Here is a 72,089-nt window from a genome sequence, read left to right on the forward strand (position 1 = left end):
TCCTATATATAAGTGTTTTTAATACATTATATATCGTTGCGTTATTTAGATCACTTGGGCAAGTTTATCAAAACAAAGTTATATAACAAGGTTTTTCTAACAATATAAAACATTTGAGTTTTATTTCAAAAACAATTTACAATTTGGGTTTATATGAACAAATGTTTTGGAGTTAAGATTCATGGTATCGAGGTTTTATAAAACAAATCTGTTTTGACTTAGTTATTTCAATTTACATCATAAACATTTTACAAAACTTGGTTTTCATATTATCAATTTACAAGGGTGTTTAAGTTATATTTTCAAAACATAAACGAGCCATGAATCTGACACTCTCATAAAATCCTATGTACTCGCCGGCATTTTATGCTGACGTATTTTCACATGTGTTTCAGGTACCATAGTTGGTGATATTTGATGATGATATTGATGCATGCTTACATAGGAACGGACGAGGTCTTAGTGACTTAAATAACAATGAAAGTCTATTTGTTCATGTTTTGTTTCTAATTTCAATGTAATGTAATACATTTAATTTAATAAAACAGAACTTCAATCCATGTGTTTTGAAACAATGATTCTGTTACAACACTCCTCGACGTGTCCGCCACGATTTGTTGTTTTTCGTGGTCGGGGTGTGACATTAAAGATAGGTTATTTACCGGGTCTGGATTCCTAACCTCACTTATCAAAGAAAGCAATACCGATGGTCACAATACAGCCACGAGGATAAGCAATTATGTAGATCATATAACAAACAATTTCACCTTTACATGTCTTAAACACAAATCTACCATGTCAGCAATTTCAGGCCAAAACTACTAAACAAGGATCATAGACCGCATTCAAGAACATGTAATCAACACACATAATTCATTAGAACCCTTACGTGCAAGAAAGTATTCCTAATCACAATAAGATATATCTTGTATAAAACCAACACCCTGGTCTGGTTTCATGGTGTAAACAAAGTCTACAAACAAGTGATTAATCAAGAAATAGTTACCATCCCACTAACCGCAGATTCATTATCCAAGATAATCAAACATTATCAGGAACTCAACATCAATGAAACATTCGTTATATAATCATGAAGATTCAAACATGAAAAAGTACTAAAGCTTCATACAAATAAGATTACAATGTAACGAATATTCAAGAAACAAGTTTATAACTATTATTACATAAACTACATTAAACATAAACTGACATCAGCTCATAACTTGCAAAATGATCAGAATAAATGTTCAAGAACAAGGAATCGAACCATAAACAAGCAAGGAATTGATGGGTTGGATCGGTTATGTTTCCATTCGGTCTTGAAGCTTCAAAGTGGTCTGATCAGTAGCGAATGCTGCTATTTATAGGAGATTTCCAGATCGGCACGGTCGTGCCACGGGCCGCACGGTCGTGCAACAGGTGTTGTCGGGTGACGTCAGTTTCTCCGATCCCGAGTCAGTCAAGTGGACTAGTGGACAAGTTGCTGGGTCATCAGATCGGCACGGTAGTGCCGTGTCATCAAAAATTTTGGTCAGAAACCCTAGTCAAGCCTGGGCACGGTCATTCCTCGGTTGGCACGGTAGTGCGGCCCGAGAAAAAGTTGGCACCAGCCCTTGCACTGGCAGTGCTTCCGAGATCGGATGACCGGCACGGTCGTGCCATACCTGGCAGTTCTTCAGATTTTGGCCATTTTCATCATAAATGCATCAGAATTTGTCCGTTTTCATCAGAATTTTCCTTTATGCTATGTTTAATACTTGAAAATATAAAAGTACCGAATTTGGTACCTAAACGTCGTGTTTTCAGTCAAAAACGCTTAAAACGGAAGTGTTTTGTGGTATAAAAACATGTATAATTTAACGTATATCAGTAACAATCCAGCAGTTCTCATAACTATACTAGAAGTTACATCATTAATGAAGTTGTTGAAGGTCGCTTTCATGCTGACGTCACTAGTCGTTTACACCTACTATAATATAGTTCTTTTTATTCATTGTAGGATAACACTAAGAACCGAGTGCATAAGAACTTAGTGAGAGTGTGATCACCTGGTAAAGGGGGAGCACTTTGTACTTGAATGATTGTATTACATATTTGAATTCTATAATGAATCATTTGTGATCATCCTCTGTTCATCTATGAATTGTTTGATGTGTTTAGATATTATTGTTTTGTTTTGATTAACCATTTTACCAAGAAACACACACACAACACACACTCAGATCCTACAAAAGGTGAAGTTTGAGGCTCGATTCAAAAGGTAAGAAATTACGTCAAAGCTTGTGCTTTTACATATGGTTATGTGTGGGATCATATTAGACATTCATTTTGAGTCATTTGGATTCATAAAGTTGGACCCTCAATGTGTTTTTAAATCTTCTTCTTCATAGTTGCCATCTCAGATCTAATTAGGGTTTCTTCAAAGGAACATGTACTTTTCGCGTGATGTTTATTGCGTGGCATTTTGCACGAATACACATTTAATTTATTATTTTTTCACATGCGCAAATAGCATTTCGCTTAGTAGGATTATTCATATGAACAGATTTCACGTACTTTAGTTTTTCCTTGACCTTAAGTAAAACCCTACATGTCACGTCGCTTGGCTTTCAGTGTGGAACATAGTTTTTGCATGTAGTACTTCGTGTGGGCAACATAGTATCATAGGTAAGTTTTAAGACCCCTTTTTAGACAGGTCTGGGGATGTACATACTCGGTAAACTTAAGTGTGAATGATGTATCCCTTTTGCCTTTGATACTTTTGGCTCCCTAGCGCCAGAAGCCATCAACTTCTTGACGAGGGTTCAACGGGTTATCCACATCAATTGTTCGACCCCAAGGGGGCAGGGGTTTGTGTTCGGGAGGTTGGGGTTTGCAATTCAGAAAGGGTTGGCGGCGCAGCTTGTTGCCCGTCTACCTTCTGTTTTGATGTAACTTAACAAGTTTTCTGGTTATATTAAATGTATAAATGAAAGGTTTAAATTTAGAGTTTTAGCTTATATCCACAGTGCTATAAGGAAAAGTTTTCAATTAATTAAGGTTAATATTTTTAAAGGAACGATTTAATTGAAACACAACCTAATATACTTATAATGATAGATAAAGACAGTGAAAGATAAGATAAATAAATGATTTATGCTATAAGTCAGTTACCTTTGGGGTTTCAAGTCTTGTCATGTGGTCCATGGTCATGAACTTGGCTTGTGAGTAGCTACCATAGGTAGTTACCTCCGGAGCTACAACAATAGGCAGTTACCTTTCGTGGCTGCAACTATAGGCGGTTGTTACCTCCTGTGATGTAAATGTAGGGTAGTGGTCTCCAGGGCTACCAATAATTGAACAAACTAGGAGGTGGGGGATATAATCACCTACCGGTGAACATCACCTTAATGTTAAAGATAAAAGTTGAAGGCAGAATATGTTATATAAAGAATGTCATGATAAAGTAAAATGCATTGTTATTGTTTGAAATGTTTTATTATCTTTAACTTACTCAGTTTAGCTGACTTTTAGTAGCATATCAAGTTAATCTTTAGGTTAGCTAGATAGCTCCATGGATAGCAATGGCATTGGAGTAAAGGCTACCCTACGAGAGTCTGTGATCTCTATTATCTATTCATTGTTATGTTTTTATCTAAGAGACCATTGAATTTGGTTTGTATTAAACTTTGGGTGATAGTTTGAAGGAAATCTGTTGCTTATGTAATGAAGTTTCCAATTTAAGAACTAAGTTGCATGTGTAAATTCAAAGTGAGAGATCCTCGGGTTTTGGGTGATTCGCAACTCCCTTGCTACCTACTCACCTCGTAGATCCTTCAACTAATTATAATTCCATCGACTTCAATTAATTGCAAAGAAATGTCGTCGACAATTGCTGACTCCCTTTGTCGTCACCTCTTCTTTTCCTCTATCATTGATTTCAACAGCCATTGTTTTTACCAAAATTGCAGCCTCACAGCTAAAAATGGGCTGCTCCCTTTGCTCGAAAAAGTACTCTCAAAACCGCCAAACTTTAAGACCAACCATTGATAATCATGCCCAAAATCAAACACATGATTTATTTTTATCTCAACTATGATCGTCTCTTTCTGTTGATTATAAAAACTTGACACATACAAAGACTCCTAACCCATCAATTTATACTAAATTAATCATGCTAATCATACTCAAATACTTCTCTTAATTATAATCTAACGCTAACTCACGTTATTCTCTCTATACATTATCTCTAATTAAATCAAACTTCAAACCATTAATTAAATACTAATAAATCAAACTCTTTCGAATTACCTCATCAACTTTCACTTTTTTTTCTAAATCGACCTAAGACTAACTAATTAACATCCGAAGATCATAGAAAGCCAACTAGCATCTTATAATTGATTAAACAAGTAATAATACCTTCTAGACAATTATTACGTATTCTTGATGATCACCTATAATTGATTAAACAAGTAATAATACCTTCTAGACAATTGTTACGTATTCTTGATGATAACTGTATACAACTCTTGATGTTGTAAACTAATATGTAGTCAGTGGCGGATCTAGGGGTGTTTTGGGGGTTCCTGGGACCCCATTCGGTTTGGAATAAAATGAAAAAAATAGTGGAAATTTTATATGATTAAGAAAAAAATAGTGAGAGTTAGTGAAAAACTAGCAAAAGGAACCCGATAAAAAAAATCATGGATCCGTCACTGTATGTAGTTAACTTGATATACTTAACCAAATTTTACTATATTAATTAATTAGTTAAGTTGATGTATCTAAATCAAATTATTATGTATACAATCAAGTGTTTTAAAACATTTATGTATTTCTATATATTATGTATTATACAATCAAGTGTTTTAAAACATTTATGTATTTCTATATGTATGCAGTGTAATGCATCTAGAAGTCAAGGTATTTTTAAAATAAACTAAGAATAATAACTACAATCTTTACTGACTTGTTATTTGTATTTATAGATTTATAAGAACTATGCCAATGGATAATTCCAACACAGATACGTCTATACATGTAAAGCTGTGGTATAATTGATAAATCTTGTCATAACAATTTCATATGCCATGAATTAAGTGGTAATTATATTTTTAATGGAAGATCAAACTAGTAAATCGTGCTTAATCATTAATATATATATATATATATATTATGTTTATCTAGCTTCTTATTTTTTTGTAGTTATATTCTTTCTTGGATCATGTAAAGAAGGTATAAATATGATACTGGAACATGACATAGAGATCTTAGCAAATGCTCTAATGAATTTAGAAAATTATAAATTGCTAGTAATTTAATATGATAAAATTAACCTACAGATTAGTAGTGGCCACGTGCATGGCATGTGACGTGATATAATATTCTATTGTTTTAGATTATGTTTAAGAAAATGCATTTTAGTTGAACTTATAATAATCTATACTATATAATAAAAGAAACCTGTTTTGGGACACTTGTCATTCTCTCATTTAATTGATTAAAATAATATATATTTATTCTCATTTATTCCTACTTAATTTTTAAATTGAAATAAATAGGATAAGTATCAATTTAAAATTTTACTTTTAAAAAATGTATTTTTTTCAAATACTATATTTTAAAAGTATGTTCCCATCTTTGTTATATCATAGATCCGATTTTCAAAATAAAATCAAATACTTTTGAAAATCTTGAATCTCAACAAAAGACATATCACTTTTAATAATATAATATATTTCTTAGAACTATATTCCTAATACTTGAATGAATTTACCTTTATTTGTTACTCCACGTTTATGCTAAACATATTAATTGTGTTTCTAGATTGATAAAAAAAAAACTAAATCGAACATAAGATTGATAAAAAAACTAGATCGAACAAGACTTATTTGAATTTGTATTTTTTTCTTACGTTAAAAACATCACAATCGGGCAATGAATCCAAGATCAATTGGTATGGAAAGAAGTAAACTCATGACCTTCCAATGTGGAGGTCATAGGTTGGAGTAAGATCTCAAAGAATACGAATATTCATATTAGTTTTGTAATTGTAACCATTTTGTTTTTTAAAACCGATTTTAGTTCGCGCATGCTAACGGGTTTATAACCCTTAGGACTCTGACGGTAGAATGGGATCAAATTTGCTTTGAAAATAACGATTTTAGGTTCTCAGATTAACACACATTTTTGTGTTTTTAGTTCATTCCGTTTTAACAAAAAACACTTTTTTTGTATTTTCTTTTTTTATTATTAGTTATAATATCACATTTATCAGCCCGTGTAATACACGGGGTTATAACCTAGTAGAAAGATATAGCAAAATTCGAGGTTACTACTAAGTTTGTGCTTGTTAAAATTCAACTTTAACAATAAACTTTCTTAACGTAAACGGAATAAGAGATAATGGAAAACAAATGTTATAATAATAAACTATTATAATACTAAATAATAATATATTAGAAATCTCTATTCATAATTCTTCGTCAACAATATATATAATATATATAATAGTTGCACTAATTAGACCATAATTTAACGAATCTACATAAAAGGGTGTGCAAACTCAACTCGGTTATGGAGGTTTAATCACAGTCTATAACCAAGGTTTGGTTATGGATTATTGATTAATTATAACCATAATTGATGGTTGGTTAATCATTGTTCGGTAAACCATTGGTTATGGGTCGGTTTCATGATTATGTTTGGTTAATTATCCAATGTAGTTTTTTATTTTTATTTTTTTCTCCGCAAGTGCAAAAGTGTTAAAACATTATTCTTCTTCACATTGTCTCACAATATAAGATCTATTAAAGCAACTTCAGCAAGCAAAATAAATATCAATTTCAAGTTTGGATAAATAAACCTAGCACTATTTGTTTATTTCTTAAAAAAATTTTAATTTGTTGATCTGCAAAATTTAAGGATCCTATCTTCGAACATCAGAAAAATGTAAAGCAAGCAATATTTAGACAAGGATGTGGAATGTCGTGTATGATGGTCTACTTTTTAGCCGATCATCATACATGTTGAACAAGACAATTTTTGGTTCGGATACTATCAAAATCAGCCCACCAAAATTTTCAATTCTTAGACAGTGGTTAGAATAAGGCCAATTGGATTTTAACACCTCTAACTTTGAAGAGTTGGTCGATAACACCCGCAACTAACACTTTGATCTGTGACACCCGAAACTTTTAATTTTGTTTGTCATTTCACCACTCAGTTAAAAAATGAGTAACTGAGTTAGTCTTCCATCCTACATGGCATCATTAATCCTACGTGGACTATATGACGTGGACTATAATTGCAGATGTGGCACATTCATGGTGTAAAAGCCATCTTCTTCTTCGATTCATCATTAATCCTACGTGGACTATAATTGCAGATGTGGCACATTCATGGTATAAAAGCCATCTTCTTCTTCGATTTAATCGAAGAAGAAGATGGCTTTTATACCATGAAAGTGCCACATCTGCAATTATAGTCCACGTCATATAGTCTACGTAGGATTAATGATGCCATGTAGGATGGAAGACTAACTCAGTTACTCATTTTTTAACTGAGTGGTGGAATGACAAATAAAATTAAAAGTTTCGGGTGTCACAGATCAAAGTGTTAGTTGCGGGTGTTATCGGCCAACTCTTCAAAGTTAGAGGTGTTAAAATCCAATTGGCCTTAGAATAAATTTAGAAAATAGAGGTATAAAAGCTTGAAAATCACTAACATAAAAGGTTCAGTCTGGTTTCAATTAAATTCGGTCATTGAAGACACATTAATCGTATTCATAGCCAAATGGTCGGTTAATCGCATTCAATTAACCATAACCGATTGGCTTTATCGGTTTCGGTTCATTTTTTGGTTAACTATTCGGTTTTCGATTATAGTTCGGTTTTTGCTCACCCCTACTACATGGTATTATTTTGCTATAACGATCACTTGTCATGGACTCTAGGGTTAATGGGTCCATCAATCTTTGTTGTATTATTACCAATCGAGATTTTTCTAACGTCTTTGTTTTCTTATACCTTTAACTCTCTAGAATAATAAAAATAATGTAAAAAAGAAACTATCAATAAATTATGTAAAATGGATTTATAAAAATGTTTCTAAGTTTGCGTCATCACCAATATTTTTCATGTTTATAATAGGGTTATTGGATTTTAATAATCATAAGTTTCACCAGTTGGCCGATAATAATCTCAATTTTAAAAATTCCCTTCAATAATCCCAACTTGTAAAAGTTTGGCCACCATTGATCCTTTTCAAACATATAAGAACTAGGTTAGAATCCCGTGTAATACACGGGTTGAATAAATGTAATTTTATAGGCCAAATAATAAAAAATATCTTTAAAAATCTCGTTTATTGGACGGGTTAAATAAATGTAATTTTATATACCAAATAATAAAACAATATATATTTAAAAATCCCATTTATTACATGGGTTGAATAAATGTAATTTTATATATTTAATAATAAAAAAGTTATATTTTAAAGAACCCCGTGTATTGTATGGATTGAGTAAATTTAATTTTATATATTAAATACTGAAAAAAGTTACATTTTAAGAACCTCATGTGTTATACGGGTTGAACACATGTAATTTTATATACCAAACAATAAAAAGTTATATCTTTATAAACCCTATGTAATATATATGGATTGAATAAATCTAATTTTATGTACTACATAATAAAAAAAATTATATTTTTAAAAACCCCGTTTATTACACGAGTTGCATAAATGTAATTTTGTATAGTAAAAAATAAAATGTTATATCTTTAAAAAACTTAGTTTATTACACGGGTTGAATGAATCTAATAAAAAATTATATCTTAAAAAAAAACTAACGGATATAGTCGATATACAATAGATGGGGTGATTGCGGTGATGGTTCTTATAAATGTCAATAAACATAGTGATTACCGTATTTGAGTTGAGAGTTGAACACGAAAATAAAAGTATAGAACCAATAAATATAGATTAATATTTTTGTTTACCCCTTATAAGCATTTTAGAAATAGGTTCTACCCTTAACTACTTTAGTTTAATAAAATAAATAAATCATTTACATTTAATCTGATAAATATTTTAAAATATTATATTATCTCCTATACGAATTGTTTAAATTTATATTAAATTTAATTTTATAATTATCTTTTAATTGATATTAATTATCTATAAAAAATAGATGGCTTTAATGAATGACATGTGTACTTCTATTGGTTTCTTTTATTATATAGATAGATTTGGTCTCCTCAATAGATTCAATTACACCTAAAGACTGCTTAATTGATTTAAGTGCACCTATGTTAGAAAAGGATCAATGGCGGCCAAACTTTTACAAGTTGGGATTATTTGAGGTATTTTTTTAAGTTGGGATTATTATCGGCCAACTGGTGAGACTTAGGATTATTAAAATCTAATAACCCTTTATAATACTTAGAAGAAAATTACACTGGTGTATCCAACAAGTTTTTTTCCAGTGAGTTCATTGTTTTTAGATTCTCCAATTTCATAGGAGCAGATGTAAAAAGTTTCGGGTCGGTTTGACGTTTGCGTCAGGTAAAGTTCCTCGCATAAAAATATGATATAATAATAAAAAAAAACATTTTCATTAGAAATTAAAAATACATGTAAGACAAATACGATGGTCTTTACAAATTAAAGGTTTGATGGTTGTCTTTGGTAAAAATTGTCAATTTTCTTCATATTCACATTTTACATAAGCATTGGAGTTCAACAAATTAACAAAACATATTCAACAAATCAACAATTTATAATTAGTTATCGTCTAATTCATATTCACATTTTCACATAATCATTCAAGTTCAACACATATTCCTTATTGAAAAGAATCTAAGAATGAAAGAAAGTAAACAAATTGTAAGAAATTAGAAGTTTACCTTTCATTCTTTCAAGAAGGCTTAGAAATTGAAGTCAAGTGGTCATTTCAGAAATAAAATGTGCGGGATCTATTTGCGTAATTGAGTGGTTCTGCTTGTTTCAGAATTAGATATGGAGTGACGATTGACAAAGGAGAGATCATAGATGTTTGCTCGTTTATGCATGGTTTGCTCGCTTCAGAATCAAATGGGCCATGGGGGCGGTTGTTTGTATAATGTTAAAACCGTAAGTGGTGTTTTAGATTAAAAAAAAACAAAAGGCAAATTGGATTTAAATAATCTCAACTTGCTCAATTTGGTCGATAATAATCCCAACTCAGTTATTGGCCGATAATAATCCGAACTGGTCCACTTTTGGCCGATAATAGTCCGCGATTAGAAATAGCTTAACGGAGTTAAGCTTTTTTCTGAATTACAAACCGATGTTTTATGGATTTTGATCAGAACGAGGATACGAGTTGATTGATATAAAATTTAACTCGAAATACTACCTCAAACGACGAAAACGGTGCTTCAATTCGGGTGTTTAAACTTCCAATTAACAAAAATCAAGTCGTTTGAAGCACCGTTTCGAGGTAAGTTTTACATAAATCAAATCGTATCCTCGTTCTGATCAAAATCCATAAAACATCGGTTTGTAATTCGGAAAAAAGCTTAACTCCGTTAAGCTATTTTTAATGGCGGACTACTATCGACCAAAAGTGGACCAGTTCGGATTATTATCGGCCAATAACTGAGTTGGGATTATTATCGGCCAAATTGAGCAAGTTGGGATTATTTAAATCCAGTTTGCCAAAACAAATTTTCAAAAAACAATGCCATTAGGAGTTGATCCTAGAACCTCAGGTATAAAAACGTATAACTTAACCATTGAGCCATTCATCAACCTTGTTTATTGGTTTATTCCAAATATCATATTATGGGTTCGTTCCGATTTTTTTAATAGCATTTCTACTAAAAATTTAAAACCGAGTAGGTTCATATAAAATCGTATGTCTCAACGGAGATCTGCCCCTGGAAAAGTATATGATACAAAATAATTCTTCCTGTGCTAACAACACTATATATAGTAAAAAAAAAAAGGAAAATATGTTGGGTTAATTAGTGACTTACTTTAATTTACTCATGCTATTTGTAACCATAAAATCTTGAATTTAATAAAAAAAAAAAAAGATTTTTATGTATTCGCTAGGTTGTTAACGGCATGAACATTTGAATTTTAACAATGGTTTTGACGTTTGAGTGTCTTATTAAAATAATGCATGTAGAGTGATGACCTGATCAAATCGGAAAACCTGAAAATTAAAGAACTCGTAATGGGAATTTGTTTTCCACACTACATTTTCTATTTAACTATTTTTTCGTAATATTCTTAAGAAAACAAAATAATTAATCTCGTATCATAGGTCATAACACGTTCCCATAGGTCATAACACGTTCTTCCGGCAAAGGGCGATTTAGCGTGGGGGGTCGCCGGTTTCTTGGCTTGACCGTCCATCCTAAGTCATCTGCTGCTAATTTCTTCTTCTTCCGTTCCATCTTCCTGTTTGTATCTTCTCTTCCCGGAGTCTCCTGGTCGGTCCCTCTCTGGTTGGCTTAGCGGGTCTGATATCGGTCGCGGCTATCTTGTTTAGTTCAGCTGGACTAGATTCGAATCCCGTTAACACTTCTTCGAGTGGGGTCCCGGTCGGAGTTCTCGTAATTTTTTGTAGTGGTCTGATGTCTGGGAGTATTCTGAAGCTGTTCGTTGCCAATCTTCCTGAGGGTTGCACCCCCTGGGAGCTCAGGAAGTGTTTGGAGGGTTACGGGGATATTGCTGGTACTTATGTCGCTAAAAAGAGAGACAAGAACGGTAGTAGGTTTGGATTTGCCTCTGTCAGAGGTGTTAGAGACAGGCAGGAGTTCCTGAAGAGTGTTGGGGGGATTAAGATGGGTGCTTCCAGGTTGAAGATTAATGTGGCTAGGTTCGCGGTGGAGAACTCGGGTGTTTCGGTCGATAAGGAGGTCAAGAGTCATAATGGGGGGCCCCCTGGTAACATGTTCAGTGGTGGTACTTCTAAGCTCAGGGATGTTCGGAGCTATAGGGAGGTGGTGGGGTCTTCTAAGGGTGCGGAAGGTCAGAAATTTGCTCAGAATTCTCATATGGAGGAAGGTACGGGGGTGAGGGAGATTTCGCTTGTCGTGCCGGACAGAACGGGGGCTTTTAACAATCTGGTCGGTTTGGCTTTTGTGGGTAGAACGGTAAACTTAGAGACCTTGGTGGATTTCGACAGGCTTCTCAAGATAGCGAAGATTACTGTTGCTAATATTCAGTATCTTGGCGGTTTATCCTTGCTGATCACCTTTCATGATGTGGAGTCGGCGAATCACTTTTCGGAGGTTAAGGAGGTATGGGGGCCGTGGTTCTCTAAATTGGATCCGTGGGTTGGGCAAACTCTTCCTTTCGAGAGGGTGGCTTGGTTGAAGTTATGTGGGACTCCGCTTCATCTATTAGATGCTGAGGTCTTAGGTCTAGTCGGTGAAGCGTTCGGAAAAGTTCTCCACGTTCCTAAGCTTTTTGAGGAGGATCAGGATCTTTCAGTAGTCAGGGTGGGTGTGCTTGTCAGTAGTCCGAGGAGGTTCAGAGAAGTCGTTTCGCTGCATTGGAAGAACAGAACTTTCCGTATCTGGGTAGAAGAGGATCCTGTGGATTGGGTTCCTGATTGTTTAGATCGTGATGAGGGTTCAGATTTGGTGGATGTCCCATCGGTGGAGGAAGTTCCGGTTGAGAGCATGCGGGGTTCCGGTGACGGGGAAAAGGAGGTGGGTTTCCCTCCGGTCACGGCTGGGGTAACGGAAGGGTCTCCATCTTTTATTGCCCCTTTTTCCAAGGCAATCAACTCTCCGTTGGCCGAGGAAATTGATCAAGGTGGCGTGGAGAAGTGCATGGGGGAGGGTGTTTCGAGTAAAGGGGATCCATCGGGTTCTGGTTCCAAGGAGGGAGAAGATCTGGGGAATATTTTTAATTATGATGCCTTTTTGGGAAAAGTGAATGGGGCTGCTAGTTCCGAGGTTGGGGACAGAGGAATTTTTGCTTTTAAATCCGGTAAGAAGTCGAAGAGACGTAGGAGATTTTCTTCTAAAAGCCAAAACGTGGGTACTGTTGGTAGCCCAAATTGCTTAGTGGACTCAAGTGAGAAAAATCGGCCCACTAAAAGGAATAGGGCCCAGGTGGATAATGTTAGTGGCCCATGCTCTTTAGATCAGGTTCAGGATACGAGGAAGAATACCAGGAGCGGTTGTGGTTTGTCTTCAGGGGAGAATGGAACTGGCTCTGTGCCCTCGTCCCCAGCTGGGGCTCCTTTCGATCTTAACCACAGGGTGGTTCCTGAGGTATCGTCGTCGAATCAGGATACAGGAGCGGAATGTGACGATGGCTGCGGTATCAATGAGGTGGATCAGGAGGCTTGTGCTACGGTCAGGTTAGGGGTTCGATTGGGAATGGACTTGGGCAACAAAGTGGAGCTTGTAAAGAATGTTATCTCGGGGAAAGGTATTAATGAGTTTCTCCCATGAATTTCCTGTCTTTAAATGTTAGAGGCTTGGGGGGTGCGGAGAAAGCTAGGTGGGTCAAAGGGATTGTTGCTAAATTCGGTGTTAGTTTTGCGGCGTTCCAAGAGTCCAAATGTTCTTCCTTGGATAGTTTGGGCTTAGCGAGGTTATGGGGTGGGAAGGATTTTGGTTTCGAGTGGGTGGAATCTACTGGTCAGTCGGGGGGTTTAGTTAGTGTGTGGGACAAAAACTTGTTCGAGATGGAAGACTCGGTCAAAGATAGGAATTTTCTTGTGGTCAGAGGTAAGTTGAAAGGGGGTGGCAATCGGCTGAATATCGTGAATGTCTATGCGCCTCAGGACCTGCATTCCAAAAGAGTGTTGTGGGATCGGCTGCTTAGTGAGATCGATGAGTCTTTAGGGATGTGGGTCTTTCTTGGCGATTTCAATGCTGTCCGGGCTCCGGAGGAGAGGCTCAATACCCGCTTTAATCATGCCTGTGCCAGGTTATTTAACAACTTTATTTTCAATGCTGGGCTTATGGAATATGCTATGAAAGATAGGAAGTTCACTTGGTGGGCCAGTGGGGGGAGGAAATTGAGTAAAATCGACAGGGTTCTTGTATGTCCCGGCTTTTTTGGATTGTGGCCGGAAGCTTGTTTGAGAGCCCTGCCTAGGGAGTTGTCGGACCATTGCCCTCTTGTTTTAATTACTAAGGATTCTAACTTCGGGCCTAAACCTTTCCGGGTGTTTGATTCTTGGCTGGAGCGTCCGGGGTATGATTCTATGGTTAGAGAAGCGGCATCGAACTTCGATTGGGTTGGGCCGGCAGACCTTTTCTTGCTAAAAAAAATGGAGTTTATTAGAAAGCAAGTTAGAGAGTGGAGGGATGAATTTTTAAAGGAGGAGGGAGAGATTGAAGCTAAAGCTAGGATGGAACTAGAGGAGTTGGAGTCCATTATGGAAGATAGAGGATTGAGTGGGGAAGAAGAGTGGATCCTTGCGGAAAACGGTAAGGTTATTAAGGAGCTGGAGGAGTTGAAATCGAAGGATCTTAAGCAGCGTTCTCGTATTAAATGGGCAAAGTCGGGCGACGAGAACTCGAAATTTTTCCATACTATGATTAATTGCAGAAGGGCTAGTAACAGAATTCATGGGTTACAGGTTAACGGGTCTTGGTGTACTAAACCGAAGGTTATTAAGAAGAATGTGTTTGAATTTTTTCGGGGCAAGTTTAAGGAAGAGCTGGTCATTCGGCCTTCTATAAACTGTGGTAATGTTAAGAAGATCAGCCAGGAGGAGGCTGCGAGTTTAGTGGCTGAGTTTAGCTTGGAGGAAATTAAGGCTGCGGTGGCGGATTGTGGTGGGGACCGAGCCCCGGGCCCGGATGGGCTGAATTTCAAATTTATTAAGCATTTCTGGGATGTGTTTGAATCTGATTTCGTGGGGGTTTTGAACGAATTTCATTCAAGGGGGACGCTTAGTAGAGGATGCGCTTCTTCGTTCATTACTCTCATTCCCAAGGTGAGAGATGCGTCCAGCCTGAACGAATTTCGCCCGATTAGTCTTGTTGGGGTGATCAACAAAGTTATATCCAAGGTTTTAGCGAATCGGTTAAAGAAGGTCCTTCCGTCGATTATTTCGGAGAATCAATCGGCCTTTGTTAAAGGTAAGTTTATTCTTGATGGCCCTCTCATTATTAACGAAACTATCAATTGGATCAGGAAAAGCAAAAAAAAGGCGTTTTTATTGAAAGTCGATTTCGAAAAGGCTTACGATAATGTTAACTGGGGGTTCGTGAGGATGGCGATGGTGCAAATGGGTTTTCCCCCTCTTTGGTGCGATTGGGTTCACGGGATTCTTTCTTCTGCTAGGGCAGCGGTTTTGGTCAACGGGTCTCCGACTTTTGATTTTCAGTGTTACAAAGGTATGAGGCAGGGAGACCCGTTGTCTCCGTTTCTTTTCTTAATTGTGATGGAGATTCTTTCGTGTTGCTTGGAGAAGGCGGTAGAAATCGGAGCAGTTTCGGGTGTTAGGCTTCCTAACAACGGGCCGGTCCTATCTCATTTGCTTTATGCGGACGATGCACTTATCATGGGGGATTGGTCGGAGGAAAGTATTGTTGACGTGGTCAGAATTTTGAGAGGTTTTTATATTTGCTCAGGGCTTAAAATCAACCTGGCTAAGTCGAATATTTTTGGTATTGGGGTGTCCGAGTCGGAGTTGGAATTGGTGGCGTCTCGGATTGGGTGTAATACGGGATACTTCCCGATCAAGTATTTGGGGATAACCGTCGGAGCTAATATGAACCGAATTGCTAACTGGAGTCCGGTGGTGGAGATTTTTGAGTCTAGGCTTTCGCTTTGGAAATCATCGGTTCTGTCTATAGGTGGGAGGATCACTCTCATTAAATCGGTTTTGGATTGTTTGCCGAATTATTTCTTTTCTCTGTATAAGGCGCCGGTGGGGGTCGTAAATCATCTTGAGTCTATTGTCAGGAGGTTCCTTTGGGGCGGTACAGGTACGGAAAGGAAAATGAGTTGGGTTTCTTGGGATAGGGTGGCGTCCCCGATCGACCATGGTGGTCTTGGGCTGCGGAAGCTTGGAGCTATCAACACGTCTTTGATTTTGAAATGGGCTTGGAGGTTCAAAGTCGATAAAGACAATTTGTGGGTGAAAGTGGTCGCGGCCGTTCATGACAACAGGAGGAATTGGGGTTTTCTTCCGCACAAGAGGTCTTTGGGTGGAGTATGGGGTAACATTGTCAAGGTGGTGTCAAATCCGCTGCATGGGCAGAATCTGTTCTTGCATTTCATGAGAGGTATCGTTGGCAACGGAAGGGATATTGCGTTCTGGCTCGACCCTTGGGTGACGAAGGATCCGCTCAGGTATTGCTTTCCGAATCTTTTCCAGTTAGAGCTCGACAAAAAATGTTGCGTTCGGGATCGGATTGTTAGGCCGGTTTCGAATCCGGAAGCGTCGTGGAAGTGGAAAAATCCTCCCTGCAGTAATGTAGAGTTAGCGGAGTGGTCGGCTCTTTGTACTCTTCTTCGAGATATCTCTCTGTCCGGGGAACCGGATAAATGATGGTGGGAGGGCGAGGATTCGGGGGATTTCAGCATTAAGTCCGCTAAATGCTTGTTGGACCCCGAGTGTGACACAAGTGATAGGTTCATATGGGATTGGTGTTCTTGGCTGCCCTTGAAATGTAATGTGTTTGCTTGGAGGGCGGAGATGGAGCGGTTGCCGACGAGGTTGGAACTTACCAAAAGGAACATTCAGGTTGCTGATATTAGCTGCCCGTTGTGTGCCTCAGGGGATGAAACGGCTGCCCATTTGTTCACGGCGTGCTGTTTTGCGGCAGAAGTTTGGGCCAAGGTGAGTCGATGGTGCAAGGTTCCCTACCTTGTTGCGTTCTCCTTCAAAGATATTATTCAAGCTCATCTTCACTGCGGGTTAAAGGGAAAGGAGCAGCTCATGTATCAGGGTATTGTTATTATTACGTGCTGGTTGATTTGGAAGGCGAGAAATGAGTTGGTTTTCAGTGGGAAGCCGCCGAAAGCCGAGGATGTTTTCTGCTCGATCAAGTCTGTGAGTTACCTTTGGTTTAAATATAGATCGAAATGTATAGATATATCGTGGGATAGGTGGTGTAATTTTGCTTAGTTTTGTTGTAGTTGTTTTGGCCGTCCGGGGCGTTTTTTCTCTCGGGTTGGTCGTTTCTTAATGAAGTTTTCGTTTCAAAAAAAAAAAAAAAAGAACTCGTAATGGGACGCTATTCTAGATAGCATTAGTTTTAATAATTTTTGCTTGTTTGGGATGTGTATGGCATTTGCCTATACCTGCCTAGTTTCCCTAATAGGAATATTAATATAACTTTAAATACATACAAAACTGTTAAAAGGTTAAAAGTATTAAAATTACAAAACTGTTAAAAGGTTAATACAACAATTATATTTCAACTTGATATTTTTATGTGAACTTAAATCATATTTTATGGTAATGGACATCCTAACGAGGTAATTTGCAACCACATAACAACACAAACGGATATATCAGATACATGCATGTATAACCACAATGCCAATAAACAATGTGTAACAGGTACCCGACAAGCATGGACCACGACAATACGTATGACAAATGATCTTAGAGTAAATTACGTTTTGACTCCTGTGATTATATCACTTTTACTATATATATTAGTCCAAAATAAGAAATTTTTAACAGATCTGCCCCCATGATCTCTATAACTAACTATTTTGGCCCCTAAATCTAACCAAACCCCCAACTCTGGTTAATTAATTGGCACATGACTTGCACATGATGTCTAAAACTGTAATTTCCCTACCCCCCTTTTGTGACTATAAATAAAACCCTAGATTATTTTGTTTTCACTTCATCTTCTTCCTTAATTGATGGATCTTTGATGTCGGTTTTGTTAATTTTCAGATTAGCGGATTTATTTTCATGGATTTATGTGTGAATGTTTCTAGATGCAGTTGATATAGTTTGATGATTTAGTGTTTTTGCTGCTGGCTGCTTTTGAAGTTTGTATGAATAAATGTAGGTAAAACTATGGAGGTGTATGGTTCTATTAATGGTTTAGTTTGCATAGAGCCACAACTACCGTCAGATATGACGATCATGCGTTCATTGGTGCTGGCCGCCTTGGCTCATTTATAGTGGTAGAAATGTGTCATGGTTTGGTTCAACTGGTTCGAGCCGTACAAGATTGGCCAAATTGATCTCAGTCAGATTGATTATAAAACCGTTTAGTGGTTTGCTCAGAATTATGGTCAACCGGATCAAATTGTTTCGATTTAACTGGTTTAGTTGTTTTAAAACCAATAATAACAGCTCTAGATAAGCATATTGATATCTTCTTTGTCACACCCCCAAAACACCACATGCGGAAACCCCCGCGAGGCGTGTGACGTACCAGGATCCAAGCCACTAATCACATTGAACTCATAAATATATTTAAATAAAACTTTCATTCATTTACGTAAAGTGTTACAAACGTTACATATCATTTATTGTATACAGCGGAAGCATAACTCATTTGTTAAGTGTTTCGTAAACCATGTGTACATAAACCATTAAGCTTGTATTGAGATTCCATGTATCTCGATTCATGACCACTCCAGCATCCCAGACAGCAAGTTCCAATGTTATAACCCTACAGACCTGCAAGCATGCAGACAAGTGTGTCAGACGACGTTGGTGAGTTCAAAGTTTTGTTGCCGAGTTTAGTTACCAGATACATGTATAAAACAGTTTCACAAATTGATTTGATGTTGTTATTAACTCGATTACCGAAATGGCTACAAGATGTGTTTGCCCAACCCCAATGTCTCTATCAAAACATTGGTCATGCTTTAAGGAAATTAGTTCATGCCCGACCACCCTGGTACGGTGTGAGGGTGCCAAACCTAATAGCGCTATCAACTAATAACCTCGTTGCCTCCCGGCAACTGTCGGTAGATGTAAGGGGTCTTATATGATAGATACTGAGTAATAATAACAAACATCCCAATAAACTAGCATTACTCCCTGGAACGTTACCCGATATCCCTCCCGGGATGCATGCTTGGAAAAAGAGCAGTGAACTCACATTGGTTTGCTCGGTAAGATTAATTTACTTGTTTATCGTTGGACATCCCGAACCCTAGTATGGTTCCATCGATAGTCAGTTTTGTTTACGCATACACCACACATTCATTGTACAAGTTTCACAAGTAATAAGCAATTATGACACCTATCATTACTCCTGTTACAGCTAGTGTTTATGCCATAAACATACTCACATCACAGGTTTGTATTTCCAAATGTCACGTATTAACAATTCAGCGTCTATGTAGTTAATATCCCGACATATCAACCGATATATCAATGATATATCGGTTATCGGTCACCTGCCGAGATAGCGGTACAAAATATTAGTCAGAATATCAGTATCGATAATATCAGCGATGTTGTCTGATATGTGATCGATATAGGACCGATATTTGATCGATAAATCACCGATTTTCCCGATATTAGTACTATTCTTCTTATTTCTACCGTTCATCTTTCTTCTTATTGCTGCTATTAGTGTTTTAAGTCTTAATTGTTAGTTATTACTGTTAAATGTTAGTGTTTTATGTCTTAGTCAGTTCTTACTTGGTACAATTGTTAGTGTTAAATTGCTATATATAAATTTAGCATGATATTAAAATTACCAATATCCCACCGATATCCCACCGCGATAACTGATATCTCAAATATCGGTCCTTGACCGATATCCGATATTTTACCACATTAACTACTTAGTTCAGCGTACACACAAGCAAATATGTAGGTTTACATCTCACACAACAAGTATTTGAGGTCACAATCCTTTTCGAATCATGTTTACTAAACTTCAATACCTGATGTTGGGCCCAATAATACTAAAAGATATGCGACCATAAGATTACCTATAATCATCTAAACGATCCAACAGTCTAGCCCATTGGTCTCCGACCCCAACTGAACTGAGTCATCCTGGGCTGCTTGTGCCCGAGCCCCTTAGCAGCCCCTCAGACCTTGATGGCCCCTACTTTACACCGCCCTGTTAATCATGTTCGGCCCACTAGAGGTGCCAACTAGTTTTCAAGGCCCAATATTTCAATTGTTTTATCCTAATAAATATTAACAGTTTGCATAATCTATAAATCTCCTAATTTCCCATGGCTTGTTTATATAATTCTTGCACATAAATAAACACATCATATTAACCTTTCATATCTATTATTCTATCTTGGCCACAGATCCATGGTATCATCCACATAACTTGATCAATCGATTCATCAAGTATTATATGATTATTATTATCAAAACAACAATGGCCGACAACAACTGTTAAAGCATTATATTCACATGCAAACTAAATTTTGCATTAATTGTTTTAGTATCCTTCATAAATTGAATGCACATGGTTTGATTAAAATGGCAGACACCAATTTCTATATCAAATTATTAGTGGACCGATTCGTTTAATGGGCTGACATACTCATTGGGCCGATAAACTTATCACATGAAACCCTATTGAACTAATCATGCTCCCTACTTAGTTTATTTGTCACCAAACACCCCCGTGTGCGATCCATTATTAACAGTTAATATCAATTAATATGAAAGCCTAAACAAATCACCCTAATTATTAGTCATTCAATATCACTTAAAGTCAACAACAACACCAATAGCCATGCAAACCTAAAACAACAATTTGATCGTTCACTACACATTCTCATCAGATCAATATCTTGTGCACATTAATTAACATGACCCCTTCCCATAATCGATACATGCACAACAACGATAACTTACAAAATCATATACATCACAAAACATACGTACACCACCTTTGTTAACCAAGAACACACATGAACCAGATCACACAAGTAAGACTTAATGTAAATCCAAGATTACTAACCAGAAAACTTGTTTACGAAATTCACGATGTTGCCTCAAAGGGGGTGTATCCTCTGCCGTCGTGATACGAGGGGAAGATGAGGGTATTAGGGTTTACAAGTGGCGATGAATCTAATACATGGTATACGTAAATAAGAGAGGGGAGAGGTGGGCTCGGATAGGGCTACGGTTGCGAGGATCGGGCCAGGGATTTAATAACGGTTCACGTGAGTTGGGCTCAAGTGCAATTGGGTGTGTGCACGTGTGGGCTCAGATCAGACTCCAAGTGGGGCGGGCCGAAGAGAACAAGTGGTTTGGGCCGAGGGACCCAAATGCCCATGCGTGCAAGTATGAGAGGATGTACGACCCGACAAAAGTGTACGACTGATAACATAACTCAATAACTCAATACTTCTAAACTAATTAACGCAAACGCAAATGGTAACATAACACATGGCACGAGAGACATGACAATGTTAACTAAGAGGGTTGTGAAATTTGGTAACACTAACCTTGAAAGTTCGGGTTGTCACATCATCCCCAACTTGAAAGAAATTTCGTCCTGAAATTTGATAAGCATTCTAAAACAACAAGGTGTTAACCAAGGATGACTGTGGATTTTCCGCGTGTACCACATCATCCCCAACTTGAAAGAAATTTCGTCCCAAAATTCACCAATGATATCAGAGGTTGATTCAACCGTTTGTATGTTTTGAGTTCCAACGGACTCTCACGATTGGAATTCTATAATGGGAACGGATCTCGACTTCCTGCTTCATGCTTCCAATAGATACTTTGACAGCTGCAACTTGCCGTTAACCTCAGGCGTTAGTAAGGGCATCACAAATGTTTCATCGAAGAACCTTTCTTAGATTCGAGACATCAATGACATGGTGAACATTACTCGATTCTTCAGGTGACTCGAGTTTGTAGGCCACGTGACCGATTCTTTCCAGAATTCTTAATGACTCAACATAACGTAAACTAAGCTTGCCACGCTTCCCAAGCGTACCACACCCTCTCAGGGTGAGCCTTTCAACACGATACGATTGTCTACAGCGAACTCCCAGTATTTCCTAAGCTTATCAACTTTCCTGACGGCCACGCGTTGCCGCCAAACGATTTCCAATCTAATTCATTTTTCCCAAGTGTTTCGAGTGCAAGTCCTGGACCCGTGATTAGGTTGTCATCCACCCTAGTCCACGAGCAGATTGGCATTATCATCGCAATGCCCAAACAGAGCTATATGCATACTCATACGGTAATGGCGGTAATAGGGCTCACCCAAAGATAAGTGTACTTCCCAAATGCTTATTAGAGTCAATCACACACATGCTCGCAGCATGTCCTCGTGTGTCAGTATGGTTCGTTACTCTGCCCGGTTGTCCTACAGTGATAAGTGGTGCTCATGCCTAGACGTGAATCAAGGGCGTTGTGTATTGCCTACCATAAATCAATTATAGATCAAAATAAGAGGTAAAAGAAGCTGGCACCTCGTGCCTAAAACTGCCTCTCTCAGAGGGATATTCACAAGCTATGAAGACTCGTTAGTTTTCCTTGATTGCAAGAAATTGTGCTTGTTATGTGAGACAATCGACGATCACCCAGGTGATAACGATAATGTTTCCGTTTCGAGTTTTAGGTAGACTAGCGACAAAATCCAGGGCAGTCTATTCTCATTTTCCATATAAATGATGCAGGTTGCTGATACTCCACTTCCCACAAGTCAAATGTCATTCACATACATTGCCGGGTGGGCCTTCATGCCTGACCACTAGTACAAGATTTATAGATCCGAATATCTCCTATCGAAACCCAGACGACAAGAATATCGAGGCCGGTGTGCTTGGTCAACATAAGTTCCCTATAGTTGTCGTATAATAAGATCCACATTCATTCCATGAGGTAGCGAATATCATCCGACTTGCCAAAGGTTGCTTCTCCATGCCCCACATGGGTTCTACTTGAAACTCCTCTTCCTTCAGTCCTCCAGTCTGAATAGAGCGAGTCTGATCAGGTAGGTTAGAGTCGATAATGAGATGCAGAGCTCGTGCACATTCAAGTTTCGCAGTCTTAATCATCCAAAAATTCCATATAGCGATGCCATTAACTGATTTAGCTCTTTCAAAGCCAGGGTACACGGGAGGCCCTTGTGATCGGTCTTAGTAATGTATTCGGTACCGTCCAAGTAACGCCTCCAACTCAAATCCAAGGTTGTGGCTTCTATCCCAGGCTGTGAGTCATGCAATTCTCTCTGTTATTTCACCACGTAGGTCATCAGCTTCTCGAGTTGCATCGGTACGTAACTGAGACTCTGATTCGATTCGTCATGATATACCACTAAATCACCCGCACCCTCGGGTAGGGACGATGCTTCAACGCATTGCAGAGTTGGGATTCGAAAGCTGAAAAGGCGTCCTCCTGTTTTGTCTTCCACGAACACTGCACCCTGCTGTGCTAAAAAGATTGAAGCTACGCGATCTTCGAAAATCCTGCGATGAATCTGCGGTAGTATCTAGTGAGACCAGGAAATTGCTGTACCCTCGAAGGGGTCTTTGGTGTCGATCGGTTTCTAACAAAATGGATCCTAGCGAGATCCACGCGTATTCCCACTTCTTTGATTACATGACCAAAAATATACCTCTCGAATCCAGCAGTTACATTTAACAAGACTTCGCGCGGTGTGTCTCGTCCCTCAGGAGCTCTAAAATAGGATATATATGTCGCCCATGATATTCCTTTCTCCTGAAAATGATCCAAAATGCCATCGTTAAATTCGGTCGATTCATGTGGTCCATAAAGCTGCTGGTGTGTTGATTAAGTCAATGGTTATGGTGTACAAAGTCGCAATGGCCACATTGCGTTCGATATGCCATTTTAGGAGCACCCTCCTCTTGGACTTCCCTCTGACGATAGCTCGTTCGTTAGCCAATCCCCGTATGGAGTTTGTCCTTCCCACTAGTCGGCGGGTTGTCAGTACCCGGTCGAGGCAAACGGTTCTTGTTAAGTTCTCGATAATTAGAACACATACGAAAAGGCTTATCTTCATGGATTTAACTAGGGCTCCCCAAAGCGAAAAGCTAGGTCCGGTAAAACTCTCGTTCAACAGTTCTTGTAGTTGATTAGACAGCTCTTGCAACCCTCCTGGTGCAACACGGTAGAAATGCGAGAAATCAGGGCTGCCTCTGGTGTAACATCAACTGAGATTCTTTTCTACAATTTCGGGGGTAGACTGGTAAATTCTATGGGTAGCACATCGAGAGAAATCACGAGCAATTGATGGATCCTCAATCCTCTTTTCCTAAGCCTTAACATCAGTAACAGTTGTTAATGTAGCGGGGTAATCCCTTCATAAACGCTTCTGGGCCCTCATAGTCAAAATGGTGCTAGCCCTTGCACTAGTCTAACGCTTTAGAACAAATAAAAATTCACCATGCAAAATTTTCTCCCCACTGGGTACATTCGCGTGAGTTCTGGATAACCAGTCCACACTAACTACTGCATTGTAGCCATCAAGGATAGTAGAAAGAAGATCGGTGTCGAATACCTGTCCCACAAGGTCGAGTTTGCATTACAACTAACATATGCGGTTTCATATGACTTGCCATCTGCCGTTCCACAACAGGTTCGGTTTCAAAAAGCATCAGGGTTAAGCAAAGCAGTGACGAAGCGATTAGTTACTAAGAACGTGTAGGCCACCATGTTGCTATAATCCTGGCATCGCCCACGCCAATCCTAAATGTCCTTCGCGAATACCATATCCAGTGTTGTTGCTACTGCTACCAGAATTCCCGAAACTGTCATTGCTCCTTGGGTTGTTGGCGTCTTGCCTTAACATCGGCCATTCCCTGTTGAAGCCACCATCATTTCCATACCGAAAGTCATGATTTGCGAGTACCTTGCTGTCATCGCAACTGTTGCTTCTAATGTTGTTGCTCGAAATGGAGTCCAGCGATCTTTCACCAGCAATGTCCATCTCTTCACATTCCGTGCCACGTTCCAAGGTGCTACTCATTGTGCTGGTAGTTACACATTCCACATCATGGTCAGTTGTCATCGTTTATGTCCCGATTGATTCGTAAAAGTCGGTTCCCATAAGTTGTTGACTAGGGTTCAGGATTCGTTTTGAGTCAAATCGTTGATGTTCGTTGTCAGTAACTAGAGTCGTTCAAATGCTGAAGTTGGTAAAGTACTACATTTGCCCTCTTGTCCATCATTCTTCCAAGTTGATTAAATACTACACGGCCTGCTGCGAGAGTGTTGCAGAAGTGATCGCACCTCTGGATCTAATGCGCCAAATATTTGAGTTCCACCGTACGATGAGAAGTGAGCAAGGTTAATCATGGACGTTGCAACACCCAACTCAGGGACGTTTGTACAAGCATCTAACATTCTACACGGTTCGCTAGGCATTCAGATGGGTGTTCGGGGAATACTCGATAGCATCGAGATTCGAAAGGATTCAAAGAGGAGTGAAAAGGTCACGGTCGAGTAGGAGACAATCACTGTTATAGCTCCTATAGACTTGTTACGTTTCACATTGATCAAATAACAGAGCAGAACCCGTTTTTCACTTGTTAAGTCTCACTGGGACTCACATGCACCCCACACTATTATTATGTGTGCATCCACAATAATATTATGATTTGCATGCCCATCTCAGCTCCTCCTAACTCATGTCAAATGGTTCCTCAAACTCGAGTAGCAAGCAAAGAACATCACAGAACGCTAGTCATGAATGTCTAAGGAAACACCACACTACCAATCACATAACACATGCAAATAATGAATTCATATTGTTGTGCTAAACGTGCAATCACATTCAATATCATATGCAAGTGTTCACTAGTTATGCAGTACAATGAGTAAACGAGAGACGAACCTTGCAGTCTAGAGCTGAGTGTCATGGTCGTATTCAGAACTTGTTTGGTTATAGTCTGGTTTTATAAAAACGTTTATAAAACCAAGTTCACTATACTCAGTGGCTCTGATACCAAACTGTCACACCCCCAAAACACCACATGCGGAAACCCCCGCGAGGCGTGTGATGTACCAGGATCCAAGCCACTAATCACATTGAACTCATAAATATATTTAAATAAAACTTTCATTCATTTACGTAAAGTGTTACAAACGTTACATATCATTTATTGTATACAGCGGAAGCATAACTCATTTGTTAAGTGTTTTGTAAACCATGTGTACATAAACCATTAAGCTTGTATTGAGATTCCATGTATCTCGATTCATGACCACTCCAGCATCCCAGACAGCAAGTTCCAATGATATAACCCTACAGACCTGCAAGCATGCAGACAAGTGTGTCAGACGACGCTGGTGAGTTTAAAGTTTTGTTGCCGAGTTTAGTTACCAGATACATGTATAAAACAGTTTCACAAATTGATTTGATGTTGTTATTAACTCGACTACCGAAATGGCTGCAAGATGTGTTTGCCCAACCCGAATGTCTCTATCAAAACATTGGTCATGCTTTAAGGAAATTAGTTCACGCCCGACCACCCTGGTACGGTGTGAGGGTGCCAAACCTAATAGCGCTATCAACTAATAACCTCGTTGCCTCCCGGCAACTGTCGGTAGATGTAAGGGGTCTTATATGATAGATACTGAGTAATAATAACAAACATCCCAATAAACTAGCATTACTCCCTGGAACGTTACCCGATATCCCTCCCGGGATGCATGCTTGGAAAAAGAGCAGTGAACTCACCTTAGTTTGCTCGGTAAGATTAATTTACTTGTTTATCGTTGGACATCCCGAACCCTAGTATGGTTCCATCGATAGTCAGTTTTGTTTACGCATACACCACACATTCATTGTACAAGTTTCACAAGTAATAAGCAATTATGACACCTATCATTACTCCTGTTATAGTTAGTGTTTATGCCATAAACATACTCACATCACAGGTTTGTATTTCCAAATGTCACGTATTAACAATTCAGCGTACACACAAGCAAACATGTAGGTTTACATCTCACACAACAAGTATTTGAGGTCACAATCCTTTTCGAATCATGTTTACTAAACTTCAAGACCTGATGTTGGGCCCAATAATACTAAAAGATATGCGACCATAAGATTACCTATAATCATCTAAACGATCCAACAGTCTAGCCCATTGGTCTCCGGCCCCAACTGAATTGAGTCATCATGGGCTGCTTGTGCCCGAGCCCCTTAGCAGCCCCTCAGACCTTGATGGCCCCTACTTTACACCGCCCTGTTAATCATGTTCGGCCCACTAGAGGTGCTAACTAGTTTTCAAGGCCCAATATTTCAATTGTTTTATCCTAATAAATATTAACAGTTTGCATAATCTATAAATCTCCTAATTTCCCATGGCTTGTTTATATAATTCTTGCACATAAATAAACACATCATATTAACCTTTCATATCTATTATTCTATCTTGGCCACAGATCCATGGTATCATCCACATAACTTGATTAATCGATTCATCAAGTATTATATGATTATTATTATCAAAACAACAATGGCCGACAACAACTATTAAAGCATTATATTCACATGCAAACTAAATTTTGCATTAATTGTTTTAGTATCCTTCATAAATTGAATGCACATGGTTTGATTAAAATGGCAGACACCAATTTCTATATCAAATTATTAGTGGACCGATTCGTTTAATGGGCTGACATACTCATTGGGCCGATAAACTTATCACATGAAACCCTATTGAACTAATCATGCTCCCTACTTAGTTTATTTGTCACCAAACACCCCCATGTGCGATCCATTATTAACAGTTAATATCAATTAATATGAAAGCATAAACAAATCACCCTAATTATTAGTCATTCAATATCACTTAAAGTCAACAACAACACCAATAGCCATGCAAACCTAAAACAACAATTTGATCGTTCACTACACATTCTCATCAGATCAATATCTTGTGCACATTAATTAACATGACCCCTTCCCATAATCGATACATGCACAACAACGATAACTTACAAAATCATATACATCATAAAACATACGTACACTACCTTTGTTAACCAAGAACACACATGAACCAGATCACACAAGTAAGACTTAATGTAAATCCAAGATTACTAACCAGAAAACTTGTTTACGAAATTCACGATGTTGCCTCAAAGGGGGTGTATCCTCTGTCGTCGTGATACGAGGGGAAGATGAGGGTATTAGGGTTTACAAGTGGTGATGAATCTAATACATGGTATACGTAAATAAGAGAGGGGAGAGGTGGGCTCGGATAGGGCTACGGTTGCGAGGATCGGGCCAGGGATTTAATAACGGTTCACGTGAGTTGGGCTCAAGTACAATAGGGTGTGTGCACGTGTGGGCTCAGATCAGACTCCAAGTGGGGTGGGCCGAAGAGAGCAAGTGGTTTGGGCCGAGGGACCCAAATGCCCATGCGTGCAAGTATGAGAGGATGTACGACCCGACAAAAGTGTACGACTGATAACATAACTCAATAACTCAATACTTCTAAACTAATTAACGCAAACGCAAACGGTAACACAACACATGGCACGAGAGACATGACAATGTTAACTAAGAGGGTTGTGAAATTTGGTAACACTAACCTTGAAAGTTCGGGTTGTCACATTCTTAATGGAATAACAGGTAAAGGTTGTTTTCAAATGGTGATTGTTTCAGCAAATTGATTCATATGGAATCATGATGAAAAGTTTTTTGGGCTGAAATTAGGGCTTTGAAAGAAATCACGAAGAATATGAATTAAGGAAGAAGATGAAGTGAAAAAAAAATAATCTAAGGTTTTATTTATAGTCATAAAAGGGGGGAGGGGAAATTACATTTTTAGACATCATGTGCAAGTCATGTGCCAATTAATTAACAACAGTTGGGGGTTTGGTTAGACTTAGGGGCCAAAATGGTTAGTTATAGAGACCATGGGAGCAGATCTGTTAAAAATTCTTATTTTAGGCTAATATAATAAAAGTGATATAATCATAAAGGTCAAAAACATAATTTACTCAATGATCTTGTAATGAAGTAAGGGACTAACATTACTAAATTCAGTCTCATAACTAGCCTATTACCATTTGTATACATGTAAATACCATAATAACTAGTATTAAAAATTACAGAAGTTCATCCAAGTATTCAAGACTCGAGAAATTGGATCAAGAGAGCGTATCTAATAATGATATATCTATAGCATATATGATATGTAAGACCGTGGGGTATGGTGCGGCGTAGGTTGGGGGCATGGCGTGATACGTAGAGTGTGGGGCACCCAAGACTAAAAGCCAATTTCAAAGGGGTATGGTGGGGCGTGGCTGGGGTGGCGTCGAAAAAAGTCAATTTCAAAGGGCTAGTGCTCTTGGCCAACGAGGTTCCGCCATGTTATGTTCGTAGCCCTGCCCAACGCCCGGGCTGAAACCCTGCCCAAGGGGCCACGCCGAAACCCAAGCCCACCCGGGGTGGTGACGTGGGCGTTTGTACCCAACCCGCGTCCCATACCCCATAGTCTAATATGCATATTGGAAGGATAAGAATGGTCATTTGCCACTTTTTAAAGGGTACAATTGTTTATGCATCATGTACAACATCTATAAGCACAACATTTTTTAAGCGGCCAAATGTTTCATTCAAGTTTCGAATTTTAGCCCATCCCTAATTCCCCGTACATTTCCTTTTAACTTGAATAGAGAGAGAACCTAAAAGAGCTCATTCCTAATTCCTGATGTAGTTCCTTTCATCTCCCGTTCTCTACCATAGTTTCTTTCATCTCCCGTTCTCTACCAATGACACCACAAGCGGCTGTCTAAACCATCTCCTCCTTTTAAAGAGTTGATGATCTTGGTAAGTTATCATTCTTCTTTTTCCACATATAATTTGCTTAGGTGATTTTATGAGGGTGCGTTCTGATTCATCTTTGTTTGGTTTGTTGTTTAGTTTTGTTTAGGAGCAGGTTTTCTTTAGCTTGTTTGGACATCAAAGCTAAATTGTAAATATAATTTTCTGGTTTTTTGTCTATGGAAAGCAGCTAATGTTGATGATAAAAATTTTGAATTGATTTGATACTTCAAATCTGCAAATTCGGTGATTACGCAACCTTAATCTCTTGCAGATGGAAGGCTATGTGTCAGTGTCACCACCATCTGAGCTGACTCGAATCTTAAAGGACACCAATATTATTTGGTCAGCCTTTCATTTGACTTTGCATTATTGTTCTTGACAAACGTGTAATTAATTGTTTAATAAGTCAACATATGTTTGTTACTTCAGTCTAAAAAGGAAAGGGGCGGCTTTGGCTAAAGCAATAGTGGGGGCAGATGCATGTAATACGTGTTTTTGATTTTATATCGTGGTCAATCGCTATTCATTAATTACAGGTCTAGCATAAGTGACAATGGTCTTGGTATGATATGCAATGTATTCCCTGAGACTCTAACAAGATTCCTTCTTGTTATCTGTCCCAACATTACATCAAGTAAATTTTAAACCCGTAGTCTAAAATATACTGAATGCTAGTTTTTTTTTTTTTTTAATTTCATGACAACTAACATTTTCTCCTGTTATTAATCATTAGTTAGTATCCAGTTTGCCACCACACAAATACCTCTTTTGGAACTCATGGATTGTGGGTGGGTTTAATCTTGATGTTGCGGGTCACAGGTTCACGGGTTCTAAACCGAAATTAATACGGATCTTTTACGGAGCTGTTTGGTTTATTTGTCATGTTTTTATTATGTTTGATTGTGTCACGTAAAGTAATAATGGGTCAATAGGTCAAGGATTTGTTTCCTATTTTATTGGCATATTTACATCCATGTATATCAGTAGGTAGTTTAGTTCCTTTTCTTTAGGGTTAAGTTTTGTTACTTGTAAAGGCTATATATAGCCTCATTGTTTTGTGAATATTGATCACCCATTTTTAACCTTCGTAACATAAAATTTCTCTCATTTATTTTCTTTCAAGCTCAACACATTTACTTTATATACAAATTAGTGTGTAGTATGAGTTTGGAGAGGGATCTGATCCAACATTTGGTATCAGAGCCTAGGGCTCTAGAAGATCGGAGGAAGCCTCCGCCACCGGCAGGTGTGTCGGTCGCTGGAGGGCAGGAGTGAAAGAAGGTGACGAAGGTTCGAGACGGCAGGTGGCGGTTTTCGGATCGTTTAGAGCAGAAGACGGACGCGTTAATGTGTTTCGGTAGGCCGTTATTGTGGTAGACGTACCGGTTAAGACGACGGTGGTGACCGGTGATAAACACTTGTGTTCGGTGGCTGTTAGTGGTGATTAAAGCAGGAGAAAGAAGGGCTATTCGGGACTGTTAAGCAGCAGAAGACGAAGTCCAGAAGGGTGTTCGTGTCAGTCGTTGTCGCGGGTGATGTACCGGTTAGGATGACGGGGTGACGGGTGAACACCAGTGTGTTTCGTGGCTGTTAGTCGTGATCGAATGGGCTGTAAAAACGTGCTGTGATGTTATTTTTATCACAGATTTTGCAAGTACCTTGATTGGATTGTTCGTAATAAGAGGAGACCGTCGTAGTGCGTGAAAAGCGGGCAGAAAGGATTCGTCAAAGCAGGAGGCTTTGGATTCGTCTCGTTTGGCAAGGTGAAAAAACAAAAGAAGCGGGTGGCTTGTTTTCTTTGTCGGTGGAGAGCCTCTTGAACAAAGGTGATCGGAAAAAGGTAAAGAATGGAGAAAACACGATGTAACATATGGCGTTGGAGTTCAAATCGGGTGGCTTTGGATGTGACCGGGGTGAGGTCGTTGATCCGTGAAAAGTCGTGATGTTAGTGAGCGTTTCCAGCGTGATGCCATGTGAGATGTTACAAGTGTAGTGAGTTTTTTGTTTGGATTGAACCGAGAAGACTTTGGACGTGATCGAGGTGAAGATCGGGTGCCCGGTAGAAGTCGAGATGGTTCGATATGTGACGGTGATTCGGTTGATGTGAACGAGTGGTGTGAACGAATCAAGATTAAGGGGGTGAATGTTGGGTTTAATCTTGATGTTGCGGGTCACAGGTTCACGGGTTCTAAACCGAAATTAATACGGATCTTTTACGGAGCTGTTTGGTTTATTTATCATGTTTTTATTATGTTTGATTGTGTCACGTAAAGTAATAATGGGTCAATAGGTCAAGGGTTTGTTTCCTATTTTATTGGCATATTTACATCCATGTATATCAGTAGGTAGTTTAGTTCCTTTTCTTTAGGGTTAAGTTTTGTTATTTGTAAAGGCTATATATAGCCTCATTGTTTTGTGAATATTGATCACCCATTTTTAACCTTAGTAACAGAAAATTTCTCTCATTTATTTTCTTTCAAGCTCAACACATTTACTTTATATACAAATTAGTGTGTAGTGTGAGTTTGGAGAGGGATCTGATCCAACAGGCATGACAATATGTTATTCAAATGCACAAGAGAAAAAGTGATTCAGATTTACATACATCACCAAAACAGCAAGCTGCATCTTACACATCAGAAGTTGTTTAATAAGAATTCCAGGTTGAAAAGGCTAAGCCTTTGAGGTTGCACCAGCCTTGAGGTAAGATTCTAAATTACCATTTTAGGTGAATTCTACATCTTAATCATTTGTTGTTGTGATTATTGCAGTTTTTGTATCTACATTGACTAACATGATACCGTTATCAGTCGAAAAATCTTTTTGATCTCAATTTTAATTGTCGAAATTAAGAAAATTTAGGTGTTTGTTTTGTGTTGGGAAGAAAAAAACATAATTTCAAATACAAAGACCTACATAAACATGCTTCAAGAGTAAGTCAAGGTTCTTCAAATAGGGATGCAAAGCAAAAAAAGCAACTCATCATGCTTTGACATTGTACCTAGAGAATGGACTGACACATGAGGCTGAAACACCACTGATAGCTTCAACTCCAATTTCTCACCTGCTACTTTGTTCCAAACACCCTTGAATTAGGTTAACATCAGTTCGTAATATGTTCTTAATTTATCTTTTGAATTTGTAGATAAGCCGGAAGTGGAAAATTGAAGAGAAGAGTGACAACGTAGGTAACTATGGCTATGCTGTCAAAGCTCTTAAGCGCATAGGCCGAGCTCGGAGCGTAGACGTTAGGTGCTTAAAAAACGAGGGCGTTTGGCAAAATAGAACTATGATACAACTTATGCTTCATTATGAAAATGGTGGACTATAAACATGTTGATAAGATCTTCATGCAAGAATGGGAATGGGTGTTTTGTATCAAGAGAGTGCATTCAAGGGATTTGTATCATGAATTACGAGTTAAAGGGCTATTAGAATGCAATGAGCTATGCACTTCTTTCAACCTTACCGAGAATTCTAGTAGTGCTCCAAAACTTCTTGTTGATTTTGCTCTAAAGTATTTACAACTTGTAAAGTATTCTGTTGTAAATAATTATTTACAGAATTCGGATATTGTGGTACATTCCAAAGGCCCACTCTTGTAATCTTTTTCATTTTACCCATCGACCTATTACATTAAAACTTTAGCCCGATTGAATCGTTGGTAAGTTTTAATTTTCTGTTTATAAGGAGTGTTACTAGAATATCAGCTTTCTAACTAGACCACTACTAGAAAAGTTGGCATTTTACTACGGAAATTTGCTACGGAAAAAAATGCGTCACAAATTTTGACAAAATTGTGACGCATTTATGACGACAAAAAAAAAACCCGTATTTTTTAACAAATTTGCTACACGATAGTGACAAAAACAAAAAAACATCTAATTCTGTCACAATTTCGTTATAAATATGTCTGAATTTCTTTTAAAAAATATTGACTAATTAGCTAATTTACCATTATTAGACACATATTACTACTTTATGACACATTTGCTACGAAAACCAATTAACTTATTTTATTTTCATTCTAAAAATAAGTTATATGTACAACCTAAAAAATTTAGCTTAAATTCAGGGATGGCAAAGGTTACATTCTTATCTCTCATATGCCCGTATTTTTGATTTAATATATAAAATCAAACCTAAAAATTCAGCGTAAAAGGATCAGCTCTCATATGCCCTTTAAACCCTAACAATCAGCTCTTATCTCTCTCCTTGCTGCTCTCATCAACAGCAACCATCATCACCAACAGCAGCTCTCGTACAACGGCTCTCTCATCTTCGTGTACATCCTTATCTCTACCGACATCTCGCGGATTCCAAATCTAGAACCATCATCGGTGCCGTAAAACAAATTTGTTTCATAGTCTGGCGATTGAATCTGTTTGATTGGAGCTAGAAATCGACTGAATATGTTTCGATTAGAGTCTAGCTAGTGAATCTGCTTCGATTGAATGTGTTTCGATTGAACATCGATGATGAATCTGATAAGGTACGTAATGAAAACCTAGATTTGAACTTTGATCTTATATAGATTTGAACATTCTGACCTAATTAAACCATCGACTTATCAAAATGTTGATTCATATAGGCACTGAAACGAATTTGATTTTGATTTTCAATCGACTGGATCAACAATTACTGAAAATTTGAATGTGTTGAGATGTTTGCTCTTTGCGTTTGGTCAGTTGCGTGATTTCTTCCGTAAATTCATTGATTGGTGCAAAGCGAGTAATCTTCAGGTTCGTTGCTTCTGTTTTCCTTCTTTTTGTTGTTTGAATTGATCATGTTATTATTATATTTATGATGTGAAGTTTGTGTTGTGTGAATTGTTAGGGTTATGCTCTGATCTGCTTAGGGCTTGAAGATTTTGATATACACCGTCTCTATCTACGTATACAGGTATGCATCTTAACTTGTTTTGTTTTTTTATTTGTATAATAATGCATCTGAAAATGCTGTAATGAAATTTGGTTATTATAAGGACATGATGTAAGATATTTCAGTTTATGTTGATTAGAGCTCATATTTTCCTAATCCTGGTCATCGTTTTTGTTGATATTAATACAATATCCATTCGTTTGTTATTCTGTATTTAATCATCTATAGTTTTTGTTGATATTAATACAATATTCATTCGTTTGCTATTCTGTATTTATGTTTTGGTTGTTGATATTGATAAGATATTCGTTTTTTTGCTGCACATTCCTGTTCATAGTTTTTACTTAACTGAAGACTTTTAGAAGCAGTTGTATTGAATAAGCTTCAATTGTGTTGTTTAGGGCTCTTATTTTGCTAACTTAGGTCATAATTTTTCAGGATTTTTCATCGATCAATGTGTGTATGCTATTCTGTATTTGATCATGAATAGTTTAGGTTTTGATTGTTAATATTGATATGGCTGTTCTATATCACTCGTATCTCTGAAGACTTTTAGCCCTAATTATGCATTAAGTCATTTGAAGACTTTTAGCCCTAACTATGCATTAAGTCAATCAAACTTCTTCTGAATTTGATCATGGTTGTTCTATATCACTCGTATCTCTCATTCTTGAATCTGTTGAGTACTGGTACAATTAGGTTAGTTTATGATGGAATTAGTAAAGGAGAGTTGATCTGATGTGTTCTATATCACTGGTATATCTCATTCTTGAATCTTGACAAGAATGAGCCTCCAATTCTAAGTCATACCATATCTTTATCCACCCTTCTATATTTGCATTCCGCCCGGTTCATTTTACCTGTTTCTAATGCAAGTATAATTGAAAAATAGATCGACAAAAATGTTTCCCGACAGAGACTGGATGTACACGAAGAGAACCACTAGTAATGGTCTTTTTAACCCGACCTTTCAACTATATGTCAATGATTTCTTGGATTTTGCATTCACCAACGCACCTAGCATCCAAAGAGAACTTGTAGAAGGTGTTGAGGTTTTTAAAATTAGATGCCCATGTGGCAAATGCCAAAATCTCCGTTTCAAGAGCAGAGATGAGGTTGAGGGCCACTTATATGACAAAGGGTTCATGGATGATTATAAGGTATGGTATGCACATGGCGATTCATTTCGAACACAAGACGTGGGTCGATGTTCAAACCACATACCGTCTCAACATATGGGTCAAGACAATGATGAAGATCTTGGTGAATATGCCGAATACAATGAAATGGTTATGGAAATCATGCACCAAGATCCAAATCAAACAGCCGAGGCATATTATACCATGTTAAGTAAAGCCAACGAGCCTTTGTGGCCTGGTTCTGAAAAAGCTGGCACACTCTCTACCGTTACTAGGTTATTGGATTGGAAATCAGACTCTAATGTCTCTAACTCAACATTTGATAAACTACTTCTGATTATTAAAGATATTCTACCCAATGGTGAAAAGCTACCTAGAAACTTTTACGAGACCAAGAAGATGTTGAAGCCACTAGAGTTGCCGTCACAAAGGATTCATGTATGTGAAAACCATTGCATGCTATTTAACGGAGACAATTAGGACTTGGACGGTTGTATAGTATGTAATGAAAATAGATACAAGGAAAAAGGAAACAAGGTGCCTAACTTGGTGATGACTTACATGCCAGTTTGTCACACCCCGATTTCCACGTGTATCACCGGTGGGCCCGGTGGGGGATTACCGTGACGTAGTTGGCAACAATATAGTCAAACCACACAATTATATGAATGCACAGCGGAAGCATAAAGATAAATATAATTCAACCCTTTGAATGTAATATCAAGTGTATTACAGAAGTCGAATTGTATCCACAGGGGATCATAAATAATATAAAGTATTGTTCAGTCAGATACAACATCAAGTTTGCGAGACTATTCGTGATGCTAGGAAGCTATTTCCAGCCAATTTCGTGTAGTACCTGCACTTAATCTTTTTGGGAAAAAATACGTCAGTTTACACTGGTAAATACGTTCAACTGACACATTTGAAAATGTTTATTAAAATTGATTTGAATGCACGAGGCACAAACTCTTTTATAACTTGGGAAAATTATTAAAATCTTGTGAACGAATTACATGTCTTTTTATGCGTTCAGTAGCCCGGATCCTGTCCGGGTTAAAGATTAATAGACACACCACATTGCGTAAAACCGTAGTGTAAAAACCAACGGCTACGTCTTTTAATAATAATAATGTCGACATAATATACCGGGTGTACGCCTACACCGGGATGTCGAGGTCGTGGCCATTTCGTAAAATGATGCCAAGGATATCCGGGACAACGGTCATTAACCCCCAAAGGATTTTAAGTAACAAGACTGTTTAAATGAGCCGATCACATTATTCAATTAACCACCTAAGCGATGGAAGATATGATGCTCAATCAAGCGGTATTAATATACCGTATCCCAAGCTCGTATAAGGGAAAATAAGTTAAAGTATTTACCTTTGCAAGTATATTCCTTAATGGATTACGTCACAGATAGCTTTTACTGGGGCTCCTATTCTGGAACGAAGGTTTTAATTAACCTATTAGAATCCTAACGGGTCTTTATATTGGCCGTAGCCTAGACCGGTTGGTTCCGAAATATAAATACGGTTTAATCGCGCGAAAAGGCGAAAACCGAGAATGGAGTGTGATTCTGACCCAACAAGTTCAGAGACTTGTTTTATATGGGTTTAAGGTTCACACTCTGGATTTCGGGGTCAAAATAATATGGTTTGACCCATATCGGCTAATTTATGAAAACTAGTTTCATAAGCCGAATCGTACGCGCAATAGGCGCAACGGTTAACCATGAGAGTCCTACGCTTATTTCCTAAGTCAATATGCCTTAAAGAGGTTGTGGTATCAGTAGGATACCTTCCGTGATGCCCGTAACGAGTTTAAGCTAATATTATGCCCCGTAGGGGTTTTTCGGTCATTTTAAAGACTTTTAAAGAGCTTTTCGAGTTCTACAGGAAATATGAGTTTCCCGAACAGTTTATAGAGTCTAAAATACTTTATTTATTATTTAAAATCAGTAGCGACTGGAATCGGGTCAAAAGACCTTGTAGAACTCAAGTTTTGGCCGAAAAGGGCATATTCGGTATTTACCGAACCGTAGCCATAACCGCAGGTTATGAGCAAGGTAAAAATTATTAAAAATCTTTAAAATTCCAAAAATATTATTTTACAACAGTGGGTAAAAGTTTTGGTGACGAAATCTTGGTTTAGATAGGCGTTATGCTAATTGCGCCGTTTATTACAAAAGTTTACTTTAATTGCGCTTTTTAGCATAACTCTCATTCTAAACCTCGGATTGTCGTGAAACTTTAAGGACATGCTTATAATCTAGTAAGCAAGGTTATGGTCCGTTCACGCGTCCGAAATACTCGTTTTATTTTAAAAAGGCCGTTACGGTCAACTTTTAGGCGATTAACGGAAATGCGTAAAAGACTCGGACAAACAATGAACCGGTCACAGAGGGTTATACCATCATGTATCCTGGTCCTAAGAGAGTCCTAAGGCATATCTATACCTCACTAAAACGGGTCAGAACTGAAGTCAAAGCAAAAGTCAAACTTTTGCGACATTCGGCTCCGAACCGGGTCAATATACCAAATGGTCGATTCAAACGAGCGTAGACAAGTTTATATACTTAATATCATGTTTTATAAGTGTCAAAACAGGTTTCATAGCATATACATTACAGATTATGTATAAAATGGCAAAATGACTTTCTGTTGACTTTTTAAGTGCACGTTTGACTCGACATTCGACATAGTTAGAGTGGTGATCAGAGGGAACCCTCTTAGGGGTTTATTACCCACATAAATACCAACTCATAACTACTTTTGATCCGTCATAAGACTGAGCCATTACGGATTTATTCTAAAGTCAAACCGTAGTTACGACGGTTTGGTTTTTAGCTATATTACTAAGTAAAACTGAACTACAAAAGATGTGAACGACTTACAGAAGCTTAGGCTTGCTTAGAGAACAAAGAAGAACACTTGAGAGCTTTAGAAGTGATCAGATGAGGGTGTTTGAAGTGTGATGAACTTATGTGCACTAGGAGCTTATTTATAGTGAAGAAATGGCTCTTAGATCATTACACAATAGTCTATGAGTGAGTATGGATGATGGGCAGGTGGCCCCTGATGCTAGGAGGCAAGTAGAGGGCACCCATGCTGCACTAATTGTCCAAATGATCGTTCACAAGTTCAAAAGGCAAGTCTGTCCAAACATTCTGCATCTGGGCGTCCCACGCGGCCCGCATGGAGGAATCATGCACTTTGTACGCGGGCCGCCTGATTTTTAAACATCGATCCATCCTTCTTCTTTACAAATAGGACAGGTGCTCCCCAGGGAGACGAACTAGGTCTGATAAAACCTTTTGCCAACAGTTCGTCCAACTGGGTCCTTAATTCCTTCATTTCAGTCGGAGCAAGCCTGTAAGGCGCTCTAGCTATAGGAGCTGCTCCAGGTATGATATCTATTCTGAATTCCACTTGTCTATCTGGTGGTAAACCAGGTAGTTCTTCGGGGAAAACCTCGGAATATTCAGAAATAACAGGAAGATCTTCTATCTTCGGCTTAGGCTCTTCAATTATCACCTGAGCCATGTAAATGACACAGCCTCTGTTCAAGCATCTAGAAGCTTTGAGCATAGATACGTCCTCGGGTAATCCATACTGCGTGTCTCCTCGAATGGTAAGCGATTCACCACTCGAAGTCTTTAGCACAATATGCCTTCTGTTGCAAATGATTTGGGCCTGATTACGGGATAACCAGTCCATGCCTAGAACAATGTTGAAACCCGCTAGTTTGAAGGGAAGTAGAGATAGGGGAAAAGAATGGTTCTTAATGGACATTTCACATCCCTCTAGAACAGTGGAGACGGTTTCTATCGTGCCGTCTGCTAATTCTACCTCGTATTTTACGTCTAGGGTCTTGATAGGCATATTCAATAGTTCGCAAAATTTTTGGTCTACAAAGGACTTATCAGCGCCAGAATCGAAAAGTACTCTTGCAAATATATTATTTACGAGAAAAGTACCTGTAAGAACATTGTCGTTCAGCACTGCCTCCTTTGCATCCATGCGGAAGACTCTCGCATTCGTCTTCTTGTTCTCTTCCGGTTTCCTGGCATTCTTAGGGCAGTTACTCTTGATATGCCCCTTTTCATTGCAACCATAGCATGTTGCATCCTTGATCTTTTTACAGTCCACTGTCTTATGGTCCTTGGACTTGCATAGTCCACAGGCAAAAGACTTTGGCTGGGACTGTGAATTTGACCCAAACCTGCATTTTCCAGAGTGGGGTTTCTGGCAGATTTTGCATTTGGGCCTTTCTCCAGCTTGGCCATCTTTCTTTGCTTCCGCCCCTCTTTTGCCCTCACCGTTTCCACGGTGTTTCTTTCCTGACCTTCGTGAGGTATCATCCTCACGTTTCCTCTTTTCTGCCTCCATGCTCCTTAGCGTCCTCAGACGGACAACATCTACAGTGAGAGACAAGGAGAGGTCAGTTACTGACCTGAAGGTCGTCGGCCGAGAGGCCTTTACACTAGCCTTTATCGCAGGCTCTAATCCCCCAATGAAACGAGCGATTCTTCTGGACTCTGGTGTCACAAGGTACGGAACCAGGCGAGACATCGTATTGAAGCTCGTCAAGTAGGCCTGGCAGTCCAGGTTTGTCATTACCAATGACACAAAATCAGACTCGATCTTCTCCACCTCATGCTGAGGGCAGTAGTTTTCTTTAATGAGAGCAATAAATTCCTCCCATGTCATCTTGTATAGAGCAGACTTACCCGATGCTTGTACCAACGCTCTCCACCACGCTAGGGCCTCGCCCTTAAATGATTGTGACACAAATTTCACCACATCCTTCTCCGCACACCCACTGATGTCCACAATAGTGTCCATCTCATCCAGCCAGGTGATACAATCCACAGCACCCTTTTCCCCTGTGAATTCCCGGGGCTTACAAGACACGAAGTACTTGTAGGTGCAACCCTTGGCACCGGACGCATCAGTATATTCTCGTTCACGACGAATACTATTCTCAGCGGACGAGTGATTATCGTCATCTTTCTTGGGTTTGGAGAGTGGTTTGGATTGTGACTTTGGTTTGGAGGGTGGTTTTGATACGGTTCTGCCTTGGGACTCAGTATATTGACGATCCAGAGCTGCCTGAACAGCGTTGTCAATCAGAGCCTTTAACTGTGCGCCTGTCAGATGCACTTGCGCATTGTCGTAGTCATCTTCATTTGTATGGCTATTCTCTCCGTTGGGATCCGCCATTATAACTTGAATCTGTTACAGAAGATAACAAAATTTTATTCAGGAGTTTATTATGGAGTTGTCTTTTATGACAATTTTGTTAATCATGGTAACAGAGACCATATCTGATTAACTTATTCTCACTAGTTTTAGGATTTGAATATATCCTATTTTAGCTATAACAATAATATTAGTGGCATAAAGCCTAATCACGAGGATGTTTTATAATATTAGCCGAGATTTCAGAGAATCAAAGGCATAGAGGTTTGAACCGTAGTTATTTTATCTCTTTCTGACAGGGAGTCATAGACCACCACTGTCTTTTGTCGTTATAAGACAATTATTACGGCCTATCGGCGCTACACCACTAATGGATGTTTTAATAGGGTTGGCCCGTAGGCACTACATCTCTAATGGATGTTTAATAAGATTGGCCCGTAGGCACTACATCGCTAATGGATGTTTTAATAAGGTTGGCCCGTAGGCACTACATCACTAATGGATGTTTATAAATGATCATCTTTATTGCTGATTTAACCCATGATTTATAAATAATTTATTTGGGTTTTGTAATCCCTTAAAGGATTATTGTATAAGAATGACGTGTGTGATTTTAACGAATCACATCTGCCATGATCGTCAACATGCTTGCAGAGGTTAACAGGGAATCTGAATCTTTTAATTTGGTCGTACCATCTTGGCCGGATCTTAAAAGACACCAGGCTAGGTTTCACTCTTAAGATTCTTTATTTAGGCAGATCAATTTAAAAGGAATGGTTTTGATTTATTTCATATATAGTGATAACAAAATGAAATTCATAATATAACATTCCAAAATATTAATACGATTACACACTGCCCTAAACGGGACTTTTAAATAGTACATACCTACATAGAGGTTTAAAAACAAGTGACAAGTCCACGCAGGGACTAATATAAGATAAGTGTCCATGCAAGGACTAAAAGATAAGTACACGTAGGGACTTAAATACGATAAATGTCCACGCAGGGACTTATTTCAAAATAGAAATTACATTAGTACCACTATTAAGGGCTAGTGGTCACGTTTCTTCTTTTTGCCCTTTAGTAGGTTCGCCAAGCCTTTGAGAAATCCTCGGTGGCTCTTTTTCTCCTCTTCGAACTCTCTCTCCACACGATCCAGTCGTTGGAGTATCTCTTCCTGTTCAGGAGGAGAGAAACGTGGTTGTGGCGCTTGTTGCGGAACTGGAGGTCTGGGAGGTATTGGATACCCATGAGCTGAGTAGTCCGGTGCTCCCATGTTCCCATGAGCTCCGTCAGGATAGCGTGCATTATATCTAGCCGACACCACATATGGGTCGTGCTCGTAATTGTAGTTGTAATGTGCTTGTGACGGTTCGAACGGGTTGTAAGCCGTTGGACCCGTATAAGCAGGTATGGGTTGGTCATACCCAAATGGTGGCGAATTTGGTGCAGCTGGTGCGGAGTTCGCCTCCTGTATAGGACTTGAAGGTCCTTCTTCTTGTAGTGGCGGGTAATGGCTACTACTAGAGTGTCGAGGGGTGCTGAAGTGGAAATCCCCTCCTCCTCGTGTGGACATACGAGCATTTGTTCTCCTACGCCTTGGCGGATCAGGCATTACTGGCTGTACCGGTGGCGGAGGTGGTGGCTTAACTGCCACGAAGCGTGAATCCTCAAAGGGATCCTGTGGATGTCGCGGTTGTTGTGATGTCTGCTGAGGTGGCGTGTAGTACCACTCATGTCGGTCGAACAACGCTTGAAAGCTATCAGGTCCCTGATAGGGTGTACCATGGAAGGATGACCCATCAGAGACTTCTATCGGATGCGTGGGCGTACCACGAGCAGGTTCTGTCGGATCCGTATCTTCGTCCATATGATCTTCGGAGAAGTGATCTTGTGGCCCTAGTGGAACAAAACCTGAAGGTTCCTGGATGTAGTCAGCTGGATTAAACTGACCTATGAAGTATGGAGTAGGGTCGTCATAATTTCGGTGTGATACCGAACGCTGTAGAGGTATGAAGGAGGGTTGCGAGTTGTTGGGATCATTCTCTGAATTTGGCCCGAATGAGTGCCGGTATGATGGCGTCGAGCTGTGCGAGGTGGAATGCCTCGCAGGTTCGTAAAGGTCTCTTCGCCTCTGCGGTTCTTCACTCCTTGTAGTTGAAGGAGCTCGCGTACCTGAAGGTCCGGCTTCGTGATCGTGATGAGTAACGATCTCTCCTCTGCCTCTTCTTCCCCTTCCTCTTCCTCGGAATATCACTGGCGGCATGTTTCCTGCTTTATAAAACTTTAAATACCAATAATAAAAGAAAAAGACAAAATTTGAATAACAATTCGAATTTGTCCTAAGTTCTTGTCTAGACTCAAGTATGTGCAATTGTGTCACTGAGATTAAACACAATGCCTAATGTGTTTAATTCACTCAATGTTGGCTCTGATACCAACCTGTCACACCCCGATTTCCACGTGTATCACCGGTGGGCCCGGTGGGGGATTACCGTGACGTAGTTGGCAACAATATAGTCAAACCACACAATTATATGAATGCACAGCGGAAGCATAAAGATAAATATAATTCAACCCTTTGAATGTAATATCAAGTGTATTACAGAAGTCGAATTGTATCCACAGGGGATCATAAACAATATAAAGTATTGTTCAGTCAGATACAGCATCAAGTTTGCGAGACTATTCGTGATGCTAGGAAGTTATTTCCAGCCAATTTCGTGTAGTACCTGCACTTAATCTTTTTGGGGAAAAATACGTCAGTTTACACTGGTAAATACGTTCAACTGACACATTTGAAAATGTTTATTAAAATTGATTTGAATGCACGAGGCACAAACTCTTTTATAACTTGGGAAAATTATTAAAATCTTGTGAACGAATTACATGTCCTTTTATGCGTTCAGTAGCCCGGATCCTGTCCGGGTTAAAGATTAATAGACACACCACATTGCGTAAAACCGTAGTGTAAAAACCAACGGCTACGTCTTTTAATAATAATAATGTCGACATAATATACCGGGTGTACGCCTACACCGGGATGTCGAGGTCGTGGCCATTTCGTAAAATGATGCCAAGGATATCCGGGACAACGGTCATTAACCCCCCAAAGGCTTTTAAGTAACAAGACTGTTTAAATGAGCCGATCACATTATTCAATTAACCACCTAAGCGATGGAAGATATGATGCTCAATCAAGCGGTATTAATATACCGTATCCCAAGCCCGTATAAGGGAAAATAAGTTAAAGTATTTACCTTTGCAAGTATATTCCTTAATGGATTACGTCAAAGATAGCTTTTACTGGGGCTCCTATTCTGGAACGAAGGTTTTAATTAACCTATTAGAATCCTAACGGGTCTTTATATTGGCCGTAGCCTAGACCGGTTGGTTCCGAAATATAAATACGGTTTAATCGCGCGTAAAGGCGAAAACCGAGAATGGAGTGTGATTCTGACCCAACAAGTTCAGAGACTTGTTTTATATGGGTTTAAGGTTCACACTCTGGATTTCGGGGTCAAAATAATATGGTTTGACCCATATCGGCTAATTTATGAAAACTAGTTTCATAAGCCGAATCGTGCGCGCAATAGGCGCAACGGTTAACCATGAGAGTCCTACGCTTATTTCCTAAGTCAATATGCCTTAAAGAGGTTGTGGTATCAGTAGGATACCTTCCGTGATGCCCGTAACGAGTTTAAGCTAATATTATGCCCCGTAGGGGTTTTTCGGTCATTTTAAAGACTTTTAAAGAGCTTTTCGAGTTCTACAGGAAATCTGAGTTTCCCGAACAGTTTATAGAGTCTAAAATACTTTATTTATTATTTAAAATCAGTAGCGACTGGAATCGGGTCAAAAGACCTTGTAGAACTCAAGTTTTGGCCGAAAAGGGCATATTCGGTATTTACCGAACCGTAGCCATAACTGCAGGTTATGAGCAAGGTAAAAATTATTAAAAATCTTTAAAATTCCAAAAATATTATTTTACAACAGTGGGTAAAAGTTTTGGTGACGAAATCTTGGTTTAGATAAGCGTTATGCTAATTGCGCCATATATTACAAAAGTTTACTTTAATTGCGCTTTTTAGCATAACTCTCATTCTAAACCTCGGATTGTCGTGAAACTTTAAGGACATGCTTATAATTTAGTAAGCAAGGTTATGGTCCGTTCACGCGTCCGAAATACTCGTTTTATTTTAAAAAGGCCGTTACGGTCAACTTTTAGGCGATTAACGGAAATGCGTAAAAGACTCGGACAAACAATGAACCGGTCACAGAGGGTTATACCATCATGTATCCTGGTCCTAAGAGAGTCCTAAGGCATATCTATACCTCACTAAAACGGGTCAGAACTGAAGTCAAAGCAAAAGTCAAACTTTTGCGACATTCGGCTCCGAACCGGGTCAATATAGCAAATGGTCGATTCAAACGAGCGTAGACAAGTTAATATACTTAATATCATGTTTTATAAGTGTCAAAACAGGTTTCATAGCTTATACATTACAGATTATGTATAAAATGGCAAAATGACTTTCTGTTGACTTTTTAAGTGCACGTTTGACTCGACATTCGACATAGTTAGAGTGGTGATCAGAGGGAACCCTCTTAGGGGTTTATTACCCACATAAATACCAACTCATAACTACTTTTGATCTGTCATAAGACTGAGCCATTACGGATTTATTCTAAAGTCAAACTGTAGTTACGACGGTTTGGTTTTTAGCTATATTACTAAGTAAAACTGAACTACAAAAGATGTGAACGACTTACAGAAGCTTAGGCTTGCTTAGAGAACAAAGAAGAACACTTGAGAGCTTTAGAAGTGATCAGATGAGGGTGTTTGAAGTGTGATGAACTTATGTGCACTAGGAGCTTATTTATAGTGAAGAAATGGCTCTTAGATCATTACACAATAGTCTATGAGTGAGTATGGATGATGGGCAGGTGGCCCCTGATGCTAGGAGGCAAGTAGAGGGCACCCATGCTGCACTAATTGTCCAAATGATCGTTCACACGTTCAAAAGGCAAGTCTGTCCAAACATTCTGCATCTGGGCGTCCCACGCGGCCCGCATGGAGGAATCATGCACTTTGTACGCGGGCCGCCTGAGTTTTAAAAATCAGGCGCGTATATTAGGTGGCTCGCGCCTCCACTTAACCCAAAACACAACGCGGGTCGCGAGAGGCTTGATTTTTCAGGTTTTTAAAATCTTTTATAATCATTACGAAATCCTGGTAATTAATAACGAAATCTTTCGTAATTATTAACCTGACCTTTTGGGTTTGAAGGGGTAACTTTGCGGTTTGGCCCTCGGTTAATTACAACTAGGGACCTCGTGTTAATTACCCGCATTGTTAAGTCCCCGGTTAGTTTATTAATTATTCGGAAAGCCTTAACTTTCATTGTTGACGCTTTTAACCCTTCTCATACGAATTCGATCATAACTTTCTCGTTTTAAAACGGAACTTCGCGGAATTTATACAGTATATTCTAGTGAGCGTATAATACTGTTACAAAGCCTCGGGAGCGTTAAAGGGTCACTCAGAGGTATAATTAAACATGTTGACACAGTTAAACCCTGTAGCTTGTAATCTCTCACTTTCTTCCGCGTTTCGCTTCCGTACGATCCATGATTTATTCGTTTGTAGGTACAAGCACCACTTAGGGTTACTATACAGTATATTTACCCTCGTTTGATATTTATAATCCTCGAATTTATATACTTTCAAGGTTTGTCAATATTAGTCCTTTATTTAATATCAATGCTACGTGTAAACAAATGACACGTGTTAACACATCATTGGACACAATAATTCGAGGTGTTACACAGTTGGACCAAGACTTCAAAGACTATTCTATTCAAAGAAAAGAAAACGGCCCAACATTTGACATGGCACACAGATCATCAAAGAGAACCTGAAAAAGATGAGTCATCCTGGTGAAGGTAAGGCGTGGAACCATTTTGACTCGGTATTCCCTAATTTTACACAAGAGAAACGCAATATTCGTCTTGGGTTGTGTACTGATGGGTTTTGTCCATATAATACAATTGGGAAAGATTATTCTTGTTGGCCGGTGTTTATTACGGTTTACAACCTACCTCCTTGGTTGGCCTTGAAAGAGAGATACATACAACTTCCGGTGCTCATTCCCGGTCCAAAAAATCCCTTACACAATCTAGATGTTTTTCTACAGCCTTTAATAGACGAGCTGAAACTGTTGTTCACAGATGGCATTGAAACTTATGATGCCCATTGAAAGGAAAATTTCCAAATGAGGGCCGTACTGCTGTGGACAATTAGTGACTTCCCTGCCTATGTAATATTGTCAGGATGGAGCACACACGGTAAGTTAGCTTGCCCATATTTCTCGAATAAATCGGTGTGGTGTTTGAGATTTTGAAACTGTTTACATTGATTGCAGCATTGTTTTGGTCGATTTTGATTAAAATTCGGTGATTTTTGTTTGAAGATTCATACATGACAAATTGAAATTTACAAAGATTTTTACATCAAAAATCCATAAAAATATGAACAAAGCGAAGTAGAATTGTGTTGTTGAGTTGTTTCAGATCTGAAAAGAAATTCTGTTCTTGCGTTTGCGTTGAGTTCATTGAGGAGAAAGAAATTGTGTTGTTCTTTATTTGCGCATAACGGATCTGAAGTGTATTACTTCGTCAGATCTGAATCTTTGAATAAGAGCAGTTTTTGTTGTTTGAATATTGCAGTGAAAATGTATGATTTACGGTTAAATTTCTGAACTTTTCGATTAATCTTGGACTGATTTGGTTTGTCTCAGGTCGAATTTTGTATATTTCGGACTGTCTCGGTGATATTCAGATCGACATTTGATCATTTTGAACAGTTTATAATATGTCGCATGTTGTTAAGAAGAATAGAAAACGAATAATACTCTTAGTGACAGCTGGTAGTGTCGTTTATAAGTGGTAATAGGTTTTTGTGTGCAGCTGAAGTGAAAAATCTTTATACAATTCAAATAAGGTACTGATATGTAGGTTAAAATGGGTTTTTTTGACAAAATGGGTTTACTCTTTACAGTCTTGGAACACAAAAGAATGGCTTGATAAGTCGAAGACCGGGTCATCAAACCGGAAAAGCGACGATATCAATTGCGGTCGCGCATCATCTCGACCCACAGGTGGATCAATGGGCTTTGATGAGCATCGTGACAATTGGGTATGCTAATATATATATCAGTTTCACTAATTGTTTGTACTTTAACACTTATAACATAACATTAGTTATTCTCTATGTTTTGTGTAGAAAAGGACATATGATCGAGAACCTAGTTGGAAAGAACTATTCCTACAAACCCACCTCACCAAAAAGTTCAAAGAAAAGTTAAGGAAAAGGGATATTAGCATACATGACATGAAGAATTTGGAGTTTTGTACAGACGAATCCAGAGAAGCATATGGAAGCATATGTAAGTTCTCTTATACACTTAAAACACATTAAAAAAAGGGGCATTTTTTCAGGTCTTGGGTTGTGTTTTTTTTTTTTTTAAATTTAGGGTGCAAGTTGGGTATTTCAGTAACATTAGCTCTCCTTCAAAATCCGACATAAAAATGGATTAGTTCTTTCCAAGTAACAGAAAAGGGTATAACAGTCATTTAGCCATGCCACCATTTAAAGATTTTGGAATTAACAATACAAAGTAAAAGATGGGATGAGTGATATACATGAGCTTGACATTTCTCCACCAAATTGCATTCTTGTATTGTCGAGACTGTTTTTTAAACCGAAGCGTTTTATTCTACATAGTGGCAGTTTTATCGACAAGTATCTCCATTTGTTGGCTCAAAACCCTTGAAAATTTTATCGTTCATGCCATAAGCTGGAGCAACAATGTACATATTATATTTTACATTAATTTTTTGAACAATTCTAAATATATTAGGGTGGCTACTTGGAGGCGATGTTTGATCTTCACGGGTCGGACTTCACTGAGGTTCCTGATGACCCTGAGGTGTGGGCTCGTGTGCAGGCAGGAGGTCGCAGGAACCGGGTATCTCCATTTCTTCCACACTCTACATCAAAGTCTTCCTACCAGCTTGACTTTCAACAGATGTTGGTTTTTCACTTTGTTGCTCTAATGGCGTTCTGTCAAACAGAGCAGGTTGTTCACCACCCTTTGTCACAATCTCCCTTTCTATTTAATCCAACTCAGGAATGAAAGTAGCACTATATTGTGTCTCACTCACATATTGTTCTATATCCTTTGGCGTTTTATCATATGATGCAACAGTTATGGTTTCAAGTATTGTGACGAAAGGTTCAATGTTTTGGTCATCAAATGGCGTATTATCAAATACAGGGACCTTGAGCACCTTTTCATCATGTTGCATGTGTTTCTTCAAAGCATTAACCATTTCTGCTACCATCTTTGGACAATCAACATCTCTTTTCAATTCAACCATCTATTCTTGATCTTGTCTTGGCAGTTCAAAAACCTCAGTCACATTCTTTTTCACTATTCTTTCACCATTATACCTGGCATTTTCATACTCCAGCTTTTTGTGATCATAATCCCAGCTTTCTAGATCATTGTCATCAACATCTTCATCCGTGGCTTTTCATCTAACCATTTACTTTCAACAATTCTTCATTTGCACTTTAAACACCACCTGCAGCCTCATCTATACCCTCACTTCCATGACCAGCTCCAGCCTCAAGTGAAGCCTCACATGTAGCTCCACCTTCAATTGTTTTTGTTGTAGACATGGCATTTTGGTTAATCCGGCCTCATCCTCTTTTTCAACATCACAAGTAGCCTCACTTATATTTGGATTAGTAGTAGTCATGGCATTTTGATCATCCCTCTGACCTTCACATTCACATTCACCTTCACTTTCATCTTTATCTTCTCTAGCTATTGGGTTATCAACCATGGCGTGTTCATCAATATCATTCTCAACCATATCAATCTCTTTAGTTGTCCTTTCATTTGTATATTCCCTAACGTTTTCAACCACAGTCCAACTTTTCAGCCATTAGCTGTATAATGAAAAAGGAAAATTAAGCATGTCGTTTATTTACTTTTGGTATCGTGTATATCTTAATTGTATAACATACCTCCTCAACTTCATACATGGCGTTCTTTTCAATCCCACTTTGGTCTTGTTTGTCACCAGCATCATGTTTACCATGTTGTGTTAGGACTGTGTATACAGCATGATTTCCTGATGCAGGTACTTCAAACATCCTGTTTTGGCTTTCTATATCCTCTACATCAATCCTTTGAAAATTAGCTTCTTCATCCTCACCACCCATAGCCATGGTGTTTTGCACTTTAGGGTCGAGATCTATATGGTTATGGTCAATAGATGTGGGGTTTTCAATTTGTGGCGTTTTGTCAGAGACTTCAATATGTTCATGATGAACATCATGATCAAAGCCATCATCATCATCAATGTTATCAACCTCATCAACATTATCAGCACCATCATATTCATTTTCAACAACATTATCATCATCATTCTCAACATCACCACCATCATTATCATCTTCATTAACAACCACGTCAAATTTAGTCTTTTTAGACCTGGCATTTTTATGAACAATTGTTTCAAATTGTGGCTTCTGTGAGTTCAGGATCTAGTGGGTTTAGAGGGAAGTTTGGATAGGATAGAGTTAATTTGGTAGAAGTCTCGTAAGAATAGTCATAAGTAGAAAGCTTCCACTAATACCGAAAGAGCGTACATCGTTGACCGGCTGGAGAGAGCATTAGCAATCTCTCCAGCCAAACTCCCAAAACTTAACAACTAACGAACACATGACACTATATATACATGTGAGATTGGGATGGACGAGTACTTCCATGCGAATGTAGTTACATCCGCACGAATGTGTTACATCCTTACGAAATTACATCCGCACGAATGATGCTTAAGTGGAAAGTTAACAAAAGCACCTTTTTCAAATGTTGGAGAAAAAGCTAATAATTTGTTGGGACTTGTACATACAGATGTATGTGGTCTATTCAGAACAATGTCAAGACATGGAGAAAGATACTTTGTCACATTTACTGATGATTTCAGTAGATATGGTTATGTTTATCTTATGAAGCATAAACATGAAACATTTGAAAAGTTCAAGTACCAAAACGAAGTAGAGAATCAGCTAGATAGAACTATTAAGATGCTTCAATCAGATCAAGGTGGTGAATATCTTAGTCAGGAGTTCATTGACCATCTAAAGGATTGTGGAATAGTTTCACAACGCACTCCACCTGGAATGCCACAACATAACGGTGTGTCTGAGCGGAGAAATCGAACTCTATTAGATATGGTTCGATCAATGATGTGTCAGACTACCCTCCCACACTCCTTTTGGAGTTATACTCTGGAAACTGCCGCAAGACTTGTGAATATAGCTCCAACGGAGAAGGTTGACAAAACGTCTTATGAGATATGGCATGGAAAGAAACCTAAATTATCCTATCTTAAGGTCTGGGGATGTAATGCTTATGTCACTCTAGAATCTTCGGATAAACTAGATCCCAGAGGCGAGAAAGTGATTTTTGTCAGATACGCTAAAAAGATCGGTTACCTTTTCTACCATCCCACTGAAAATAAGATTTTTACTAAACGCAGAGGCACTTTCTTGGAGAAAGAGCTTCTTGCGCGAGGGATTGGAGAAAACCATGTGGATCTTGAAGAAATTCGAGAATCACAAGTGACTGAACCAGTTGTTCAGACATAACCAAAAGTAACTGATCCAGTTGTTGAAGTTGAGCCTGAGAGGACTCAAGAAACAACAGAAACACCAAGTGTTCGAAGAAGTGTTAGGGATCATCGTGCACCTGAAAGGTATGACGATATATTCATGATTGATGAAGCTAAACCTGCTACTTACAAAGCTGCAATCTTTGATTCAGAATCCAAGAAATGGCAAGAAGCCATGAACACAGAGAAGCAATCCATGTATGATAACCAAGTCTAGGATTTAGTTGATCTTCCTACCAACCGAACTGTAGGAAACAAATGGATCTTCAAGAAGAAGACCGACATGGATGGAAATGTGCAAACCTAAAAAGCAAGGCTTGTAGCGAAAGGGTTCACTTAGACTCAACGAATTAATTATGAGGAAACTTTCTCGCCAGTAGCTGTCACACCCCTAATTTCCACGTGTCACCGGTGGGCCCGGTGGGGAGTATCGTGACGTAATTGATATCATCATAGTCAAACAACACAATATATAAATGCACAGCGGAAGCAAAAGATAGATTTATTTCAACTGAATAGATTGAAATGTTTAAGTATCACAAAACAGTCGAAATAGATCCACAGGCGGATCAAATAAAAAGGAAAACTATTCAACAGACTTTGACATCTAAAGCTTGCGAGACTTGAGTAATGATGCCTGGAGTTGCCAGCCTATTTCGTCTAGTACCTGCACTTAGTCTTTTTGGAAAGTACGTCAGTTTACACTGGTAAATACAACTTAACTGACTCATTTTGAAAAGAGTTTGAAAATTGATTTGAATGCACTTTGGCAAAAATATTTTTATAACTTGGGACAATTATTCAAAATAATCTTGTATACAGTTTTACTCATTTGTCGTCATTAGGGCCGGTTGCAAAGCCGGACTTAAGTTAACTGACACGCCATAGGTATAATGCCCACAAGGTTGATTCCTTTAAGTGGGATACCAGTTTTTTACATAATGCATCTGTCAGGTGTACGCCTACACCCCGTGCTTAGGTCGTGGCCATTTCTTTGAATGATGCCAAGGATATCCAGGACATGGTCATTTAACCCCCAAGGGCCATACACCAAATAATACATATCAAACAGGTTATGTAAATACATCAATCACAATACAATTTAAATAACTACATACACCCGACCAAGCGGTACTTTTATAGTACCGTATCCCAAGCCCGTATAGGGAAAATTAGTTAAGAGTATTTACCTGAGCAAAGTATAAATCAAATACAGCAAGTGCACGTAGCTTTTACTGGGCTCCTAATCTGGAACGAAGGTTTTTAATAACCTATTAGAATCCTAACGGGTTTTTAATTAAGCTTAGACTTAGACCGGTTAGTTTTCAAAAGGAATACACGGTTCAAACGCATGATAAAGCGAAGACCGGTTTAGAATGTGGTTTTGACCCGACAAGCTTGTATGCTTGTTTAATATGGGTAACTTAAACACATTCTGGATTTTCAGACAAAAACGATATGGTTTGGCCCGTTTCGGCTAATATATACAAACTAGTTACATAGACCGATCCGAACGCGAAACATGCGTAACGGGTAACCATAAGAGTCATGAACATGTTCCACAAGTTAATATGCTTCAAATATGTTGTGACATCAGTAGGATGTCTTCTATTATGCCCAAAATGATTTTAAACTCAAATTACGTCTCGAAAGGGTATTTTGGTCATTTAAAAGGTTATAAAAGAGTTTAAATATTATTCTGAGTTTCGGGTCTGATGTAATTAGTAAAAAAAATACTTAATTTACTAAGTTATATAAGTAGGGTATAACTTATACGTGAAATTTATCACTTAAAACCAAACTATGCATCTTAAGGGCATTTTGGTAATTTCACATAGGCTTAAAGGGTTAAAACTGGAAATCTGAGTTTAAGACTTTTGCTTACTGCTAAAGTATAAGAATTTACTTAAAACATCAGTAGGTATCAAGTCTTATAGATCTAAAATGGTTTTAATACATACTACGCGTTAAAAACGCTTAAAAAGGCGACTTGGAGCCATTTCCGGGTTTTCAAAGGAAAGCTGATAATTTTATTATTCCAGAAGGCTCAACATACTTTATTTATCATATTAGATCAGTAGAAAAAGGTTTGGTATCAAAAGGTTTGGTAAAACTTATTTTATAGCCTAAAAGGGCAAAACCGACAACTACCGAAAATAAGCTTAGAGCTCTAGGTTATGATCAGCCTAAAAATAAATAAAAATCTCAAAAAATCCCAAAATATTATTTTATATCAGTGGGTAAAAAGTTTGGTATCATAAATTGGGTTTAGATAGGCTATATGCTAATTACGCCTTTAATTACTAAAAAACTTTCTAATTACGTTATTGAGCGTAACTCTTAATCTAAACCTCAAACTGATGTCAAATTTTAGGTACAAGTTTATAAATCAGTACCTAAGGTTTCTACTCTTTTACATTTTCAAAATTCACGTTTTAAGGTCATAAGGGCATAATAGTCAACATTTAAGCATTTAACGGAATCATGCATATGAATCGGATAACTAATGAACCAAGTTGTATAATCTCAGAGGGTTATACTTATAGGTAACTTGGACCTAATAAAGCTCTAAGGCATTCCTAAATCATGCTCAAACGGGTCAGAACTGAAAGTCAAAGCATAAGTCAAACTATGCGACTTTCGGTTCCGAACCAAGCTTAAACTAAAATTTGTCGAGTTGAACATGTTTAGACATGTTCTTACATTAATTACCAAGTTATATTAATGTCAAAACAGGTTGCATAGCTTCTACATTGCTAAATATGCATTTATTTGAAATTTAGCTTTCTGTTGACTTTTTATAATCATGTTTGACTCGACAATTGACCTAATTAGAGTGGGAATCAGAGGGGGACCTTTTAAGGGTTTAATGCCCACATAATTACCAACTCATAGGTACTTTCAAAATGAAATTTGACTGGAGCAATTAAGATTAATGACGAAGTCAAACCTTAATTACGACGGTTTGACTAAACGCTAATAAACTAAGCAAAACTGAATTAAAGGAGGTTAAGCATACTTACAATAGTCCTAAGCACAACTAATGATCACTAGGAAAGATGCTTGAGCTCCATGAACACCCAAGATCATGGCCTTTATATAGGTTTCTAAGATCAATTTGATCATGCCAAACAAGTCTAGGATTGTTTCCATATGATTACAAGTGTCCCTAGACCCTTTAAAACCATCAAACAAGCCCCTAGAATCAAGAAATGGTGAATTGAGGCGGTGTAACCGGCTGAAACAGCTAGCTGTGATGTTTTTCTGATGCTGGCAATCCCAGGCGGCCCGTGTAAGGTCACCATAGACCCTTACGCCGCCGGTATGAGGGTCGGGTCAGGTCACATAACTTTCATTTATTACATTTTGGCCCCTGATCCTTTTCAAACGTGGTTTTGAGCTTGTTTCTTGCACTTTTGGCCCTCCAACTTGATTTTTTAGGATCTCAAGACTTAACCAAACATTGTTAAGTCCTAGATTAACTTTGTGATCACCTGCAAAGCCTTTAATTTCAACGTTGACGCTTTTAACCCCTCCTATACAAATATTGTCATAACTTTCTCATACTTAATCGAAACGTTGTGAAATTTTTATCACACATTCTTGTGAGTATAATTAATCATTACAAAGCTTCGGGTTCGTTAAAATGTCACTCAGAGGTATACTTTAAACATGTTGACACATTTAGCCCCTGCAGTTTGTAATTCCTCACTTTCTTTCACAATTAGCTTCGTATGATCCATGTTCGTTTAAGGGTATAAACATCATGTAGGGCTATTTTAAAGTATATTTATTTATTGTTGACATTTTGAACCCTTATATTCACATACTTTCCTTGTTTGTCAACTTTAGTCCTTCATACGTAATCTTTCACATGTTCAACGCTTATGACACGTGTCAATACATTATTGGACATGAATTTTCGAGGTGTTACATCCTCACCCCCTTAAAAGAAATCTCGACCTCGAGATTTACTGAAATAAATGAGGGTACTTTTCCTTCATTGTGGATTCTACCTCCCACGTGTATTCGGGACCTCTACGGGCATCCCATTTAACCTTTACAATATGCACATGCTTCCTCTGAAGCTTCTTAACCTGCCGATCCTCAATCGACAAAGGTTTCTCCACAAATTTCAAGCTCTCATCTATATGTACATCTGTATGTGGTATGACTAGTGATTCATCAGCTAGGCATTTCTTCAGATTGCAGATGTGGAAGACATTGTGAATACCACTGAGCTCTTCAGGTAAGTTTAACTTGTAAGCCACTGATCCAACACATTCAATGATCTCGAATGGACCTATATACCTTCGGCTTAACTTACCTTTCTTACCAAATCGCATCACTCCCTTCCAGGGTGATACTTTGAGCAAAACTTTATCACCAACCTCAAACTTTAGAGGTTTTCGCCTTTTATCAGCATAACTCTTCTGCCTATCCCTGGCAGCTTTCAAGCGATCACGATTCTGGACAATCTTGTCCATCGTTTCAAATACTATGTCAGGTCCTGATAATTGAGTCTCTCCTACTTCTGCCCAACAAATAGGCGTTCTACACATTCTACCATATAATGCCTCAAAGGGTGCAACCTGAATGCTCGTATGGTAGCTATTGTTGTAGGAGAACTCGATCAATGGTAGGTGCTTATCCCAGCTATCTCCTAAATCAATTACACATGCACGAAGCATGTCCTCCAGAGTTTGGATTGTACGCTCACTCTGCCCATCCGTCTGAGGATGGTAAGCTGTACTGAAATTTAAACGCGTGCCTAAAGACTGTTGGAAACTTTTCCAAAAATGTGATGTGTATCTGGTATCTCTGTCCGAGATAATAGCCACTGGTACTCCATGCAGAGATATAATCTTATCAACATACAATTGGGCCAACATGTCAGAACTGTAAGTTTCCTTAATAGGTAGGAAATGTGTTGACTTAGTCAGTCTATATACTATCACCCATATAGTATCTTTTCCTTTCTTCGTCTTTGGCAGCTTGGTGATGAAATCCATCGTCACCATTTCCCATTTCCAAGTGGGATTTTCAGGCTGTAGTAGCAAACCTGACGGCTTCTGATGTTCAGCTTTAACTTGAGCACACGTCAAGCATTTAGCTACATAAGCGGCTATAGACTTTTTCAAACTATCCACCAATAATTTGCCTTTAGATCCTGGTACATCTTATCAGCTCCAGGATGAACGGAATATTTGGAACTGTGGGCTTCCTGGAGGATAACATCCCGAAGTCCTTCATAAACAGGAACCTAAATTCGTCCATTTAACCTTAGGATTCCGTCCTTACTATAGGATAACTGCTCTTCAGTTACTCCTAGCTTCTCATCAGGATAGTTAGCTTCTAACACAGCTTCCCTCTGCGCAGCTAACAATCTTTCATTCAAATTATTCTTTATCTCAATGCTCTTGACATTGATTCTTATAGGCTTTACCCTTTCCTTCCTGCTTAAGGCATCAGCAACATCATTTGCCTTGCCTAGATAGTATCTTATTTCACAATCATAATCATTTAAAGTTTCCATCCATCGTCGCTGCCTCATATTCAAGTCCTTCTGATTGAACAGATGTTGAATGCTTTTGTGATCAGAATAAATCACATACTTAGTTCCATATAAATAATGCCTCCACAGTTTTAGTGCAAATACAACGGCACCCAACTCTAAATCATGGGTGGTGTAATTCTTCTCGTGCACCTTTAATTGACGTGAAGCATAGGCAATGACCTTGCCTTTCTGCATAAGCACACATCGCATCCTGATGCGTGATGCATCACAATATACTACAAACTCATCTATTCCTTCAGGCAACGTCAGCACAGGAGCGTTGCTTAACTTCTGCTTCAGAATGTCGAAAGACTCTTGCTGCTTAGGCCCCCAATCAAACTTGCTATTCTTGCGGGTGAGAAGAGTCAGGGGTGCTGCAATTCTTGAGAAGTTTTCGATAAATCGCCTATAGTATCCTGCCAGTCCCAGAAAGCTGCGAATCTCAGTAGGCGTCTTCGGCTCTTGCCAGTTCATGATAGCTTCAACCTTAGCGGGATCTACTTGGATACCACGCTCACTAACCACATGTCCAAGAAATTGGACTTCACGAAGCCAAAATTCACACTTCGAGAACTTGGCATAAAGCTTTTCTTGATGAAGCAGTTTCAGAATGCAACGGAGATGCTTCTCGTGGTCAGCTTGGTTCTTTGAGTAAATCAAAATGTCATCAATGAAGACGATAACAAATTTGTCCAAGTATGGCTTGCAGACACGATTCATGAGATCCATGAATGCGGCAGGTGCATTAGTGAGCCCAAAAGGCATCACTAGGAACTCGTAATGACCATAACAAGTTCTAAATGCAGTTTTGTGTACATCTTCATCCTTAACTTTCAATTGATGATAGCCTGACCTCAAATCGATCTTAGAAAAGTAGCTTGCCCCTTGCAATTGATCGAACAGATCGTCGATCCTGGGCAAAGGATACCTATTCTTGATAGTGACCTTATTAAGCTCACGGTAATCAATGCACAGACGCATTGATCCATCCTTCTTCTTGACAAAAAAGATTGGCGCTCCCCAAGGAGATGAACTAGGCCTAATAAAACCTTTGGCTAGCAAATCATCTAGCTGCGTCCTCAATTCCTTCATCTCTGTTGGTGCTAACCTATAAGGTGCTCTTGCAACGGACGCTGCTCCAGGGTTGATGTCGATTCTGAATTCTACTTGCCTATCTGGTGGTAAACCAGGTAGTTCTTCAGGGAATACTTCAGGGTACTCAGAAATGACTGGAATATCTTCAACCTTGGGCTTCTGCTCATCAATAGTCACTTGTGCCATATAAATGACACAACCCTTCTTCAGACATCTAGATGCCTTGAGCATAGACACTTGCTCAGGCAGTCCATACCGGGTATCTCCTTGAATGGTAAGTGACTCACCAGATGGAGTCTTGACTACCACTTGCTTCTTATTGCAAACGATCTGGGCTTGGTTATGCGATAACTAATCCATGCCTAATACTATATCAAACCCGGCTAACTTCAAAGGAAGCAAAGACATAGGAAAAGAGTGGTTCCTAATGGATATAAAACATCCATCTAAAACGATTGAGGCGGTTTCTAAGGTACCATCAGCTGATGCCACCTCATATTTCACACTTAAGGTTTTAACAGGTAAATTCGGCAACTTACAAAACTTATCATCTACGAATGACTTATCAGCTCCTGAATCAAAAAGTACTCTTGCATAGATATCATTTATGAGGAAGGTACCTGTGATCACGTTGTCGTCCTGGATAGCATCATGTGCATTCATCTGGAAGACCCTAGCATTGGTCTTCTTGGCTTCCTCAGGCTTCTTGGCGTATTTAGGGCAATTGGTCTTAAAGTGCCCTTTCTCATTGCAGCCGTAGCAGGTAGCATTTTTAATCCTCTTGCAGTCAATAGTCTTGTGCTCTTTAGACTTGCACAACCCACATGCAGGTGGTCTTGATTGAGACTTGGTCTCAAGCCTGCATTTTCCAAAGTGGCGTTTTTGGTAAGTTGTGCACTTTGGCTTTTCTTCAGTTCGCTGACTATTCTTTCCAGACCCAAACTTCTTGGAATCAGTGTTTCCCTTGTGCTTCTTTTCCGACCCTCGTGAGTTATCCTCCTCACGCTTCCTCTTACTCTCTTCAGAGTTCTTGAGCGATCTCAGCCTGACCGCATCTAAGGTGAGGGATAGAGATAGATCAGCTGCTGATCTAAAAGTAGCAGGTCTTGAAGCCTTAACACTGGCTTTAATTTCTGGGGCTAGACCCCCAATGAAGCGAGCAATCCTTTTGGGTTCTGGTGTCACAAGGTAAGGAACCAACCTAGACATGGTATTGAAACTGGTGAGGAAAGCTTGACAATCTAAATTCCTCATTACCAGTGATAAGAAATCTGACTCAATCCTTTCCACCTCATGCTGCGGACAATAATTCTCCTTAATGAGGACTAGAAACTATTCCCATGACATATTGTAGAGTGGGATCTTCCCAGCAGCTTGAATGAGAGACTTCCACCAAGCTAATGCCTCTACCTTGAACGATTGGGATACATACTTCACTATATCCCTTTCAGCACAACCGCTGATATCAACAACAGTGTCCATTTCATCTAACCAAGTCATACAATCTATTGCCCCTTTCTCCCCAGTGAAATCCCGGGGTTTGCAGGAAACAAAGTACTTATAAGTACAGGATTTGGTACGCGCTCCATCATCGAACACTATCCTCTTGGATGGAACACTGTGTTGGTTTGAGGAATGTTCAACATTCTCTTTCTTGGGTTCATCTTTCTTAGAGGGTGGCTTGCTGTGAGCTTCTGAATGAGTCTTAGGAACAGACTTAGAGTGCGGTACTGAAGAAGTTCTACTATACGTCCCACTAACCTCCTTGAATTGCTCCTTTACAGCTTTAGATACAGCGGTATCAATCAGTGTACGGAGCTCTCCTCTGGTTATATTAACCCTATCATCATCTTGGTTTTCCAAGGAATGACTGTGCACTTCCTCCGACCTAGCCATGTAGCTTTAATTGCTACGAAAAAATCAAATAAGGGCGAGGTTATACGGAAGCTTACACAGTTTTATCGTTTTTAAACGATTTATTAACCATGGTTTTTAATACACATTTTTGTTAATTTGATAAGTATATAATTGTTCAGGATCTTTATCATAACCCTAATTATAAGTTAATAATAGCACAAAAGGCCTAGTCACGTAGACAGATTTAATTATTAAACCAGGATTTTATAGAATCGAGGTATTAAGGTTTGAATCAAAGTTCATTACCTTTTCTTGACAGGGAGTTGTAGGCTACCACTGTCTTTAGTCCCAGAGGACGTTAATTATAGCCCGTGGGCACTTCATCCTTAAAGGATGAATATATAAATAAGGGAATTTAGGATAGCCCAATTTAAGAATGATTTATGTGATTTTATCGAATCACCTTTGTCAAGCATATTAATATGCTTTCTGATGCTAACAAGGTTTTGAATCTTTCGAATAGGTTGTACTGTCTTGGCCATGTCTGCAAATGACATTTAGGCTAGGTTTTACCATCTTGACCATGTCTGCAATGACAATTAGGCTAGGTTTTACCATCTTGGCCATGTCTGCAATGACATTTAGGCTAAGTTTTACCTTTAAGATTCTTCTAATATTTAACGTCGAGCAATCCTAAATTGAGATGTTAACAAGGATCTGAATCTAATTGTGGAACTACCATCTTGGCCCTGTCTTAAGGTGACATATGGCTAGGTCTTGTCCTTTTTAGATTTTGCCATTTTATTATAATGGTAGATCTTATAATAGGAACCTAAACGTTCCACTAAAATTTAAATAAGTATATGGTTGCCCTAAACGGGACTTCTAACCGAAATGATTTACCCATGTAAGGGTCAATCAGAAAATAACAAAAATAAATAAAGGACACAATAAAACAAATTAGAATTTGTCCTAAGTTCTTGTCTAGACTCGAGAATGTGCAATTGTGTAACTGATGTAACACCTGTTCTTATAAATTAAGGTTTAACGTATCATTTACGAAAAACAATCATGTAATTAAGATTACATATGCATTGGAAATTACGGGTTTGTTAAAACTTTTTACAATTTAAAAGTATACAACATATCATGTGTACGTTTGTCGTTTAATATAATAACGATACATAGTGCGGAAGCTTATTTCGTGATCGTGTTTGGTTCTTGCTCATCGCTTGATCTTCATCCGGGCACTCTTGGCGATCACCTATGATCAAAACCAACTAAAAAGTTAGTTTTGATAGTCAAATATTAAGTTCAAACAAGTACAGGGGTTAAAAGGGCAAAATTTAAAAATTTTCCGGAGTTAAGGGCGTCGTGTGACGCCAAGGGGCGTCGCGTCACGCTAGGCCCCCTTTTTCACAGACTGTTGCTTCAGCTGTTGCTGTACATTCCCAGCTCAACCCGATTTAACGGAAACGGCCATAACTTCTTCGTTATTGATCCGTTTTATGCCATTCTTTTTCCTACGTGTCCGTAATTTAATTCTCCATCATATGGAGTTAAAGTCCAACATCCAACATAATAAATTTTGAGACTTCTAAGCCTTCGACTCGTTCCCCTTTTACCGAATTTTAACTCATTTATGCATTTTATCAAACAAACCTATTTATTTGATTCCTATATCTCATACACTTCTTCTAATTAATGTTACCTACTATATTAGGTTCTAATCATAGGTTTATTACACAATTAAAACCCGTTTTCGCTCGTATGCTTATTTTGACCCGTTAAGGGTATTTAAGAACTTTAAAGCTTGAAATCGCTTTCATTCATTTCTAGCATCTTTTCCCTACATTTCTTATCAAGTAATCTTCAACTACAAATCTTTGCGTGTTGGATTACAATGTGTATATCTATATGTTCCGAGTTTTGCCCTTCGGATTGTTATTTTACGGCAAGACTCAAATAGAGTTATTTGACTAACATATTACATCTTTCAACTTCTATACTTATTCTAAGTATCTATCTAATCATCAAATTCATTTCCAAACAACCCTTAAGGGTTGTTTGTTCAATTTAGCCTACAAGGGCGTTTTGGTCGATTTTGGTCCTTCTTTTACGACGAAAGACTCTCACCAATTATTCGACCAAAATAACACTTTTAACTAAAACATAATTATGCATACCTGGCTCGGATCAACATATTGACCCGTTTTAATATCTTTCGCTATTAATATCTAGATAATAGCAATGCTAACCATGTGTTAATTCCTATGATCATAAACTCAACAAGCAATCATCAAATATTATTGACAAATGGTGTTAACAACACCATTTGACCTGTTTAGTTGAAATGACCAATTGTCATTATAAGATGGCACTTAATTACCATTTCACCCCTTAAACCTATCCCGGTTTACTTTTTGAAATCATCCAACTTGAAAGTCGTTTCCTGTTTTATTTGACCCATTATGACTTATTCCAAATGGTGTCGTTTTAAATACCTTTATCTATTCGTTATCCCATGTCCGGATTACCATTTCACCATTTTTTTTACCCCTTTCTACCATAATTTATGGTTTCTGCCATTTTCGCTTGTTCCGACTAGCATTATATTGCGCCGGAACATTTTCATTTACTTAATATAAATTGTATTCCATGCCCACAAATAAGCATTTTGTAATAAAAGTAAAAGGGCGTAAGCTTAACTTACCTCGCATCCAAGCAACGTTTTCTCTTCGTACTTGCTCCGTTTGACCCGCTTCCTCCCAAGCCTCCATCTAGCTTGTCAAGAGTCAAACTATCATATAGTATTCACAAGGTGATTAGGTTAGTCGTTCTAGATCATAACCTTTACGCCTTATGACACTTTATACTACTTTTCTTACCGAACTCTATTATAGGTCGGTTTGACTTTTAAGAGTCAAGTCGCCTTATAGCATATGAAATTGAGAAACTAAGTTTGACAAACTTATGTTGGCATTCCGCCCTTTACCCGATGGCTCTATTCTTAGGCCACCAATTGAACTAATATTTAATCCGAGTTCATGCTATTTTTTAATATTAAGTTATCTTAACTCTCAATTGTTAACGTTACATTATTCTTTCTTTACGCAAAATCTACGGGTGTTCATCTATAGATGAAACCCGTTTCATCATGTTATTAGGCATTTATCCGAATATCTATTCTAATCAAGTTCTATCTACGAACTAGTAGGTACCCAATTTCACTTAGGCATTACATCGAACACCTTATGGGCATGAAATTTTTTACTACTAGCAATCAAGCTCATGACTAACTACTTAGCCAAGATTAACATTATTTTCAAGTTCCTTACATCTAGCATGCATAACAACACCTAGATTCGTTTAAAAAAAATCAATAACACCCGTTTCATGATCAAGATTCTAGTATTCTTAATCTCTCTACAAGACCCATCTAACACATATGTGGGTGATTCTCAATTTCATGTATATGTACATCAATACATCAAATTATTGATTAGGGTTCATTCCTAATCATGAATTTATCATAGTTTCATTCAAATATCTAACATTCAAGCTCCAATTTCGACTTCATATGTTCATCAAGAAATCAAAACATCTCCAAATTACAAAATTTTACATACCTTGAGATCCCCACGACTAGGTGATCACGAATTTGTAATCATGCCGATGATTCGGGCTTGATTTGAGCTTCAATTTAGGGTTTAAACTTGAACTAGGGTTTCACCCCTGTTTTCTCCCCCTGGTCGCACGCACACATACACACTCTTAGTGTGTGTTGTGTTTTTAATTGTTTATTTTTAATAAACATGTTTGCTTACTTAGCGATAATAGTCCCTCGTCTTTCATTTGTTTCAAAAGAAGCTTTAATTCATTATTCATTGTTTTGGTCAAAAATTACCGAAGCAATTAAGTGATCAAATTAGTTAAGTGAGGTAGTGTGCTAAAAAATGTGTTGAAAATATGTTGGTTAAGTTATTTAGAAAAACAGTATTCAGGATAGGGCTCAGGATGTAGAGCTGTATCAATGATCAAACAATGAGCAAAAAAGTAAAGGTTGACACGTGATGTACGAGGAAAGCCCTTGATCAATCTAGATCGCCGGCATAAAACCTCGGGAGCTGACAATCGCAGCTGCCTCGTTCTTCTTATTGCTTCAAACTTCAGGATACAGTGCAGGATGTGGTGCGGATCGACTAAGTGTTACAATGTAATTTCAATACAAGTGTTTGAGTGTGGTGTTTGCGGTGAGCTAGAGAGTAAAAGTGTTCGAGAGTGTAAGTGTAAGATTGCGTGCCTTAAACTGATCCGCCCCCATCTATTTATAGTAAAGATAATGTAACAAACTATCCTAAACTTCCGGGATCCAGCGAGTATTCCCACTCGAACGTTGAGGACCAAGTCTTTCGGGCTCAACGGCTCCCTTATAACAAATACGCCCGAGTCTTGAGGAGAAGAAGTCCTGATGACCGTTAGTAACTTACAGCCATTAACCTGCACATGTTTAATTCACTCAACCTTAGGATATCGCCCAGGATGTTAGCAATATCCCCGTCCAGTATCCTGGTCACAAATAAACAATTAAAAGCGGGATATTAGTCAGGATATGTATACTCAGAAAATGACCCATAACAATTGTCCCCAAATATATCGGTTTGTATACCAATCCAACGGATATATTTTAAAGCTTATCTCGTGAATCGAGGCAATTAATATGATTGGACTCTTGAAGTGACGGTGTGCAACTTCCCATGCGTTTTTTACTCGATGGCTATCCATTTAGCCCCTATATCTTCTCTCTTCTTGTTTGATAAACCATCTTCATCGGCATCTTTAGGTAAATTCCCTTTCTTTCTTTCTTCTCTGTTTTTTCTCCACATAAATCCTTTATGGCTAGTAGAACCAGATCCCACACAGGCGATTCAATCCCGACTTTCGAAGCCCAAAACCTTCTTAAAGAGCCCGAGAAAGAGGTCTGTTCATTCGACAATGCTGACATTGCTGCCCTGAAAGCTTCCGGTGCTTTCCCTGTCGGTACAATCATCCGCCCTTTCGACAGAGAAGTCCGATCGGACTTTTCTTCCAACGAATGGGTGTCTTATTCGCCTACCCTTTCTCTATCGGACTCCGATACCCCTTTCCGGCTTCTATATCCCGTTTCTTTGAACTCACCGGTCTTAGTTATGCCCAAACCATGCCCATGGTTTGGCGCGTGCTAGTGACCTTGGATCAAATCAGATCTCGTTTTATCCCCAACCTTTGCATTGAAGATCTCCCGATAGCCTACCGCCTTCGTTCTCATGGCAACAGTCGTTTTCTCCTTTTCTCAACCTCCAAAAACCCTCTCGTTCTTAAAGCCACAAAGAACGAGGAAAGATGGCAATGAAAGTTCTTTTTTGTAAAAAGGGATTCTATCACTGGAGGTTTTGATCTTCCAGTGAAATGGTTAACTTCTGGTAGGATTTAGGGTTTTAGGAATATCCCCAACCGTATCCCGAAGTTATATCCTGAACTGACATCTTTATTTCTTGTGCAGCAAATTTCAAAGATCTAGCGCCCCCAAGCGCTGAATCAGATTCGAGAATCAAAAGCATTTACCAACTCCCAGAAAGTGAGAGAACTTTTTCTCTGTCATTTACAAGTTCAAGCCAAAGATCCAGCTCCGACATGTCTGGTAAGTACATTAATATACATGAAACAAATATAATAACTTATAAATATTCAAGGTTAGATGTTTTTCCCTTTTATGCAGCACCAGTCAAAGCTCCAGAGGTCTTCGATCTCGATAAATTGGATAGCTAGTCTGCTCCCATCCCGGTGAAGAAAGAACGAAGCCCTAAAGCTCCCACGTCTTCCAGGCCCAGCAGCTCGAAAGCCGTTACCACTCCCAAGCTTCCTCCAGCCACCAGGACTCGTGCTCTCAGCGCCCGGATTCAATGAAGCCAGTGGATTTATGACTTCATTTCTTAATCAGGTAAAAATCCTCATCTGATATCCTGCACATGTATGTTAACTATTATCCTGGACATTTTATACATATGTTGATACCTGTGGTTTTGGTTGTAGGGCTTGGAACGTCTCATGTTCCTTTATGAGGAGGCGTGTGGGCTTAACAAGATACTGGAGGCCAAGCTCAAGACAGCTGAAGTCACCATTGCTGACCAAGGGATGATCGCCGCCGCAAAGTCTCAGCATTATGAAGATAAATTCAAGGCAATGACCCAGGAGCACCAAGCCGCTATTCACAAGGCCAATGAGGACGCCCAAGCCAAGATGGATGCTGCCCATCTCCAATACCAGCAGGATATGAGTTCCTACCGGGATGGCCTTAAAGGATTCGTTGTTGTTTCCCTTCTTCAAGCCAGGCTAAGGATAGCCTATGAAGCCAAGGCCTTGGGCTTTGAATGCCCTTCCTGGAATGTCAAGGCCTAGGAAGCGAAACTAACGGATCTCAAAGGCACTCCTGTGGAACATCCTGTGAAGCATGCTGGTGAGGATCCTCCCAAGACGACAGAGGCGGCAACCGATGCTGGTGGCGATGCTGAGAAGAATCCCGAAGATAATGCTGGCGCAGGTGCTGATAAAGCGATGGTTGAAGAGGCTGCTGCCCCTTAAAAGCAGCGAAGTGGGCAATGATGGATATATGTGCCAAGGCCGGAGCCCACTTTTTTAAGTTTGATGGTTGTGATTGTCTGAACAATTTACTTTTCCTGCTTTTGAACAATTTACATTTCCTGCACTTCAACAATATGATGGCCAAAGGTGGATGGGTCCTGGGTTTCAGGATGAAGCCCTTGGTCATCAATTAGTATCGTTTATTTTGAACAATATAACAGTTGAAGGCGGATGGGTCTCGGTTTGAGACGAAACCTTCAATCTGTTAAGTAAATCTAGTTAGGAATCTATTGTGCTTTTGGTGAATGGGCCTTAGTTTATGGTGAAACCAAAAGCACAACTTTTGACATGTTAATAATATGACCTGACTTTGACTTACTTGCCTTTATCAATGCTTTAGTCTTTCATTATATAGTGTTTAGTTTTGATATCAATTAGTACAATCATTTAAATACCTCGATCCATATTTTCAGCAATATCCTGTAAAGAACTTTGGCAAATAGATCTTCTCAAAATCCCCATAATTCGGATAAAGTTTCTTAAAATAGTTTATTCTTTTTAAGATCTCAAATAATTTAAAGTGTTCAAAGGAATAAGATGGTTTACTTAGCATTTATAAACAAATTCCATTCTGATTTTTAAACTTGAGTACCGTACCCCAAATATTCCAAATAAATATCCTGTATTATATCCTGAGAACATATTCTGAGAATATATCCTGAAGATATATCCTAGTCAGGATACTTAAATTTCAGACATGGTTTCAAAAGTTCAACCAAGTTGTGTCAGATTCTCAAAGGAAAGATCATACCAGGAATAGAGTGTAACCCTAGTTTCAAACTTCAATCCTCTTTGCAATTCCTTGTACCAAGATGTCCCCAGTCTCTGTACACTTGGTTCAAACCTGACTCTTTGTGCCTTACATAATCTCCTTAGGAGAAATGTCCCCTGTGTACGAAATCTTCCAACACTTAGAAAAAATTACTTAGATTTATGTTCAACTGCGTAGACAGTTCTTGTGTTACTGGGATAAAACCCGAAAACATCCTGGAGATAAATCCTTAGTATCCTGGGGATAATCCCAAATTTTCATGCGCTACAGGCGGGAGTGTATAAACTCCAAGACTTAGAAAGGTGAAAACCTTTAAACCTTAGAGAGTATGAAAATACCCTTTCGTGAGAGAGGGTGATCAATCCTCATATACCTTTAGGATTCAGGATATAGCCAACAGTAACGAAATTGTCAGCCACTTTTACATGGACTGGTCCCGCCACCTTGAACTATTCCCGAATAACTTGCGCTCCAGGCGGGGTGTTTAAACCCAATTCGGATGAAAGGTGAATACCTTTAAACCTATGAAGGGATCAGGATCCCTTATACGTGAGAGAGGGGGCCAATCCTCTAATCTTCCGAAGCATCCTGAGTGTGTATCCTGGAGCTATATCACGAAGCATATACTGCAAAACATTTCAAAACTAAGGTGGGTGTTAGCTTGGCTAACACCCCTCCGATGCTTAAGTTAGTATTGGGTTTCAAAGAATAAATTAAACCAAACATATTTAAAATAGATAGAATTCATACCATTCTGAGTTAGGAATTAAATTCTAAAATCACTTGAAATAAAGCTTAAGGTGTATAGCATTCCAAGATCTCGGTAGCATATCCCCTTTCATATTCTTGAGTCTATATGCTCATTTCCCTACTTCTGATTCAACTTCATATGGTCCTTCCCATTTTGGAGCTAGCTTGCCATCGGCAGGATTAGTGGTATTCTGAAAAGCCTTTCTTAACACCCAATCTCCAACCTTAAATCTTCTGGTCCTGATATTCTTGTTATACGCTCTGGATATTCTTTGTTGATATGCTGCCATCCTTAGCCTTGCTGCATCTCTCTTTTCATCTATAGTATCCAAATATTGACTCAAGGTTCCAGGATTCTGTTTAGGATCACTAAGGGTAGATCTTGCAGTGGGTATTGTCATTTCCGTTGGGATCATTGCTTCTGCTCCAAATACCAAGGAAAACGGGGTTTGACCAGTTGCATTTTTTACCGTCATTCTATCAGCACACAAAACAAAGGGTAATTCTTCTGCCCATCTTCCTTTCTTGGCCCCTAATCTTTTCTTCAAGTTGTTGACAATTATCTTGTTTGAGGATTCTGCTTGTCCATTCGCTCGAGGATGTACTGGAGTAGATGTTATCATTTTGATTCCCCAACTCTTGCAAAAGTCAGTAGTCCTTTTGCTTATAAATTGAGAACCATTGTCACAGATTATCTCGGCTGATACTCCAAATCTGGTCAGGATATTTCTCTTTATGAAGGATACTACTTCTTGATCCCTAACTTGAACAAATGCCTCGGCTTCAACCCATTTGGAGAAATAATCTGTCATTGCCAACATAAAAACCTTCCCTCCTGGAGCCTTTGGAAGCTTTCTCACTATATCCATACCCCACTTCATAAATGGCCAAGGGGAAACAATAGGATATAATGGTTCAGCAGGCTGATGCAATATGTTACTATGTCTTTGACATGCGTCACATCTTCGAGCATATTCTGTGGCATCTTTTCTCATTGTTGGCCAATAATATCCTGTCCTTAACACTTTTGAGAATAACGACCTGCCCCCAGTATGGTTACCACAATCCCCTTCTTGTATATCCTGAAGTACTTCTTTGGCTTCAGGATCCTCCAAGCACCTCAAATACGGTCCTGCAAGAGATTTCCTGTATATAACATTATTTATAATAGTGAATCGTGATACCTTCATCCTAAATGCCTTAGGATTTTCATTTCCGGGGATGTATCCTTCTTTGAGATATCTCACAATTGGAGCCGTCCAAGATTTAGGATCCTCTTCAGGATACTCTGCTCCAGGATCCTGAATAGCCGCTACTTCTTTACCCCGAGGATTCATTGCGGGATACGAAACATTTATTATTGGTATTTGGGTTCCTTCTGGTATCCTGACCGGTGATCCCATATTTGCTAAGGCATCTGCTTCGGCGTTATCCTCTCTTGGTACCTGTTCAAGTGTAAAAACATCGAAATACTCTGCTAACTTTTTGAGAATATCGAGGTATTCGATTAATTTCTCCCCCTTAACTGCATAGGATCCATTAAAATGGTTAGTAATTAACAAGGAGTCAACATATACTCGCAAATTCTTGATACTCATACTCTTAGCCAATTCTAATCCTGCAATTAAAGCTTCATATTCTGCCTCATTATTAGTAGCAGGAAATTCACACCTAATGGCCTGGGGTAATATGTCCCCCTGTGGCGATTTTAGTAGTATACCTAAACCTACACCTCTTATATTGGATGCACCATCAGTATATAATGTCCAGGATCCTGAAGATTCTCCTAACTGTTGAACTTCTAGGTCTACCTCATCCTGGATATCACTACTGAAATCAGCCACAAAGTCAGCTAAAGCCTGAGACTTTATGGCATTTCTAGTTTCATATACTAAGTCATAAGCACTCAACTTTACTGACCACTTGGCCATCCTGCCTGACATCTCTGGTTTCCTAAGCACATTTTTGACAGGATAATTCGTTTTAACATGGATCCTATGTGTTTCAAAATAATGTCTAAGCTTTATCGATGCCATGACTAGAGCTAATATCAATTTTTCTAAATGAGAATACCTAGTTTCAGCATCTAACAAACTTTTACTAACATAATATACAAGATATTGCTGACCTTCATGGTCTTTTATAAGAACGGCACTTACAGCATTACCTGATACAGCGAGGTATAGGGATAGTGGTTCACCATTTTCAGGCTTCATCAATAGAGGTGCAGTTGAGAGATATTGCTTCAAATCCTGCAAGGCTGCTTCATGCTTTGCTCCCCATTCAAATTTCTTATTCTTCTTGAGGATATCATAGAATTCCTTTCATTTTTCCGAGGATCTAGAAATAAATCTATTCAAAGCTGCTACTCGGCCTGTTAACCGTTGTACGTCCTTCATATTCGAGGGTGACTTTATATCCAGGATAGCTTTAATCTGCTCCGGGCTCGCCTCTATCCCCCTTTTTGTCACCATATATCCTAGAAACTTTCCTGCCCCCACTCCGAAATGGCACTTAGCAGGATTCAGCTTCATGTTATACCGATCCAGGATATCAAATGCTCCCTTGATATCCTGGAGGTGATCCTCAGCCTTTTTAGATTTCACCACCATATCATCGATATATACCTCCATGGTGTCCCCCAGCTTATCTTTGAACATCATGTTTACTAATCTCTGGTATGTTGCACCTGCATTTTTCAAACCGAAAGGCATAGCAGTATAGCAATATATACCTGTTGGTGTCATGAAAGCAGTATCCTCCTGATCCGAAGACTCCATTTGAATCTGCTGAAATCCTGAGGATGCGTCCATGAACGTTAACATTTCATGTCCAGCAGTAGCATCCACCATTGCATCGATATGAGGGAGAGGAAATGGGTCTTTAGGACAAGCCTTGTTCAAGTCCGTGTAGTCTACACAGACTCTCCATTTCCCGTTTTTCTTCTGTACCACAACTACGTTTGCTAGCCATCTTGGAAACTTGACTTCTCTGATCATCCTGGACTTCAACAATCTTTCAACTTCCTCTTAGATAATCTTATTCCGCTCAGGAGCAAATTTTCTTCTTTTTTGCTGAACAGGCTTGAATGATTTGTCAATTCCAAGCTTGTGAGTGGTAATGTCTTTGGATATGCCTGTCATATCCTCATGCTTCCATGCAAATGTTGACATCCTGCATTTCAAAAAGTTAGTTAACTGTTCTTCAATATCCTGAGGGATATTGGTTCCTACGAGCACCGAGATATCAGGATTATCCTGATCCAGGATAATTTTTTTCACATCCTGCTCCGAATCCTCCATGATATCATGGGCCCGCATCTTTAATTGCTATGCTGCACTAGGCTTAGTTGAGGATTTCATTGAGGATGAGTAGCATTCTTTCGCTTCCTGTTGATCACTTTCAACCTTGACAACTCCCCAAGGGGTAGGGATCTTGATGCATTGGTGATATGTTAATGGCACAGCCTTCATATCGTGAATCCATGGTCTTCCAAGTATGATGTTATAGCAGGATAAGGAGTCCATCACGCAGAAGCGTTGTATGGAGTTGACCCCTTCAACATATACTGGCAACTTTATCTCCCCTACGGTATTCCTAGCTTCTCCACTGAAACCAACGAGCACAGTGGATTCGATGTAATGTCCATCGGAGATACATTCATCCTCTTCAATGTTTCCAGCTGAATTATGTTGACAGAACTACCGT

General features: G+C 38.8%; 1 protein-coding gene and 1 long non-coding RNA gene across 2 annotated transcripts; both read left to right on the forward strand.

Moving 5' to 3' along the window:
• Window positions 1–16,654: 16,654 nt before the first annotated feature.
• On the forward strand, window positions 16,655–17,086 carry LOC110913621. Its single transcript, XM_022158443.1, has one exon. It carries the CDS (start codon window positions 16,655–16,657, stop codon window positions 17,084–17,086), a length of 432 nt encoding a protein of 143 aa, XP_022014135.1.
• A 17,417-nt stretch (window positions 17,087–34,503) lies between these two features.
• Window positions 34,504–48,225, forward strand: LOC110909615. Its single transcript, XR_002575486.2, has 3 exons — window positions 34,504–34,592; window positions 47,981–48,118; window positions 48,206–48,225. It is a non-coding gene; the product is annotated as an uncharacterized LOC110909615 (long non-coding RNA).
• The last annotated feature ends 23,864 nt before the right edge of the window (window positions 48,226–72,089 follow it).

Source organism: Helianthus annuus, chromosome 15 (assembly GCF_002127325.2).
Source record: "Helianthus annuus cultivar XRQ/B chromosome 15, HanXRQr2.0-SUNRISE, whole genome shotgun sequence".
Lineage (NCBI taxonomy): Eukaryota > Viridiplantae > Streptophyta > Magnoliopsida > Asterales > Asteraceae > Helianthus > Helianthus annuus.

Coding starts and splice junctions, on each gene's coding strand:
- LOC110913621 (XM_022158443.1), top strand. CDS start 16,655: ATGGAGCGGTTGCCGACGAGGTTGGAACTTACCAAAAGGAACATTCAG.